Here is a 72,089-nt window from a genome sequence, read left to right on the forward strand (position 1 = left end):
GTCAATTCTATGGATTCGTTGTGCTTAATTTGCAGCTAAGTCCCAATTAAACCTGAGTCCTATTTAATCAGGTGAAATTGAAGCTACTATTGAATTAGAAAGGAATCCACAGTGACTTCACCTTAGACTGCTGGCTGCACAAATCCTTACTAGAGTGGGATGCAGAGATCCTTGGAATCAGAAATCCAGGGTGTTGTTTTTTTTTGATGAAAAAAAAAATATTTGTTAGACTTGTCTATATGAGCAAATATTGCTTGAATTTGTGTGCTGAGGCACTATAGGAAATACAAACAAAATGTAAGGCATTATTCCTGTCCTCAAGAAACTTATAGTCTTGTAGCAAATACAAATGAAGCTATAGCATGATGGGTGTATTGTTTTTAGGTTGTTTCTGTTTGTCATAATGATTCATTGCCAAATGGTAGGTCAGATTCCAAATCTCTGCTGATCTTATTTCTTTTGTGTCTCATCTACCTTACAGGGAGATTATGAAATATGTGAGATAATGCATGTTAAATTGCTTTGAAAAGTGTGAGACATTAAGCACATTTAACATGTGGGAACCATTGGGACCTCATTACTGATGAACAATTCTCCTTTTCTTTATGTATTTATTACCTGTATAAATATTACCCTCACTTTTTAAAAACCCTGATAGAATATCTAATACCCTCAGTAACACTAGCACTATAAGAAGATGATTGAACCTTGTGTTTCTGTGAAAAAGGTCAGGATTACCTAATTCCATCTCCCAGAGGAGGTCATTCTACTTTTTATTATATCCAAGTGTTAAGAAAATTAAGATAATGTCTTCCTCTGGGACAAGAGTTAAAGAAAAGACTCTGAGTGATGATAATGAAACATTTTAAGGATTGGAAGAGATGTCCTTCATCTATTCTCCTCCATTCCAGATGAAGAGATTATCTTAATGTTCCTAACACTTGGATATAATAAAAAGTGGAATGACCTCCTTTGGGAGATAATGAGTACCCTACCAGTGGAGTTCCTTAGTGGAGGTTGGGTAATCTAACATGTTAGAGATATTATAAAGGTGAATGATTGTTTAGTTATGGTTTGGACTTGGTGACCTTTGACATACTCTCTAGACCTAAGATTATATGATTCTATTTCTTGATGTCAGTATTTTTAATTCTATTGCCTCAGGCTATCTCCTGAATTTAGTAATTATACCTTTTTATTCAATTTAAAATTTCCTGTCTACACTGGACTCTCCCTATTTGCCTATGAACATTTCTTTGATTTTATAATTCATTTTTCATGCTTATTCTTCATCTTCTGCTCTATCCAAGTATGATCCAAAGTTTCTCTTCCCCTTTATCAACAAACTTCTTTAAAAATAACTTATTCAAGGGATATGAGATATTGTATATAATTTCAGAAATGGTTAATGTGTTGGTTAATATTACTGAACTTCTTGTCTCTTTTTTCATCTTTGTTTCAAAAGTGAATCACTAAAAGAAAAAGGGGTGAGGTTTTATTTAGAAATGAACGTGATAATGTTATAAAACATATATATATATATATAAATGTGTATTATATATAAACATAAAACATAAGATATCAATAAAATAAGAGCATAAACTAATGGGGGAGAGGATTCCCTATTCAACAAAACCGTTTAGAAAAAACTTAGAAATGGTTTTGAGAGCAAATAGTTTTTGACCAGTACCTTCTAACACTTACAGCAATAAATTTTAAATGGATGGGAGATAAGGACTAGACATGTGATTTTATTGGAATAGGGAACTTTAAGATGAATTAACTCTACCTTTCAAATTCATGTTAGAAGCTTCTAAGCTTTGGTATTTAGAATGTTGTTCAGAGTGACTAGTGAAGTGACTTTACTATAGTCATATAGTTTCTATGTGCCTGAGATAGGTAAATTTTAAAAAAAGAAAACAGGAATTATCTTTTACAACCATGGCTAAAAGAAATACTTTAAACCAAACACAAAACACAGAAGATTATGAAAGTTAAAACAGCCCATTTCTCCTTTATAAAATTGAAAAGCATGAACATAGGCAAGGTGAATGTTTATGGAATAAATAGAGAAATTGCTGAATATGAAAGAAATCTATACTAAGTAGTTCTAATAAAAAATAGATCTTTAAGCTATTCTAAAAGTTATTCTCAAGTAGATTAGAAGTTGAACAATATGACCAATTTAGTTTCAAAAGAAGGAATGCAAAATACCAGTAACTTTTTAAAAAAATGCAAGTCTTTTAAATGCAAATTTAAGCAAAGCAACAAAACAAGTGTTTACATATATGATCTCATTAGATCCTTGAAATAACTGTGAAGTATTATTATCTGCATTGTACAAATGAGTAAACTGAGAAAATTGGCATGGATGATTAAAAAAAGGGAAAATAGCCAGACAGAAGGTACATAAGCACATATATGAAATTGTGAATTTGTCCAAGGAAAACATTTGAAATTACATAACAAGTTACCAAACAATTTCTTTTGTCAGTGTTAGTACTGTTCTTATCATCTAAACTTTGATATTACCTTTGATTATTCCATCAATTTAGGAAAACAACAACAATAATTTACTCTGTATTATAGCCAATTCTGTCAGACACATTCTCTGTTAAAAATAACAAAAGCATCTACTTGGAGAGAAGTCCTGCCTAGTAGGCTTCATCTTGCTAATTCTTAATTCTTGAAATTCTCAAAAGATCAACACTTTCTCACAACTCATCCTACTAAATTCCACAAATTTCTAATACATTTTTTAGTAATTTTGGAAAAAGAAATCAAATTCTACAAAAATAATGAAACAAAAATATATTATTTAGTGAGAATTTGTAAATTTACAAAGGAAAATGGCTTTTAGGACTAAATTGCTCTCTCTACTAATTCATTATTTTTTCATTTTTTAAAATAGTTTTTATTTACCAGATATATGCATGGGTAATTTTACACCATTGACAATTGCCAAATCTTTTGTTCCAATTTTTCCTCTCCTTCCCCCTCCCCCCAGATGGCAGGTTGACCAATGCATGTTAAATATGTTAGAGTATACATGACCAAACAGTTGTTTTGCTGAACAAAAAGAATTGGACTTTGAAAGAGTGTACATTTAGCCTGTGAAGGAAATCCAAAATGCAGGCAGACAAAATTAGAGGGATTGAGAATTCTATGTAGTGGTTCATAGTCATCTACCAGAGTTCTTTTGCTGGGTGTAGCTGGTTCATATCATTACTGCTCTATTGGAACTGATTTGGTTCATCTCATTGTTGGAGAGGGCCATGTCCATCAGAATTGATCTTGTTGTTGAAGTACATAATGATCTCCTGGCCCTACTCATTTCACTCAGCATCAGTTCATGTAAGTCTCTCCAGGCCTTTCTGAAATCATTCTGTTGGTCATTTCTTACAGAAAAATAATATTCCATAATATTCATATACCACAATTTATTCAGCCAATCTCCAATTGATGGGCATCCACGTACTTTCCAGTTTCTGGCCACCACAAAAAGGGCAGCCACAAACATTCTTGCACATACAGGTCCCTTTCCCTTCTTTAAGATCTCTTTGGGATACAAACCCAATAGCAACGCTATTGGATCAAAGGGTATATTTGATAACTTTTTGAGCATAGTTCCAAATTGCTCTCCAGAATGGCTGGATGTATTCGCAGTCCCACCAACAATGTATCAGTGTCCTTGTTTTCCCACATCCCCTCCAACATTCTGCATTACCTTTCTCTGTCATTCTAGCCAATCTGACAGGTATGTAGTGGTATCTCAGAGTTGTCTTAATTTGCATTTCTCTGATTAATAATGATTTGGAGCATCTTTTCACATGACTAGAAATAGTTTCAATTTCTTTATCTGAGAATTGTCTGTTCATATCCTTTGACCATTTATCAATTGGATATTGGCTTGATTTCTTATATATTAGAGTCAATTCTCTATATATTTTGGAAATGAGGCCTTTATCTGAACCTTTGACTGTAAAAATGTTTTCCCAGTTTATTGTTTCCCTTCTAATCTTATTTGGATTGATTTTGTTTGTACAAAAACTTTTCAATTTGATATAATCAAAGTTTTCTACTTTGTGATCAATAATGATCTCTAGTTCTTCTTTGGACATAAATTCATTCTTTTTCCACAAGTCTGAGAAGTAAGCTATCCTATGTTCCTCTAATTTATTTATAATCTCATTATTTTCAGTGCTCTTGGATAGGCTGAGCGAATATAATAAAGATGACAATACTCCTCAAACTAATCTATTTATTTAGTGCTATACCAATCAGACTTCCAAGAAACTATTTCAATGACCTAGAAAAAAATAACAACAAAATTCATATGGAAGAATAAAAGGTCGAGAATTGCAAGGGAACTAATGAAAAAAAAGTCAGAGGAAAGTGGTCTAAGTGTACCTGATCTAAAACTATATTATATAGCAGCAGTTACCAAAACCAATTGGTATTGGCTAAGAAATAGACCGGTAGATCAGTGGAACAGATTAGATACAAAGGACAAAAAAGGGTACATCTATAGCAATCTAATCTTTGACAAACCCAAAGATACCAACATAAGGGATAAAAATTCATTATTTGGAAAAAACTGTTGGGAAAACTGGAAATTAGTATGGCAGAAATTAGATATGGATCCACACTTAACACCATATACCAAGATAAGATCAAAATGGGTCCATGACTTACGCATAAAGAATGAGATAATAAATAGATTAGAGGAACAGAGAATAGTTTACCTCTCAGACCTGTGGAGGAGGAAGGAATTTATGACCAGAGGAGAACTAGAGATCATTATTGATCACAAAATAGAAGATTTTGATTACATCAAACTAATAAGTTTCTGTACATATAATACTAATGCAGACAAGATTAGAAGGGAAATAACAAATTGGGAAAATATTTTTAAAGTTAAAGGTTCTGACAAAGGTCTCATTTCCAAAATATATAGAGAACTGACCCTAATTTATAAGAAACCGAACCATTCTTCAATTGATAAATGGTCAAAGAATATGAACAGACAATTCTCAGATGATGAAATTGAAACTATATCCACTCATATGAAAGAGTGTTCCAAATCACTACTGATCAGAGAAATGCAAATTAAGACAACTCTGAGATACCACTACATACCTGTCAGAGTGGCTAAGATGACAGGAACAAATAATGATGAATGTTGGAGGGGATGTGGGAAAACTGGGACACTGATACATTGTTGGTGGAGTTGTGAAAGAATCCAGCCATTCTGGAGAGCAATCTGGAATTATGCCCCAAAAGTTATCAAACTGTGCATACCCTTTGATCCAGCAGTGCTACTACTGGGCTTATATCCCAAAGAAATACTAAAGAAGGGAAAGGGACCTGTATGTGCCAAAATGTTTGTGGCAGCTCTTTTTGTTGTAGCTAGAAACTGGAAGATGAATGGATGTCCATCAATTGGAGAATGGTTGGGTAAATTATGGTATATGAAGGTTATGGAATATTATTGCTCTGTAAGAAATGACCACCAGGAGGAATACAGAGAGGCTTGGAGAGACTTACATCAACTGATGCTGAGTGAAATGAATAGAACCAGAAGATCGCTGTACACTTCAATGCTGTATGAAGATGTATTCTGATGGAAGTGGATATCTTCAACATAAAGAAGATCCAACTCACTTCCAGTTGATCAATGATGGACAGAAATAACTACACCCAGAGAAGGAACACTGGGAAGTGAATGTAAATTGTTAGCACTACTGTCTATCTACCCAGGTTACTTATACCTTCGGAATCTAATACTTAATGTGCAACAAGAAAATGGCATTTACACACATATATTGTATCTAGGTTATATTGTAACACATGTAAAATGTATGGGATTGCCTGCCATCGGGGGGAGGGAGTAGAGGGAGGCAGGGGATAATTTGGAAAAAATGAACACAAAGGATAATGTTATAAAAAAAATTGCTCATGCATATATACTGTGGAAAAAAATTCTAAATAAAAAATATAAAAATATATATATAATCTCATTCTTTATTCCTAGGTCATGAATATTTTTTTTTCATTTTTTAAAGAATATTTTATTTTCCCTAGTTATATGTTAAGACAAATTTTGACATTAATTTAAAAATTTTTTGAGCTCCAAATTTTCTCTCTTTCATCTTCTCCCTCCCTGAGACAGAAAGCAATTTGATAAAGGTTACACATGTTCCATCACTCAAACATATTGCCATATTAGTCATGTTGTAAAAGAAGACACAGATCCAAAGGGGGGAAAATGAAAGTGAAAAATAATATGCTTCAATTTGCATACAGACTCCATCAGTTCTTTCTTTGCAGCCAGATAACATTTTCTATCATGAATTCTTTGGAATTGTCTTGGATCATTGTGTTAATGAGAATAGCCAAATCATTACCTGTTGATCATCACACAGAATTGTTCTGATCTATATCTTGCTACTGGACTCACATGGCTCTAGAGGGGAAAGTGAGGCAAGTGACCTTGCCCATTCCTCCATCATTTAAATCAAGTTCACTTGCATGTCATGGCATCACCTCCCTGAAATCATGGTCCTCTTTGAGAACAAAGAACAACCAACAATCTTTGTTAGTAAAGCTGGCCCACAAATGCTAATTGTTCAAATGGAAGACTCCCTCCCTCTTTCCTTTCCTCTCTCCCTTTCTCCCTTTCTCCCTTCCTTCTTTCATTCCTTCCTTCTTTTTTTCTTGCTTCACTCTCTCAGTCCACATAGGACCTTATGGACCAGGTCTTAAACCAAAACCAATCTGATTCTAATTGGAACCAATAGGTCTTAAGTCAACCTCTATATAATAATTGTTTGGGTCTTGATAGACTCAAATTAAATGTAAGTAGCAGGAATTTCTGCGTTGGCCAGAAACCCTTAGGATCTTCCCCTCACAAATTCATTTATTTATTTAGATTTTGGAGAGGGGATTAAGTAAAGGAGGAGATTCCTTGCATCAAGTGCTACCTAGACATAATCACAGAATGAGTGTGGCCTCAGTCAAATTAAGACCTGTTGAAAACCTTAGCTTAAAAAGTTCACGGGTCCTTATTTCATTCAGGATCATCTCCAGTCTTCTTGATCTATATTTTGCCACTGAACACAGATGGTTCTGAGGGGGAAATTAAAGCAAGTGATCTTTCACAGCCCTGTTTCAATCCAATTCACTTGCATACCATGGCATCACCTCCCTGATGTTATGATCCTCTTCAAGAATAAGTCAAACAGCAACTGTGTACAATGTTCTTCTGATTCTGTTCATTTCACTTTGCATCAGTTCACTTAAGTCCATATTTGTATGAAATCTACCTACTCATTACATATAGCATAGTAATATTCCATTTAAATCATATGCCACAACTAGTTTAGCCATTCCCCAGTTGATGGAAATCCCCTCTACTTTCAATTCTTTGCCATTTTAAAAAAGAACTGCTATAAATATTTTTGTACAAATAGGTCCTTAAATCTATAGATATATAGACCAAGTAGTGATATTGCTGGATCAAAGGGTATAGAGAATTTGATAGCTTTTTGGGCATAATTTCAGATTGCTCTCCAAAATTCAGCTCCACTAACAATTCATTTCCCACATCCCCTCCAACTTTTATTAATTTTTTTCTGTCATATTTATTAATCTAATAGGTGTGGGGTAGTACCTCAGAGTTACTTTAATTTGAATTTTTCTAATCAATAGTTTTTAGAGTATTTTTAAAAAATGTGACTATAGTTACCTTTGATTTCTTCATCTGAACACTGCCTTTTCATAGTCTTTGACAATTTATTAATTAGGGAATGACTTAAATTCTTATGAAATTGAATCAGTTTTCTATATGTGTGAGAAATGAAGCCTTTGTTAGAGATACTTGCTGTATAAAATATTTCCTGGCTTTCTTCTTTCCTTCTAATATTAATTGCATTGATTTTGTTTGTGCAAAAACCTTAAAATTTAAAATAATTAATAATTGTCCATTTTACATCTAGTGATGCTCTCTTTGGACATAATTTCTTTCTTTATCTATACATCCATCATATAAGCTATTCCTTGCTCTCTTAATTTGCTTATGGTATCACACTTTATATTTAAATAATGTTGTATCCATTTTGATCTTATCTTGATATATACCTAATTTTTATCATACTATTTTTTAGTTTTCCCAGAAGTTTTTGTCAAATAATGAGCTCCTGTCCCAAAAGCTAAGGGCTTTGGGTTTGTCAAATCTAGATTATTATGATCATTTACTACTCAGTCTTGAGTATCTAATCTATTCCATTGATCTGCCACTCTTTGTTATCCAATACCAAATAGTTTTAATGCTTACTGCTTTACCATTTAGTTTGAGATCTGGTATGCTTATGCCACCTTCTTCACATTTGTTTTCATTAATTTACTTGATAGCATTGATCTTTTGTTCTTCCACATGAATTTTTTTTTCCCTAGCTTTGGTAAAAAAAAAATGGTAGTTTGACTGAAATGGCACTAAGTAAATTAATTTAGGCAGTATTGACATCTTTATTGTATTTGCTCAGCTTACCCATGAACAATTAATGCTTTCCAGTTGTTTAGATCTGACTATATTTGTGTGGAAAATGGTTTGTAATTGTGTTCATATAGCTCCTAGATTTGGCTTAGTCAGGAGACTTCCAAGTATTTTATTTTGTCTTTAGCTATTTTAAAAGAAATTTCTCTTTCTACATCCTGTTGATGATAATATTTTGGTAATATATAAAAATGCTGATGATTTATATGGCCTTATTTTATATTCTGAAATTTTGCTAAATTTATTATTTTAGCAAACTTTAGGTTTCTCTAAGTGTTCTATCATATCATCTGCAAAGAATAATAGTTTTGTTTCCTCATTCCCTCTGTTTATTCTTTTGATTTCTTTTTCTACTCATTGCTAAAGCTAACATTTTTTAGTATAACATTAAACAACATTAGTGATGATAAGCATCCTTGCTTTACCCATAGTCTTATTGGGAAGGGTTTTAGCTTATCCCTATTACAGCTAATGATTGTTGATAGTTTTAAATAGATGCTACTTATTTTAAGGGAAACTCCTTTTATTCCTATACTTTTTGGTATTTTTAATAAGAATAAACTAATAGTTTACTCTTACAGAATGGTCATTCATAAATAGAAAATACACTTCTCTTCATATGTATAATCAAAAAAAAATTTCACTACTAATTTGGCCACAATAAACTTCCTTTAATTATTTAAATATTTTGGTCTTCCTTCTTTGGAAAAGTAAATACATTTTGTATTTTGATTATTATATTAAAAGAAAACATTAAATTTTCATTTAAGAAGAAGGAGGATTTCAAACCAAGATACTTTTACATTAATGTTTAATTTTAATAGCACAATTTGATAGTAGATGAGGCTGACTAGGGGGAGATGGGCATGAGGATGCCAAGTGAGAGATACATTTGAAGTAAGGAGAGCAACTAAAGAGGGAAAAGAACACAATGTGGAACCTAAAATCTTACTATTTCCTAATTTTTCTAAGACTGAACTTAATAGCATTGAACAATTATTACTTGCTTGTTACTTGTAAAGTGTAATTGGAATGGCCAGAGGAAGAAAGAACTGAATGCTTATTGGATTGAAGAAATGAATGCTGTTGGAAGTAGACAAGGTATCCGTTTGCCAAGAATCCATATGACCATGCTATAAGTGTGGATTGGTGAGGGATACTGCAAAAATAGAGAAGTGGTTGTAGTTTCTGCAGCATCTGTGGCTTATCCAGTTTAAAAGACTACTTGAAGGAAGCTACATGATTTGTCATGGAAATAGCTAAGTGACTCAGTGGCTAAAACGTGCCATTATCTGGACTTTCCCATGCAATTCACCTTCAATTGTTGAGCTCTTTTCCAATTAAAATTCTATTTCCACCTAAATTCCTCCCTTTGCCTCAACCCTCTCACTACCAAGTAACAACACCCCCCTTCAGGTCTTATCAAAACTTTTGTTCTGTAATTTTTTAATATACTTATTCCATATGATAGAATAGCTATCTGTATTTGCTTCTAATTTTCTCTATTAAGATCCTTCAAGACTGGGACCATGTAGCATTTTGTACTCAGTGAGTATTTAATAAATATTGATTGATTGATGATCTATCGAAAACTCAATTTTTTATCTAAATATCTATAATATTTACACTAATTACTTATTGGTATCATTATGAGGATCAAAGAGATAATGTCTATGATATAATTTGAAACTGTCAAATATGTGACAAATTCCATCTATCTTTAGAAGTTGGATGGGAGAGTAGAAAGCCGGATCAATGCTGTGAGAGGTTGTGAACTTATGAAATGTATACCTCCTTTTAAGACAACAAACACTAGCAATCATGTACAATCTGATCTTTTAAAGGGTTTATGTTTCAAGAAATCCAAGATTTTGTTAGCCCTCTTCTCGTAGGCTAAGAGTACTACTAAGAGTACTAAGATCAGCTACCTTCTTCTCCTAGAGGAGAGAGATAGAATCCTAATGTGGAAATCCATGTCCTAGAACTGGCATATAATTTCTGACTATATTAAGGAAGTTTCTGGTAACAAAATATGATACTGGATTGAGTTTTTTTTAATCCTATATTCAAAACTATGCTTAGAAAACTAGTACACAGCTTCAAGCTGTGCTATTCAACTAAAGATGTGTGAGTAGATCAGCTGAGAACTCCTCTCCTATTTAATTAAAGAATATTTCTCTAATTTGGAAACCTTTAAAGTGTCCCTTCACAGGATTCTGCAAAACATTTCTCCTGTCAACAAATTGGAAAATTTATTTAATTATATAAGCAGTATGTCTACTCTCCTTCTCATTCCTTCCACGGGTTGTATCTAATTTATTCCCTGTATATATTTCATATTCATTTACTCTCCTTTTGCACTGGATTCTACACTATGCTACCTTAGTGCACATAAAAAAAATCTACTTATGAGGAATTGATGATGGCATCAAAGTGCTGTAGTTAAGTCTTCCTTCTAAGTACTCTGGATTTTCATGAACACTTATCATTTGAAATCTAAAGCCAGCATTTTGAGATAGTAAAGTATTAATGATCTCATAAACATTTGTATTTTAATAGGAAGTCACTGTACATTTTCTTCCAGGAAACACCTTATCTTATAGATATGTTTAATTCTATTTTCTACTCTTTTGTCTTTAGGAAGATAAGAAAAAAAAATAGTGGGCTCTGAGAGAGACCAGGAAGTTCATTTTCTCTCACTATTTAATCACTGACTTTCAATTAGAACCTTATAGTCCAATTGAAGAATTGAGGGTCCATGTCCTGAAAGGCTGATTTGTTTGGTAAATGCAATGCAATACCATATTGAGTCTTAACTCTTAAGCTCGTAGTACAAGTATGAAGATGTATTAATTTGTATTTTCATCCCACAGAATCATAGAATCGAAGATAATGATTTATTTATTTATTTACTTATAAAAAAGCATGTATTAAATGTTTACTATTTGCTAAAATTCTCCATAGCTACCAGAAACATAAATATAAAAACAAAATATTTTGCCTCTGTCTTCAAGGAACAATGTAAGTTCAGAGTTCTATCAGGGAAAACAAAATTTATCCACCTAAATAGATACAAAATAAATAGAAGGTGATTTTGGGAGGGGAGAGTTAGGGTAGAGATACTCACAGGACATAGGGAAATCAGGAAAGGTTGCATATAGGAGGTGACTTCTGATTTGGGCATTGAATGAAGAGGAGGAGAAGAGGAGGGTATCTCAGAGTCATCTACTCCAATTTACATTTGAATAGGAATCCTTTCAATAACATAATTGAAAAATGGTGGTCCAGCTTTTTCTGGAAGGTGTTCAGTGAGGGAGAACCCACCATCTCTTGTTCCATGTTTGACTAGCTATACTTATTAGGTAATTTGTCCCATCAGTCTTGTGCATTTGCTAATAAAGAACCATTGGTGTTGGAAGGATCTGATCTTTGTCTTTTTCTGTTACAATGCCCATTTTGGATAAGATGGTAGACTTAAAGTGGAAGGCTCTTTGACCCCTCACACTTGCATTATGATGGAGAGAAGAGCCTGAGTTTCTAGGATCAGTGGAGGGATACAGGCCTGCATTTCAAAAGACAAATCTCTCTGTTGTCTGGGTATATACCATCTGATATCTAGTGAGAAATCTGTATGAAAACAGCCAATATCAAGACAAATAAATGAAAAAGTGAGGGGAAGGGAGGGAACACTGGAAGGATAGGAAGTGGAAGAATGAGACTAGCACAAAAGCTGGGATAAAATCTTCACAGATGACAGACATAATAGCACCAAAACTAGGCTAAAATGTTCACAGATACAAAATGGCAGTATCCTTTCTCTCAAGTCAAAGACAAAAGAGGTTGTCTCTGTGATGCAACAAAGGAATGCTAAATAATAAATGCAACTATATTCAAATGCAGAGCACATCTGGCATGATATCTGAGATGAATGCACTACACTTAACTATGCATAATCTCCACTCTGCTAGCTGAATTTCCTATTGACTTCACCAACCTGTTACTAAGGTTTGGTTTCTAACCTAAAGTCTACTCTTTATGAAAAGCAGAAATGATGAAACAAAAGACATTCAGTGCATAGCATTCTGAATTTAGGTTGCCCCCAAGGGGCATCTTTGTAATTATCTGCAGGATAAAAATTATCCTCAGGGGGAAGCTGGTGAGGGAGTCACGGCCAATGATCCAGCTTTTACAACTATTCCATGCTTATTTTTATTTTCTAGTAACATTACATATGTTCAGAATCCTTGAAAATACTCTTCTGATCTAATTTGCCTTCTCAGTATAACAGATATTTGCGTGCTCTGGTCTGCAGAATTAATAAAAGGATTTAAATCTTGAAGGACCTTAGAGGCACCTAATACACATATTATTAACCTTTGTGGTATTATGGATACCTCTGGAAATCTGGGGAAATCTATGGGTTCCCTTCTCAGGATCATGCTTTTAAATGCATAAAACTAAATACAGTGGAAAATAAAGAAAACCAATTATATTGTAATACAGTTTAAAAAGTCAGTATGTAAAAGTAAGTTTACAAATATCAGGTAAAGAACCTTCCATCTAGTCTAAATTTTATGGATGAGAACATTAAAGAACTAAGAAGTTAATTGACTTTCCCAGGGTCACACAGATAATATTGAGATTTGACTCTAGATCTTTAAAGTCTAAAGCAAATGCTTGTTATCATGTTGAAATAAGTTAGCCCTTTTTGATTTTCATCTAGAATATTTCCTACAATGTAAAATAGGACTATTGAAATTGTGTGATTTTCTGTCTTGAAGATTATGTCCCAGAGTGTGAAATTACATTGCATTGCACCAATTTGGTGTCTTTGACACTCAGCATGTTTTTTCTTTCCATCACTTGTGGGAGGCACTTCTTCTTGGCATAGAGATACACAAAGCAATCACCTTGTTAAAAAAAAAAAAAGTTCTCTAGCTAATGAAGGAAGAGCTAAGACCCCTGGCACAGATCTGCTTCTATGAACCAACTGGGTGATTAAAGGCAGAAGAAAAAATCAAATGAAAGAAATACTAGTCTATCCATATTAGTTAGGAAGACTTCTACTTTGAGAGAAGGGAAATGGAAGTATTGATTAATATGTAGAAACAGTGGGTAGAGCATCTAAATAGTGGAGAGGACTTAGCCTGGAGTCAGGAAAATCAAAGTTCAAATCTGGTCTCAGATCCTTATTAGCAAAGCACTTAATCTCTGTGTGTACTTTAGTTTTATCAAATGTAAAATGAGTATCATAACAGCACCAGGATTGTTGGGAGGATCAAATGAAATGATATATTGGTAAGTGCTCAAGACAGTGCACAAAGTAAGTGCTAAATAAATGTTAGCTCTTATAATTATCAGTTATAACAAAAAAGAATAAGTAAAACATTTTATGTGTGGATGCAGGAAGGAACACAAATAAATAGAACAGTTTTGTTATTACTCTCTCAAATTTAAAATATATTCACTTAAAATAAATTATATACAGCAGAACTTCACAGACATATAAGTATCTTTGATATTCTTTTTGGTATATTGACATGTTTATCTTTGTTGATATTCAGGTTCAAAATTTAAAAAAAATAATCCCAGGTGTACTCTTTAGGTCTCACTGGCTATGACTGATCCTTATCCTTGTGAAGGAAACATTTCTTGAAAAGAGAACAACAGCACAACAAATTTGGATATCATGTTTAAAAAGTGACCAGACCTAAAGCCTAAGCTTATCCCCATTTCTTTTCTTCTTCCCTTTTCCACTCGGTCTTCCTAGTATATTATCATACTTCTGGCTAACCATTATCAGTAAAGGTTATATTCTTTTTTGGCATTGTAATGTTCACAGTATTCAACGAAGAGCAAAGACTCACCAAAATGCCACCAGGATTAACTCAAAGCACAACCAAGCTGTTTATTACAATGTATCTCAAATTAGTTTGAATAAAAAAGTGTCCCTTGATATGAGCCAAAGTTAAAAGTCCAGTTGTCTGGGCCCATACGCCAAAGACCATTCTCATTTTTGTTTCTATAGAGAAAAGGAATGATTCACTTGAGGATATCATAAGTTCATAGTAAAGCAATAGCTTGAACTAGCTATTTTTGTTAACTTCCCTATCTGTGAACTGTGTGCTATACCTATAATAGAGAGGATCAGAAAATATGTTTGTAGATATAAGGGATGGGCTGAAGACCATTCCAAGGGCCCTTCACCAACTTGTGCCAGATAATCCACTCCCTGATCCTCTGTAGGCTTTACCAAGTGAATGGCTTTTCACAGCTATGGCCAACGTATCTAATTTGCTTTTAAAGATCTATCTTGTAAAGGAAGGCTTAGAACCACTCTGTTTGCCTCCAGGAGACAGGACTCAGAGTAAGGGGCAGAAGTTTCAAATAGACAAATATAACTTTGATGATCCCAAGTTACCTTGAGAATTGTATATTCTTATGCCCAAAGGCCTCTCAAACTGTGCATACCCTTTGATCCAGCAATATCTCTACTAGGCTTATATCCCAAAAAGATCATAAAAAGGGAAAAGGACCCACATGTACAAAATGTTGATAACAGCCCTTTTTGCAGTGATAAGAAAATGGAAACTAAGTAGATGCCCATCAGTTGGAGATGGCTGAATAAGTTATGATGTATGAATGCAATGTAATATTATTGTTCTATAAGAAATGATCAGCAGGATGATTTCAGAATCCTGGAGAGACTGGAGAGACTTCACAAACTGATGCTAAGTGAAATAAGTAGATCCAGGAGATCATTGTACATAGCAACAAAGTTATACAATGATCAATTCTGATGGACTTGGCTCTTTTCAGCAATGAGGTGATTCAGGCCAGTTCCAATGGTGTTGTGATAGAGAACTGTGGGGACTGAGTGTGGCTCTCAACATAGCATTTTCACCTTTTTTGTTGTTGTTTGCTTGCATTTTGTTTTCTTTTTTCCTTTTTGACTTGATTTTCTTGTGCAGCATGATAATTGTAGAAATATGTAGAGAAGAATTGCATATGTTTAACATATTGGATTACTTGTCATCTAGGGAAGGGGGTGGGGGGAGAGAAGGAAAAAAATTGGAACACAGGTTTTGCAAAGGTGAATGTTGAATATTATCTATGCATATGTTTTGAAATTTAAAAAGCTTTAATCAAAAAAGAAGTAAATATAATAAAAAGTAATGATGGACCCCTACTTTCACTAGCATAATTTTCTGATTTTGCTATTTTGTGTTTGACAGTATAAATCCATTATTAGATTAGCAGAAGTACATAGACAATATAGCAGGATTTTGTCTAAGAATTTAACAAACTTTCTTATGATGTTCTTATATCAAGGTGGACAGATATGAACTAAGTGGCAATATAATTAATTTTATTGAGAAATAGGTGAATAAAGAGTCAAAAATTTAAAAAAGAGAATTGTATTTTCAAGGCTTAAGGGTCAAAGAAGACCATTCCTAAAAGGCAGAGATATCTATAGTTTTTTTTCCCCCAAATTAAAACAATTGTCTAGAAATTAGGAACTAATCTATATATAACTTAGATGTGAATGGACTAAATGAGTGAATATTTCCTTCTTTGGCCTTATGTTTGATATTTTGAGGTGCAGGCGTTCTAAATCATAGATTCAGAAGTTTGAAGTTGGAAGAAATTTAATATAACCTCTTCATCTGACAATTACTGTATACTTCTGTCTCTTCATAGATTTCTCCTATACTATATAAACTTCTATGACCTCTGCTGATAGAATTTCTAGAGGATTAAATATATATCATCTTATATTAAAATGTGAGCATTCTATACTTGTTTAGTGCCTAATGATTATTTATTTATGTTTCCTTTTATATTTCTCTTCACCAAATCAAAACAAACAGAAATCTTTAAAAAATTATACAGATTGGCACAATAAATAGAATGTTGAACTTGGAGTCAGGAAGACAAGTTCAAAACTGATCTCAGACAAATCTATCTCAGCCCTGACTCTGGCCAAATCACATCCTCTCCATCTATTTCTTCATCTGTATATAATAAATGGGGATAATAATAGCATTTACCTCTAGGGTTTTTGTGAGAACCACATGAGATAATATTTATAAACTTTAAAGTGCTATGTAAATGCTATCTATTAGTATTATTTTATTAATTCAGAGAAATGGAAAAAACGTATAAAATGATATAGAATGAAATGAGCAGAACCAGGAGAATGATATTGGCCACTACAATAATGTGAGGGGAAACAACTTTGAAAGACTCAGAGCTATGATCAAAGTACTGACCAATTGTGATTTCAAAAGATTTATGAAGATCTTCCACCCTCTTGTCCAAGAAATGATACAGTAGAGGAACAGAATGAGTCATGCATTTTCCAACATGACCAATGTGTTGATTTGTTTAACTTGACTAAACTTCTTTGTTACAAGGGAAAGATTCTTCTTGGCAATGGTGGGATGACAGGTGTGAGAAGGAAAAAGAATATCAATAAAACATTTGTTAAAATGCATAGAAGAAAAAAAAAGGACAGAGAGGGCTAGGACCAAATAGAGTAATTTTATTTCTACCTTGTTAAATTTGATATATATTTTATTCTATTTCTTAAAAAAAACCCTCAACTGACAAAAGTTCCCAATATCTTATATATTGCCGTTTCTTATTCTTTTCTCTATATTGAAATATACACACACAAACATAAGTATAATACACATAATATAGATATGTATATGCATATTACATGCATACACAATATATATTATATACACATACATATATATATGTGTGTGTATACATATATGACTTAGATTCAAAATAAAATTAAACATTAGATTTAAGGCTAGAATTAAGAGCTTCTCTTAGAAAACTGCCCAGTTATGGATTGTACCAAGAGTTTATAATATTTCATGAACCTGAATGTGTTTACTCCTAATATTCTAATAAAAACTACTGATCTACGTGTAAGTGGTAAGGTCTACTTTACTCAAGCAATATGGTAGCTAATAATCTAGTAGCAATCTAGATGAGATAGAGTTTTGCATTATGAAAACTATCTGATTATATGGCTTTTCCTTAGCCCACCTGAGAACTAAGTAGATCTTCACCCAAAATGTTAAGCCATGGATGATTTTTTGGGGTAGACTCATTATTTAGGATCCTCACTTTCCATCTTTACTTACCCTAGTTTCTCTGGCTCTGACTGTACTTGAGACCAGATTTACTCCTCTGTTTCAAGTCATTTGACCAGGTTTCATCTGTCCTAGAGATTCACCTCTTGCTTCCTCTGATATCATGTCTCTGGAGTAGTAAAATCCTAGATGCTAAATATAAAACAGATCATTTTAAAAATATATCACCTCTCCTGAGAGTGTTAAAAATAAATCTCTCCTAGATGAGATTACTAAGGCTCTCTATTAATAGAGGCATTGGTTAACTGAATGGGCACATCTTGCTATGTCTCACCTCTCATCTGTCTGGTAGGTGCCAGGAGTAAAGATGAGTAGATATGGCTTTCTTGTGGAGCTCACAGATTTCTCTAGGGTGGGTTCCCAAAGTAGGTTGGATGAGGGGGTATTGAACATTATCTTCTTTCCCCCTTTCTTCCAGATCTCTCTGTGGCTTTGTAATGTCACACTAGATTTTATCTGCCCCTATTCCTTTTCAAATCCCCAATACGATGGATTCAGAACATCTTCACTGAACTTAGAAAGGAAAGAGATATATCTAGAACAAAGAGAAATAATCAGGAGTACCTGTTCATACCATAATTTGGAGGACAGAATTTTAAATTCTGATTCTGAACAAACCTATCAAACCTAGTATCAAACCTAGAAACAATCATTTATAAAAATCTAAGAACTGCCACACTGGGTTAGACTCATTGTATATCTCATCATGTACTCTTCCGGTCATCAGGAAATATACTAAGAGAGAACATGATAGAGAGAAAAAAATAAAACTCAAATTGAGTTTAAACCCGGAATTTGCTACTTGTTCCCTTAGACAATCACTTCCTTCTTGTGAACTCAGTTTCTTCATCTGTAAACTGAATTGAACAATTTAATATATGATCCTGTAAAGAGTTTTTCATTGACTTCTATGCTTACAAATCTATGCCTCTCTAATAATTGCACCATAGTTAGGAAAATAATTATAACCTGGTTGTTTTATCACTCCTTGTATCTCTGGGTATGGGGAGTAGAATTGAAATCTATCACTGTTGTTCTCTCTGGGTTTTGTTTGTTTGTTTGTTTGTTTGTTTGTTTTTTATTTTATTTTATTTTATTTTAGTTTCAGTGACCTTCTTAAGGATATCACCTTGGAATCAGCCCATTTGAAACCGAAATAAAGCAGTCAGGAACTAGATTCTCTAATACCATTTGAGCTGCCCTATGAGGGATTATTATTATTATTTTTTGAGAGCTGGGCTATCATGCAGATTTCTTAGAAGAAGGAGTTAGTGAGAGTGCATGGAAGCTTTGTGTGTCAAAGTTTGCAAGGAGCAGAAGGAGATCTGCCTTGACATTTGAGAACTCTAGATAGATCTTAGAAGGAAGATGAACTGCTCCATCTCTAAGATATACACACAGGCTGGACGCACATGACTAGGGGCAGGATAGGTTCTTCTGAAAGATGCATTAGGTTGTGAAATATGATAGAGTTTTTGGATAGTGCCCTGGGAATGACTGGGATTGCTTGTCACTGTAGCAGTTGATCAACCACAGAAACAAGATGGGAAGTTAAAATGTTTAAGGCAAAAGTTGAAACAAAAAGATTTGGGAATACACCAGACCAAAAGAATTAAGGGTTAAATTAGTCAATTAAATCAGTCAACCAACATCAATCATTTATTAAGCATCTACTTTATGCCGGGCACCATGCTAGGAATTAGGAATACAAAAAGAAACAGTATCTGCCCTCCAAAGTGTTTATGTTTTATTAGAGGGAAATAATATACACATATGTAGTCATTTAGATTCTGGAGCCAGGTCATATCAGTTAATGAGAACTGATTGTTAAATTTTCAGTGTAAGCATTAATATTACAGGAATCTGAAAATACTACAAATAAAAATTTGGTTTGTTTGTTGATATTGTTTAGACTTAAGAAAATGATTTGAACTCAGATCCTCCTGACTCCAGTTTACTGTGCCATCTAGATGCTCCGAAATGAAGTTTTGAATGCTGTGGATACCTTGGCAGTATACTTTTCAGGGATGTCCACATTGATAGTGAGGTTGACACATGCATTGCCAGAGCTAGCTCATTGTTTAAAAGGCTTCAAAGGAAAGTGTGGGAGAGGAGAGACATTTGACAGACCAAACTGAATGTCTATAAAACCATTGTGCTGACCGCATTGTTATATGCCTGTGAAACCTTGACAGTGCACCAATTCCATGATAGGAAAATGAATCACTTATATTTGAATTGTCTTAGGAAGATTTTGAAAATCACTTGGCAGGATGAGGTACCAGATACCGAGGTTCTTTTTCAAACTAAACTTCCCAAAATTCCAACTCTACTGCAGAGAGCACACCTTTGTTGGACTGGCCACATATTTCAAATGCCAAATATATGCTTGCCAAAAAAATATTTTATGGGGAACTCACACAAGGCAAGTGCTCATCAAAGTGATCAGAAAATGTGAAACAAGGACACTCTGAACGTCTCTCTTAAGAACTTTAAAATCAATTGTATGGTATGACAGACACTGCCCAGGACTTCCCAGCATGGAGTGCCCTCCTCAGAGAAGGTGCTGTGCTGTATGAGCAAAGCAGAATTGAATTAGCTCAGAAGAAATGCAAGATGCACAAATTTGGAAAAGCCATTCCAAACGTTCATATGGTGTCCAACCTGTGGCAGAGAATTTTGAGCTCATATTGATCTGATCAGCCACAGTCAGACATACTGTAACTTGACTCCAACAAGTGATGTCATTTTGGTCCTCTTTGTGAGTGAACCAGCTAGAACCAAACCAACTGGCTAGAACAAAAATAAAATGCTCCACTCCCTTACTCCTTAACTCCACAGTGTCAAAACTATACTACTTTTATCCTGTGCCTATTGCAGGTCCTTGAAAAGATTCATACCAATAACTAACCCTGGATCTGATTCTGGATCTGATATTTTTCATTTGTAAAATGAAGAACGTTAATTCAATGACATCTAAGATTTCTCCTGGTTTCTCCTTATTCCCTCATCTCAAAAAATAGGGATAATAATATGAAATTTTGTGGAAAGCATATGAAAAATAACTTAAATGGATTGGGAGGTCATGGGTCAGTAGGTAAGAGAGCCACTTACCTCAACAGTCTAGAATGGAAGGTCTCCACAGATCAGAATATCATTCATGTGGCCACACAAAAAGTAGGGATCTTTTCACCATTTTTTAAAATTGAACGTGTTGCAATAATAGATTTGGCTGTGTTTATGAATTTCATTTACACAGGAAACCCTACAGCTACTTAGATTATTGTTGGCTCAAAGAGAGGACTAAAGAGGGGCCTCTTATTCTCCTCTTAAGGATTTTCAAACATATAACAAATATAAAAATCCTAAAGTTAGATTTGTTGAAGAAGATGCATGGGGCCAAAACTAAGTACAGTGGCCTTTGGTTCTATTTGGCTAGTGTTTATAAATGGCAAAGTGGAATGAGAATAGAACCTAGAGAAAGAAAACCTGGACTCCAGTCCCCATATCTTACTTTCTAATTATGTGAATTTCACAGCTCTAAGTCTTGGTTTCCTTATCTTTAAGATAAGAGAGACCGAGTCAATTAGTTTGTCTACAAATAAAATCATTCTACCCTTCCACCAAATTTCTATGTTTCTTTTGAGGACAGCACTACTATTCCAGTTACCCAAGCAAACAATTGCAGAATGCTCACTTTTCTTCTCTCTCACCCCCTTTATCCAATCACGCCTGAGATGCAGTTGCAAAATGTCTTATATTGTTTATTTCTCTTTCACTAGATCTTCATCATCCACCCCCTTCTTTTCATTTACACAACCACTAGCCTAGTTAAGGACCTCATTAAATCTTGCCGGACTATTGCAATAGCTACCTGATTTCTTGCTTTCAATTTCTCCCTTCCTTAATTCATCCTCTACTACCAAAATTGTGTTTCTTTTTAAAAATGTTCACTACTTTGTTTTTTTCCAAATGCATGTAAAAATAGTTTTCAGCATTCATTTTTGTAACACTGTGTTCCAAATTTTCTCCCCCTCTTCCTCCCTTATCTCCCCCCTCCCCAAGTCAGCAAGCAATCTGATATAGGCTAATTATTTGCAATCCTTTTAAACATAAAAAAAAATCAGACCAAAAGGGAAAAATCCATAGGAAAGAAAACAAACAAACAAAAAGGTGACAATACTATGATTCTATCCATATTCAGTCTCCATAGTTCTTTCTCTGGATTACAATAGCACAAAATTGTGTTTTCCAAGATACAAGTCTAACTGTCAATCATTTGTTCAAAAATAGCCATTATGGAAAAATTGGAAGACTAATTCACTGTTGGTAGAGCTGTGAACTGATGCAATCATTTCAGAGAACAATCTGGAATTATGCCCAAAGAGTTATTAAATTGCCTATACCCTTTAAACCAAGCAATATCCCTACTACTTCTGTTTTCCCAAACTATAAAGGGGAAATGAAAAGAACCTATATGTTCTAAAATGTTTATAAAAACTCACTTTGTGGTGGCAAAGAACTGGAAATTGTGGAGATGCCCATTAATTGGAGAATGACTGAAGATGTTATAGTATATGATTGTGATTGGTAAAAGAAATAATGAGTTCAATGATCTTAGAAAAACATGGATAAACTTTCACAAAATAATGAAGAATAAAGTAAGCAGAACAAAAAGAATGTTGTAACAGTAACAATAATATTGTTTTAAGAACAACTTTTGAGTGACAAAGTCATTTTGACTATTATAAATATCCAAATTAGCTACAAAGGACACATGAAGGAAGATTCTATTGGCATCCAGAGAAAGAACTGATAAATAGATGTATAGAATGATTTTACATATATTTGTATATCCATATATATACCCACCTATATGTATGTATATGTCCACACACATATTTGTGACTAAAAGTATCCATCTTTGAGAAGGGGAGTAAAAAAAGGGAGAAAAAAAGAAAGTTACATGATAATTTCATTATATATTTAAAAGGGATAGCAAGTTGTACATAATTGATTTGCAGTTTCATGTAAAGTCATCTTTTTCCATATTCTACTGTTATGGAAATGTTTGTTTTATTTTTTAAGTTCAGAATAAAATAAATCAATTTAAAGAAATAGCCACTGATCACATATTGTCCATAAATAAAATTCAAAATCTTTAGGCTGCCATTTAAACTCCTTAATAATCTGGCTTCAATGTATCTTACCAGACTTATTTCATATTATTTCCCTTCATTCATTCCGTATTTCAATGAAAACAGCATTACACCTCCTATCCCTCCATTATTTGCCCGGGATACCTCCCTTCCCCTCTACAATCCACTCTCTCCTCATCACCAACTTTTGGGTTCCTCATCTTCCTTCAATACTTAGCTCAAGTGCCACTGCCTACTTAAAACTTCTAATTGTATATGCTCTCAAATTATCCTTGATTTTCTCACATTTATGCAATTTCCCACCCTCTTTGTGGAATGGAACTTCTTTGAGATAGGGATGCCTTGATTTAAGCTGAATTTCCAATACCGGAAGTATCTTAGATTTTTAATAAAGGTTTATTGACATTAAGTGAATTGAAATGACATTAATTTCAACACTTATCTTCTTCTAAAAGGTAAATAATGGATTGACTTTCACTTAATTTGAGTCTTGTTTACATTTTATGATGTGGAGGCCTATTTGAAAGTGGAGAAGATGGCTAACCAAAATCAAGATGACAAAAGAGTAACTCTGGAGAAAGATTTGTTAAAAATATGTGAGGTTGAATTGATAACTATTAAAAAGAAAAAGTTCCTTATCAGGTATAAAATGGGAACAGAAGACCATAGAATGTCAAGAAAGTACATTAAAGGAAAACATTCATACTTGTCCTTTTGAGACATTTAGATGGTACAGTGGTTAGGATAGTGGGCCTAGAATCAGAAAGACCAGAGTTCAAATCCAGAATGAACAATTACTAGATGGAAGACCCTGGGCAAGTCATTTAACTTCTTTCTGCTCAATTTTCTCAATTGTAGTATGAGGATAATAATAGTACCTACCTCCCAGGATTGCTGTGAAAATAAAATGAAATGTTTGCAAAGTGCTTAGCATTTAAAGACACTAGGTTCATAATAAATGCCTATTTCTTCTCTCCCTTCCCCCACTTTTTTATTCTGTGAAATAAGATATTACAAATGCTTAAAAGTAGCCGACTGGTTAGAAATCAAAATGTGTTAAGCCTGTAAATGCAGAAAGATACAATTGGAATTTTATAGCTATCTCAGAAAAATGTTTTATGCACCAGTATTTTTTCACTGATTATAAATGAGCTAATAATTATTAAAGCCTTCTGAGTTATTCTGAAGAAAGGTGCCATATGAATTCAAAATGTCCTCACTATTATCAATTGAGTGATTTTTCTCAAGCTCCTAAGCACTGGATAGCATTTCTTCTCTTTTTCTCTGTGCTATAAAGAGGACTATGTCTTCCATGGTACCTATGTCATTAGTATGTTTTTATTATAATAATCTTAGAGCTGAGCTTTTCATGTGAAGGTCAGGGCAAAAGGGGCAAGCGGGCTATGAAGGTCAGTAAGGAATAAAAACCCAAAGAAGTGAATTTTGTGATTCAAAGCCATCTGGATAATGACCAAATGTGGCAAGGTTGTGGGGAAAGGGAGGAATAAAAGATACATTTCCATGATGCCCCCAATGAAGCATTGAAAAGCAATATATTAATCAGATCATTTCAGATTTCTAGAAAGAAGCCATCTTTTGCTGGGAAATTTTTTTATCCCCTAACAAATGAAGAACAAAAATGAGACCCTAGGGAAATGATTTTTTTTTTTCACAATGCAGCTATTTAATTGATCTATTTGGAAGCCTTTAACAATGTTGTTGCTGCATTCTAATTGGAAGTTATTTCTAAGCAGAAACAGTTTGGATGGCAATTGATTTAATGCAGTCTAAGCAGACTGAAGAAACCCCCTGAACTTCCAAGGAAAGTTTACATGAAAGAACTAGCTTCATTCTCCCAGGAAGAGAAAATTTATTTGGATAGAACAGAGTCCTAGCAAATAATTCCAAGGGATTTAATGGAAATTGGCAATCATTTTCTTCTTTTGTTAACTCCTTCCATTGTTGGAAGGAGTGAAGTGGAAGCCTTTCTTCAGAACAGGGCAGAGAGTAGGGGAGAACTATCACATTCCCTCTGAGACATCATTTTCTATAGAACTGGCCAAGCAATCAAGCAATGACATTTTGTTAGGGACAGAGCAAGGCACTGTGGGATGTAAGATAGAACCTCAGTCTATGATTTTAGAAAACAGGGTTCTATGGATATTAACAAAAATGAATTCAGCCCTGCCCTTATTGTGCTTATATGTTAGTAGGGGTAGATGATATGTAAGTATACCAGTCTTAGAGGAAAAACACATACCTTTCACCAAAAACAAAACAACATAAAACAAAAAAAATATCCTATCAATCTCCAACCTGATAAGCCATAGTGACAAAATTATTTCTTTGGGTCTCAAAGGCTTTTTCATACCCAAGATTTTCTTTTAAAATGTTTGTTGTTTGTCCTTTGTTCTCAAAGATGTCCATGACATCAAGGAGGTGATGCTATGCCATGCAAGTGAGTTCGATTTAAGTGAGGGAGAGCTGTGCAAAATTACCAACCTCATGCCCTCTAGAGCCATCTGGGTCCGGTGACAAGATAAAGATCAGGATGCTCTATGGCCTGGATGTGATGGGAGTCCTTGGCCTAAAAAACTAAGCTCTTTCTTTTTACATTTATTATTAACACACGTTGCTGTATGAATGATGTTGGGAGAGAAAAATCAGAGTAAAAGGGAAAAACCACGGGAGAGATCAAAAACAGAAAAAAAGAAGTGAATTTAGCATGTGTTGGTTTACATTCAGTCTCCTTAATTCTTTTTCTGGAAGCAGATGTCATTTTCTGTCCAAAGTTTATTGTGATTGCTTTGGATCACTGAACCACTGAGAAGAACCAAGTCTTTCATAGCTGGTCATCCCACATTCTTATTTTTATTGTGTACAACTTATTTTGTACAGCTTATTTTACTCTGCATCAGTTCATATAAATCTTTACAAGCCTTTCCAGCTTGTTCATCACTTTTTATAGAACAATAATATTCCATTACCTTCCTGTACCACAACTTGTTCAATCACTCTCCAATTGGACATCTACTCATTTTCTAATTCTTTGCTACCACACATATACTACCAACTACTATAACATCTATGCACAAGTGGGTCCTTTCCCCTCCTTTATGATTTCTTTGGGATACAATCCCAATAATGGGTACTGCTGGATCAAAGGGTATTCAGAGTTTGATAGTTCTTTGGGCATAGTTCTAAATTGTTCTCTGGAATGGTTGGATCATTTTTCAACTCCACCAAGAATGTATTAATATCCCAGTTTTCCCACATCCCCTCCAACATTTATCATTATCTTTTCCTGTCATCTTAGCCAATCTGAGAGTTGTGAGATGGTACCTCAGAGTTGTTTTAATTTGCTTTTCTCTAATCTCTCTAAGTACTTTAGTAGATTTGATGGAGGTAATGATTGGGGCAGGTAGTGGGACAATGGACGAAGCACTGGACTTAAAATTAGAAAGACATCTTCATGAGTTACCATCTGAGTAACCCTGGGCAAGTAAATATCCCAGGAAGGAATTGAACATGGATGCTAAATAGCAATCCTTTTGGCAGTTGACAAGTCAACTGAAAGGTAAAATGAGCACCTAGTAAATAATTAGAGGAGGTGTGGTTTGGGGTTATAAAAGACAGTAGGACATTTATTAGGGGACAATGAGAGGAGAATATTACACTATGATGCTTCCTACAAAATATGAGCCAATGGTTAGTTTTTCCCAGGCCACTTGAATTTATTTTGCCTGCTACCATGGTCATAGTTTTTTTATGGGTCCGTAATTTCCTCTCTGTGGCAACTTATTTCAATTTCTTATCTCAAGATCATTGTCTAAATTTCACAATGACATTTTCTCATCAGAAAAAAAAGGGTTTTTAAAAAATAGTCCTAGGAATTTTATTGATTTAGCACACCCTGGCTTTTAAGTAGGTAAAATAACACACACACATACACACACACACACACAATCCTTTTAATAAAATTGTTTCCCTTTTTAAAAGAGTCATCCTGGGAAGTATTTAAATTGCAAGTATTTTTGGAGACAAAGAACTAATGGACATTTTTAGGTTAAGATATGACACTCTGGGTCATATGGTAAATTCATGAATAAAAATTTTATACCTTCATTCATATAAATGAAGAGTGACAAGCTGTGCCACTGAATGCTACTACCTATAAACCAAAAAAAAAAAAAAAAAAAAAAAAAAACCATAAAGAGGAAATTACAGGAGAAAAGAATCAGAGATTTTTCTGTAAAGGACAGCTGAATGTGATTTTGGGTTTGAAGCCAATTCTGGTCTTTAGCTACTGCCTCATTTGGCTGTGAAAGAAAGTCTATACCTTTATCTTGTTAAAAACTACTGTTTGAAAGGTAAAGCATTATTAAGTTTCATACTATGTTTCAAAATGAATAACTGGTCCTTTTATCTACAGAAATAAACAAAAAAATTTTTTTATTTGTATTAGTTTTCTTTTCTTACCCCATTGTATTATTTTGATATCTTGTAGACACAGTCAATAATTTTCTCTTTCTCGGGATGAAGATCAGGGGGCAGAAGATATCTTGTGGTTTGCTAGAATGGTTTTAGATAAATTCAGTTCAAGTGAATGTATCAAACTTATTTCTAAAATTTCCCTCTGCTCTCCACACTGCAATTTTTGTTGTTGTTCATCCTTCATTATTAAAGAGAACCAATGACATCAGGAAGGTGATGTCTTGACTTGTAAGTGAACTGGGTTTAAATGAAGCAGAATTGTGCAGAGTCATCATTCTCACTCTCTCCTCCAGAGTCATTTGGGTTCCTTGGTGAGACATAAGTCAGGACAACTGACAATGGCCCAGTGCCATGCTGCAATATGGCAATATGAAAGAAAAAAAACATTACTTTTTAAAAATTAAAGCTTTTTATTTTCAAAACATATGCATAGATAATTTTCAACATTCACCCTTTCAACACCTTGTATTCCAATTTTTTTTCTTCCTCCCTTCACCATAACCCTAGACAGCAAGTAATACAATATATGTTAAACATGGAAGACAATAAACATTTTGAATTGGAAACCTTGCTTTTCAGTCCCTACTCTATTGTTTACTAGCTTTGTGACTGTGGACAAAGGACTTAAATTATCTGAGTTTAAGTTTCTTCTTTTATTAAATGAGTAGAATAACACATATATATTCACCCCTCTGGACTGTTTTAAGAATAAAATGAGATCATGTATGTAATCTTTTTTTAAACTATAAAATACTATGTAGATATGAACTATTTTTATATTTTCATTTTAAATTATAGGGCCAGGGAGTATACTGGCTTGCTGCCAACTTCAACAACCAACCTTATTTATTCTAGATACTGTCACCCTCATTTGCTAAAGAAGAATAATTTACTTAAGATTACACAGTAGTCAGTGACAAAGTCAGTCCAAATTGAGAGTTCATCATTTCTCCTTTCTTTGGTCCCAATCAAGTTTCTGAAAAACGAGGCTTGTGTAAAATAATTGCTCTGCCCTCTTTCTCAGGTGCATATTGTTTCAACTCCCTCCCGTCACCCTCAGCATTCTCAGTCACTTTATGGGATTTAGGATTGTCTCTTTTCTCTCACTGTTAGCTGAAGTTCCCAATTACTAAATCCCCCTACTTTTAGAAATTTAGCAAATGGTGCCTCAGTTCCATTTAACCACTAAATATTGGATTAATCATTATAAAGAGGCCATTTAATTCAAAGATATAACAAGAACAAATATATGAGTATTTCTCCCAACACATTGAGGATATAATCTACCTCAGAGTTTCTTAAATTTTTCCACTGAAGACCCCTTTTTACACAACCTCAAGTATAAAGGCATATAAATCAATATTTACTAATAATAAATCATAAAGAAATTTATTTTAAAAGCATTTTCTGGTATACATATAATTTTACCATTTATGAAGGATGAAAACAAATTTGCATACTAATAAGATGAATGTGCTTATTTATTTTTTGGTAAAGAATTAAATCTAGGTGGACTATTTGATACTTTTTGCTATTGCTAAATTTTTCACGATCTTCACATTTGATTATACCACCCTATGTGGGGTCGTGATCCATAGTTTATGAAGCTTTGGTCTATCTTAATCCTTAGGGAATTGGTCCTATCATGTTCAAATCCGAAGTCAGTATCCCTTTTGGCTTTTCTTAAATTAGAGTCTTGTGATTCTTACTTCTCAGGGAATTTTAGCCTCAACATACATCCTGGATTCCTGGATCCCTCCAGATCTAATTCCCAGGCAGAATTGGAGTCTCTATTCTTTGTACCTAGAACAGAAAAGAACAAATATAAAGGCCAAAGACAGACCCATTTCTTGGTGGTCATGTGACCTGGACAGAGAAAAGAAAGAGTCTCAAAAACCCTTTTTGTTGAGCATCTAATCTAAATGAAATTCTGTATTATAAATTACACACATATATATATATATATAATATATATATATAATTCTATATTATAAATTCTATACATATGTATATATAAATTCTATATTATAAATTCTGATTCAGTTTTGGCCATGAGGGGAGAAGGGAAAGGAAAGCTCCTCCAACCACATGAAAAGTCAATGTGCAATGTCCATACCTGTAATCATTCAATTTTCTGGAAGCCAATGCTTAGTGCCTTCCCCATGGATGATGCCATCTGGGATGGCTTGAGCATAGCCCTTCCTTGCACTTGTAAAACTAATGTATTCAGCAGCAAATTAGAATGTTTTCATTTATCTGTTTGTAGAGATTTTTGTAAGAGAAATGGTAACTAACAAAGAAAGAAGGAGATGAATGACAATTGAAGGATGGCATTTTCACTTAGGATTTATTTTTTTTTTCAAGTTTCAGAATTGGCACTTCAGTAACCATTCTAAGGTAGAGGTTCTTAACATTTTTATTCCTTTTGGATCATGGATCCTTTTGGGGTTAATTCTTTGTCTTACTAGGCAAAGGCAAAATAGATTTCACTGATTAATTTTCTTAAAGGTTTGATGAAATTTCTTAGTAGTTTGGGGGTGATAGAGAAAGGAGAAGAAGAAATCTGGAGATAAGAATTATTCCCTAAACCCATTTTCCCCATTTTATTTTCAAATACATGTATAGCTATATTGCATAATTATAGCTGACATCATATACATAGGGCTTTGAGATTTTAAAAGCACTTTACGTGCATTATCTCATTTGAGCTTCAGGACATACCTATCAAAGAGGCACCATAGCTATTATTATCCCAGTTTTATAGAGGAGAAAACAGTCAAAGGAACATTCAGACGCTTGCTCATGGTAACCACAGCTATTAAGTGTTGGAAATAGGATTTGAATTTCAGATCTTTTCAATTCTGAATTTTACAGTTTATTTCGTATACTGTTATTGGTAGCTGCTTCTACTTAAACACCTAATATTGGTGAAGAAGTGAAAAGTTCAATCATCCAGATGTTAAGTCTACATGCTGCCATTTTGGGAAATATTGAATTTCTCATCTTTCACCCAGAAGATTAGAAATCATGTAGACACAGAGTTTATTCTCATGTCTACTTCACAATAAACAAAACAAAAAACCTTCGAGCTAAGAAAAAAGGAGGGGAATCAAATTATATGATTCTCCAGCTTGTATCAATTAATCAGCATTCCTTAAACAGTGTGCTTACTAGACTGGATGTTTTCTATAACATTCCTTCACATCCTGATATTTTTACTTTGTCTTCTGACATTGTTTTGACTAAAAAAAAAATTGGTTTTGCAATTCTCCCTCCCTCTCTCTCACCCCAAGCTTTTTTTCTTTAATGTAATAATTTTATAGCCATACCTGTGTTTTGCTCAATCTATAAATTTTCATGATGGTTCTGAATACAGTGACATCCTAGTGGAGAATTACTATCTAATATTTTTCTTTCCTGGCACATAATCCTGTGATTTACAATCCTTATGTTAATTAATCCTCTCCGGAGGTAATAGGCAAGTATATGCTCTTTAATGTATATAAAACTTTTCTTCTGGAAAGTTCATAGCATTTTCACATTTAATTAACCTGATTCTCCCCTTTGGGCTTGAGAAAGTTTTATCGATGTACCCCAAGGAAGTGGGGGCAAATCCCTCTGCCAATCTAGAGTTAAGAAGAAAGCTCCTGCTTAGAATATAAGTTCCTTTTGAACAAGTACTGTCTTGTTTATTTGCACTTGTCTCTCCAACACTTAGCCCAGTGCTTGACACATAGTATAGCACTTAATAAATGCTCACTTATTCATCTATCTATCTATCTATCTATCTATCTATCTATCTATCTATCTATCTATCTATCTATCTTTCATCCAGAAGGAAAAACCAAAATTCTATTTTACACCTAAACATACTCCCATGGAATTAATAACCCTCTCCATGCTTGTCTTCATGTTGTCTCTTCTTCCTGCAATTCCTTTTAGTATGACAACTTTCAGGTCATCTTCTAGCTATACCTTCTTGCCTCTGATTTGACTCTCTGGCTCTTGCATCAGGGTTTGATTTCTGTTGGATGAGTTTTCCATAACCAGCATGACTTGAGTCCATCATCATCCTGCTGCTTTTTGGTAAGTTTCATGCCATCCCACTTAATGGGTACTTCTTCTTACCTTCCCTTCTTCCTTAGTTTCCCATACTTCTTAAGTACTCAAAATAACACTAACATTCCTGGAAGGGATGTGTCTATAAATTGCTATATGACTTTACTTGCCATCCCAGTGACTTCCCAGTCCCTCTTCCAATGTTGCCTCTCCCCTATAAATGTTCTTTTCCCCTACTAGAATGTAAACTCCTTGAGGAAAGTGAACACATTCTCTCTCTCTCTCTCTCTCTCTCTCTCTCTCTCTCTCTCTCTCTCTCTCTCTCTCTCTCTCTCTCTCTCACTCTTTTTCAAATCTGCCTCCATCCCTCTCTCACCTTTCCTCTTTAATTTTCTCTCTTCCTTCTCTGCCTTTTTCTTTTTCCCTCCCTCCCTTCTTATATAGCATATTCATCCATTCATTCAACTACTCATTTTTTACTCATAACAAATATTGTGATGTCTAATTTTGTATAATTTAAAGTGTTTTGAATGCATCTTCCCATTACATTCCAGAATTTTTAGCTTCCTTCAATTCTCAGCTCCATTACAAAGTGTATTACTGATTTCTCAAGATTTCAATGCTCTCTCTTTCTCCTCAAATTATTTTATATTTATCTATGTATATCCTCTAATTCTGGGCACTGAAAGAGAATAATCTGGAGGTCAGATACATCTGAGAGGAGATTTGAATTCATGTCTTCCCAACAATAAAATCCAGCTCCTTATTCATTTAGTCATCTTACTACCAACAAAACTTCAGCACCTAAAGTTCAAAGAAATGGTCAATTGACTCAGTTTATTCTAAAGTTCCATCACTTCATAAATCACTCATGCTGTCATGGACATTCAAAATTTAAAACTAAAGACTTTCTGACAGAGCATTCCTGCTTGGAATACAGTTGATAATAAAATGCCAGCTTCCTCCTTTAAGCAGCTGTCACTTAGATACATCCGTGATGACCACACTGCAGTTTGTGGATGGAGTCATTTATCAATAGAGGAACAAACCCATGAGTCATGAGCTGGGAGTGGTGTTTGGAGTGGGGGGAGGGGAATTGAAGTAATTATGGATATGGTAAAAACTGGCAGAGAGCAGCTGGTGGGGATGGCCCTAGGCTTTGCTGGGATGTGGGCCAGCTGAACTCCTGGGGAAAGAGTTGGCCCTTCACACAGGCAGAAGAGACATCCAATAAAGTGATATAACATGAAGATTCTTGAAAGGTCCACTTCCCCATATATTTTCTCCATTCACATTTTTCACATTTTCCCCATAGTGTCTTCCCTAGGCTTGAAGTTCCCAACATCAAAATCTTTCTTGTTGGATATAGTGTTCAAATGAGTAGATGATAGAATAGTGGATTGGATAGTACTTAGAGGTCATCTATTATAAGGGTTCTTACATTTTTGTGTGTCTTAGAATCCTCTCTGATAAGGCCTGTTGACCACATCTCAAAATAATATTTTTAAATGTACAAAATAAAATATAAAGGATTTCAAATTAAATCTGATATATTAAACATAATTATTGTAATAGACCCCAGAATAAGAATCCTTTGTTTTAGGCCAATACTACAGTTTGGCTGATGTAAAAATTCCACCTCAAAGGAGCCCAAGATCATGGAGTGAGTTGGTGTCAGAGAGGGAGTTGAAGTCCAGTTCCCTTGGTTGGACACTATGCTACTCCACCATTATTATTACCTTAGCATGGAGCACTTTGCCATATTATCTAACCATCACAAGGAAGAGCAAATAATAGAAGCCTAAAAGAATGGGATGTAGGACAAAGTCTGAAAAGAAAAAAGTATTAGGGGGAGGTCCAAATTCCAAAAACTTGCCTGAGGAAATCTGGCATTAAGCAAAACACAGCAAAAAAGTCTCTAATCAGTCAGTGGGACACAGTGAGGTAATGAACACCAGGTCTAGGTAAGGTCTTTATTTGTCTTTTTTTTTTTTCAGGATAAAATGTCCATTTGGCCCTGGCTTTATTCCTATCATCCCTCAGGGAACTCAGAAAGAAGTAACTTGGGTCTTCCTGATGCCATGTCCAGTAGCAAGGAACTTCAGGAGCCATTGAACACTATTTCCTCCCTCTACAGATTAGGAATCCTAGAAAGGCCATGGGACTTATCCAAAGTGACATAACCATGGCTTTAGATTCCAGGGCCAGTACTTTTCCCATTGTACCATGCTTCTTCCAATGATTAATGCTTCCTATTCATCCTTCTAAATTATGAATCGGAGGTAATATAGCTAGATGTGTTTTTATGTATTCATGAATGTGTGCAAGCATATTTGGAAGTGGTGATGGAAATGTCTCTGCTTAAGTAAAGGTTTGGGAGAGGAAGTTATTAAACCAATTATGTCAAATTCTGTTTTCAATTCATTCTATCAGTCTACCAGCCAATAAGCATTTATTAAGAGCTTCATTAGGTATTCAGCGGTATGATGCTTTATAGTGAGTTGCCCTTCAAAAATGTGAACCAAACTCTAGTTTCATATAATCAAACAGATTAGAGAGACTTATGGCATTGTCTTAAGGGCATTGGCCTTGAAGCCAGGAAAACTTCACTTCCAATCCCGCTTTGAGACCAGCTATATGATTATGGTCATCGCTTCACTTTTCTAAGACATTTTTCTCCTCACCAATAAAAAAGGAAGAATATGCCCCAAAATATTTTCCAGAATCAATCAAAAAACATTTAAACACTTTATATGAGTTATGCAGGCTACTGAGTACTTGGAATACAAAAACAAGTTGGAATATAAAAACAAGGCAAATAAATGCCTGACCTGACTTCAAAAAGTTTACAATGGAATGGGGGAATCACAAGAAGGACATACAAAATATACACAGAGTATATGCAAGATCACTTTAAAAGGAAAGGCATTTGTAGTTGGGAGAAGGAAAAGCCTCCTAAACCTCCATAGCTCAATTTTTAAAAAAGCCCAAAATTCTGAGAGCCAGAAATGAAGAGGAAAGAATATTTCATAGTGATTTTTTGGGATGAAATAAAATTTTATATTCATATACATATAGGTGTTCATTTATATATGTTTACACAAGCACATTTATGTATATATACACATATATGCTCTCTATATAATCTATATTTATATGCATAGTACATTATGTATAGCTATATATAGATGTAGCTGTACTCTATATATGCAATATACACATACAATGTGTTCTCTCTGCATGATTTTATATGTATGCATACATTAACAATATATTTATACTATGTAGCACACTACACATATTTGAGCATGTGCACATGTGTACACATGCAAACATGTACACATTTTATATCCATATACACATGTGTACATTTATATGTGGCTACACAAGCACATTTATGTACGTACACACATATGCTTTCTCTATAGTACATTATCTATAGTTATATATATGATATAGGTGTACTCTATGCAAGATAGACATACAATGTATGTTCTCTATAGTTTTATATTATGTATATATAAAACAGTATATTTATTCTATGTAATGCTCTACACAGCTCATGTTTGTGAGCATGTGCACATATGTATACATACACGCACACATGTACTTCCTATTCACATATATACTATATGTATACATATATACATAGTATATTGTACACAATAAGTATATACAGATATATAATATACACACATATAGATACACATACACATGTACTCTCTATGCATGTATATATGCAGACTATATATGTATATATGTACATATGTGTAATGCATACACAGATACATACTTGCACATACTTGTGTGCACACCTGCATGCATTTCTGTGTTGCTCTGCATTGTACATGTAATATATGTGTACATATATTATGCAATATATGCATAGTATAGTATAAATTATATAGTATACATATATAATATATACTCTGTACATGAACATATAGTATATTTTATATAAAATATATAGTCTCTATATGTGCATATTCATATAGAATGATGTGTGTATATAGTATACATGTACATAAATATACATTTGTATATGCAAGCAAATGATTTTATTTTATCCTAAAAACTACTTCTTTACTTCTGACTCTCAGAATCTCTGACTTTGGCCAATCCTGAGATCCAATACCACCTTTTGGAGGAGGCTTCTTCCTGGCTTCCCAGCTACAAGAGCCTTCTGTTGAGATGACCTTGCACACGTTCTGTATGTTCTTTTCACACACAATTCTTTGCAAACCTGGAAGTCTTGGACTGATGAAGGCTTTTATTGTCCTTCATGTCCAGCCTCAGCCCCATTCTGGCTCAGCTGTTCTGATCCAGTCATTCTCAGTATTCTAGATCAGAGGAGTTTAACATCCAGCCTGCAGGCCACATGTAGCCCACGACATTCCTGAGCTTTGCCTGAACCAGATTAAACCGTTATTGAGAAATGTTTAACAAATTAAATTAATAAAATCACTATGTGATCCACAGGTTTCCTTATATATGGTTTAGTGCCCTTCCAACCCCTCTCCTTTATATTTGAGTTTGTCAGGATATTAGGGGTCACTCTGTTTTTCAGAGCTAAGGCTCAGCAAGCAGACTGTACCCAGAACTTGACATAACAACAGTCCTTTGCATTCTCCCTCTGCATGATCTCAGTCACAGCAAAATCCCAGAATTGTTTCATTTAATTATTGTATTGCTTTGACCAGCACCAGGTGTTCTCTGAGCTGGGACAAGCACTGGACTGTTCTGGTCATGAAGCCCTGCTAGGAATCAAGCTTGTCTCATTGTTGATATTACTCCTCCTATCAAGGATACAATTCACTCTGAAACTTGGTATTAGTTTGGTGATCTCCCCACACTGCCGCTGGGCCCCTGCACATGTGTCTAGTCTGTCTCCTAGATTATAGGCCGTTTCATTCACTTAAAATAAACTTGTGTTTGATTTCTTGTTTCCGTCTCTAGCCAGCTCTATTCAATTCAGTCTGGTAGACAAATTGGACCCCCCCCCCCCCCCCCCCCGCATCGCTGTAGACAGCTCTCTAGAAATATGTGTTGTGGAGAAAGTATTACAACTTATACTGGGGAAGGTATTTCTTCACATGGGAGTTCTCTGTATCAGAGAAATCACAGATTTAGTCCCTACCCTTCATTATTATCATTATTTCTAGAGTCATAACTGTCCAATCTATTCTTTTCCTCCTTTTTTAGCTCGTTCCTCTCTTACCTTCCTTGTTTTTGTCTTCTTTCCACTCACCTACCCTGAACATGAGACTCTTCTCTAATCTAACCTGTCCTTTGGTTCTCCTTTTCCCCTCCAGCCTGAGCTACCCCTCTCTGGCTCTGTTCTTCTCCCCTATTAGGGACCTGGGATGTGCTTCTGTACCCTCAATGAGAGGGACAGCTGGATTCTGAGAAAGAGGAATTAGAAATGGTTCTTCCAGTCCACCTCTCTCTGTCCACCCACCCCTGTTCTTGAGGTCAATCTCAAAGGCTGCTGGTACACTGGATAAAAGCCAAGGGATGATCCCAGTGAATGTTTTATTTATGAAAAGAGCATCTGAATGCTCCTGAAAGGTTTCAGCATCCCTTTGGATATCAGAAATTGTCATTTTAAAAGAATACTGTGCAAAAGTGAGTAGTCCCCTATCATCTGCTGGTAAAACCTCCAAAGATGTGAGCATCTCTAAAGCTTTGAGACCCAGCAACCCTTCTGTGACCCAGCTCTCTCATGTCATTTCCTTGGTTCTGTTCTTCCCCCAGGGACATTTTCTCCACAGATTACGCCATATAAGTAGACTGGTGATGACAACAGCAAAAAATGCAGACTTAAAAAAAAATAAGAACAGCAAATTACTCAATCCTTGTGCTTAAAGAGACTCTATGACCAATTTAAAGAAAGATATTAGTAAACTCAAACTAGAATATAACTAAAATCCCTTATATGACTAAATAAATACAACGTTGTATTTGGTTTACTTTGGTTTGCTACCTTCTCATCCTCAACTTCCCCCATATTCCTTTCTTCTCTGCTTAATCTATTGTTTGAAAATCTTGCCTGTCAGTCATGGTAAACCTCCTCTTTAAAATATTTATTCTGATCATCCCACATGCCTGGAACATCTGTTGACAAAGGGAACCACCAAAATCTATCTAGACCACTTAAAACATTTCTCCAAAACTCACTTTCTCCCTGTAGCTTTCTCCTCATTCAACAGATTGAGACCCAGACTCATCTGTACTCAAAGATTATAAGACAAAGTCAGAATGGCTCTTACCATTAAGAATGCTCTCTTACTTACTGAATTGCTTTTTCTTAATTCTTATCCCCTTGGATCTCTCTGCTTCTAAATTTTTTCTCTATCTCCCTCTCTTTCTATGTCTCTGTTCTCTCTCTCTCTCTCTCTCTCTCTCTCTCTCTCTCTCTCTCTCTCTCTCTCTCTCTCTCTCTCTCTCTCTCTCTCTGTCTTTCTCTCTGCCTTTCTGTCTCTCTACCTCTGTCTCTGTCTCTGTCTCTCTCTCTCTCTCTCTCTCTCTCTCTCTCTCTGTCTTTCTCTCTGCCTTTCTGTCTCTCTATCTCTGTCTCTGTCTTTCTCTGTCTCTCTCTCTCTCTGTCTCTCTCTCTCTGTCTCTCTGTCTTTCTCTCTGCCTTTCTGTCTCTCTATCTCTGTCTCTGTCTCTCTCTGTCTCTCTGTCTCTCTGTCTTTCTCTCTGCCTTTCTCTCTCTCTCTCTCTCTCTCTCTGTCTCTCTCTCTCTCTCTCTCTCTCTCTCTCTCTCTTTCTCTCTCTCTCTCTCTGTCTCTGTCTCTCTCTCTCTCTGTCTCTCTGTCTTTCTCTCTGCCTTTCTGTCTCTCTATCTCTGTCTCTGTCTCTCTCTGTCTCTCTCTGTCTCTCTGTCTCTCTGTCTTTCTCTCTGCCTTTCTGTCTCTCTATCTCTGTCTCTGTCTCTATCTCTGTCTCTCTCTGTCTCTCTGTCTCTCTGTCTTTCTGTCTCTCTCTCTCTGTCTCTGTCTCTCTCTCTCTGTCTCTGTCTCTCTCTCTCTGTCTCCCTCTTTCTCTGTCTCTCTGTTTATCTTTCTCTGTGTCTCTCTGTCTCTTTGTTTCTCTCTCTCTTTCTCTATCTCTTTCTATGTCTCTATCTCCCTCTCTCTCTGTCTCTTTCTTTTTTGTATGTCTCTCTGTCTTTCTGTCTCTGTCTCTCTTTGACTCTCTGTGATTCTGTCTCTGTCTCTCTGTCTCTCTGTCTCTCTCTGTCTCTTTGTCTCTCTGTCTCTCTCTCTGTCTGTCTCTCTCTCTCTCTCTCCCTCCTTCCTCCCTTCTCCTTTCTTCTATCTCTCTAATATTTCTCACATGTTTCTTTTTTTTTCACTTTCATTGCCACCACTCTAATACATTCCACTACGGTTTCTTGTCACCTAACTAGTCTCTCCCAAATCTCTCCCCATTCCAATCCATTTTTCACAGAACTTCCAAAGTACTTTTGCTAAAGTACAGGGCTAATAGCAACTCCTCCCCACTTGATAAAATTCCAGTGGCTCTCAATAATCTCTAAAATAAAATACTAACTCTTCTACTTGGCATTTAAATTTCTTCACAAACTTTCTCCTTCTTACCACCTGAGGAAGAGGAAGACCAGTTTATAAAAGTTTTGGAATTAAAGGGACAATGTAGGAAGAGGAAGGGGTTCTCTCTGGAGAAAATGCCCTTCTTCAAACAACCTCCCGGAGTTATCTTCCATCAGATGTTGAGGTACTTTCCTCACTTTCAGAGGAGAAACAATGGCTTTATAGTCTCTCCTTCTTGCCTCTCTCCTTAGTTTCGTGGTATCACTTTAGGATGATGGGACCACTTTTCTTCACTTCTGAATGAAACAGCTACCAGACCATCTGGTTCCTGGCTGCTGTGGAGACTGGCATGTGTGTCATGTGCTGGTGAGTTCATATTGAGTATGAATCATAGGATAGCCAGACAGCTGGTGTGGTGGCTGGGGCATGGTAGAAGGAAACTGGTAAGCATCCATTGCTATATCAACACTGCCATTGCAAATAGCAAAAATAACTTGGTTTAATTAAATACAGCTGTCCAATTCTGGAATTCCTATCACTAATATGTGTAATTTGGGGATGGTAATATTTCTCTGGGTTGCTTATCAAGTAGAAATTATATTTAATCATGGGAAAAGAGTTCTCTGAGGTTTATATGAATAATAATGATAATGACATCATCTACTATTTCATCTGTAACCTTCTATGGTCTTATCAACAGTGAGAGCTCAAGTCATCTCACCACATTTTGAAGGAGGTAGAGATTATTGTTGATTAGTCTATGTTCTAGATGGGTGTCTGGAGCGGAGAGATTGTTACTTGTCTAATATCATGTAGCAATCTGGCAACAACAATAAGAGGAGAACATAAAACAAGCTCCAGGGTCCTTTGATATCTGCAGACTAAGAACAAAGTTTGAGATGGATATGGGTTTTTTAAAACTGGCATTAATCATATCAGTACATGTTTTATGTGTCTTTGTGTATGTATTGCTGCTCATCCATAAAGAATTAATAGGCTTCAGATCTAGGAAGAACAATTACAAAATTCTGTCTTGACCAGAATCCATATAAGAAACTTTAAAAGTATTTTCATTTCTATAAGCATGTGTGATTTTTATGACTTGCTAGCCTCTATAATCCCAACCTAACAATTATTCTTTATGATTCAAGTTGTATCATAACTTTGATTCATGAATTTTCTAATTGTTTTTTTACTAATTGCTTGATACTAACTGTTATTCCAGTTTTAGTGTTGTTGCAAATACACATTACCTATCATAAAATCTGATTGTTGTTAAGGTATTAGGCCTTTCTTATTCCTAATTGTTATTTACAATATTGTCTTTTGGATTTTTTCCTTTTATTAGTAATTAAATGATATTATTTCAGTCATTGAATATTTTGAGCTCCCTGACTTAAATCTGTGTAACCTTAGGTAAAGCATTACGCCTTCCTTGACTTCAGATTCTTCATATATAAAATAAAGGGGTTGAATCTGATGACCTCTGAGTTCCCTTCAGGCCTAAAGCTTCACAAATTTGAGCTGTTTTATATTTTTATTTTTTGTCTATAGAAACAATACTTGAGTGAAAAGTCCATCTCTCATTCAGAATATGGTCAGCCCTATTTTGCTTATTTTTTGTTTTTGTTTTTGCTTTATTCTGTTCTGAAGGTGAGAAGACTCCTGTCTCTGGAGGCCATGTTTCTCAATCTTGTTTTATTGCTTATCAAATAGGGATTACTAGAAATATGGCAATGCACATTTTCTCTCTTTTTCTTCTTTTCCTTTTAGTTAATTTGTATATTTGTCTTTCCTTATTAGAATGGTCATTGAGAGAGGCCATGATCTAATTTACTGGTCACTGCTAGCCTAACTAATAAATTAATCATCATCAGATCATTGTCTTTAAGTTTATCTTAATTTTCAAACATGACAAAAGGAAAAGATAGCTAAGTGATGTAGTAAAAAGGGTACCAGGTCTGGAGTCAGAAAGACCCAGGGTCAAATCTCACCTCAGACATTTACAAACTATGTGACCCTGGGGAAGTTATTTAACCCTGTTTACCATCATTTCCTCATCTGTAAAATGAGGTGGAGAAGGAAAATGGCAAACTACTCCACTATCTTTGCCAGAAGACTCCAAATGGTGTGACAAAGAGCTAGACATGGCTAAACAACTTAACAGCAACTGCAGTTAGAATGTAAGCTTCTTAAGAATAGGATTTAATACATGTTCTTGCCCCTGGCACTTAATTCGATGCCTGGCATATAGCAATAACTTAATAAATGCTTTATCCATTATCTTTCTATCATCTATCTATCTGTCTGTCTAGAATTATCTAACATGTCCCTTAACATACTTTTCAAAATAACCTTCTTTAGTCATCCTTCCCAGATGTACTCCATCATATACTGACTATTCCTTATACATTTCCCCTTTAAATGCTTTGTAATCAATCTCCATGGTATTATTTTATAATTTTTAAGAAGTTCCCTTAAATTTCTTTCTAATTATTTAACTTCCACATTTTAGTTTTCTGCCTACCCCATTTAGATTCCAATTTATTTTAGAGAAGGGACCATATCTTTTCGTTCTTTTATATCTTTCATTAAATTTGACCCTTTGTCAAAATGTCTAGTGTTTTTGTTATTCACATTTATATCATCAGCATAAGAACTATCATTTTTATAGTTTTTTACAGTTGCAAAGCACTTCATAAATTTTCTATGTTCATGAAGTACTTTGCTTATTTTAAGAACAAGTATGAAACATATATGGTACACAAATGTAAATGCAATTTTATAGAATTTTATAGAAAACTCCATCATTTTATAGAATAAGAAATTAAAGTTCAGAGAAGCTGAATCATTTGCTCAGGGTCACACAGCTAGAAGGTTTCAGAGAAGAGAGTCTTTTACTACAGCAGACTGCCTCTCCCTTCACTCACTGCTTGGTAACTAATTTTAGACTCCATAAATGCATTCTAGACTCATAGCTTGGCTCAGGAAGTCATTTAGTCCACCCTCCTCCCTTTCACTGGGCACAAATGCATCTAAACCATGCTAGAATTATAGCAGCTTCTGCCTTTATATGGAGTTATTCTGTAAATGGCCCACAGAGCCATTGTCTCTTAAAGGCACTGCTGCCTTACTCCAAAAGGACATGATGACTTCAATTTTGGAAGGCATTGTGCTGCCACAGCATCCCCGAATGGAGACTCACTAGAGACTTAATCTTTTAATCAGTAGGCAGTTTGCAGGTATAACCATTAAGTATGGAATGACAATGTGTATATACAAGACATTTGCTGCACAGTCAATGGTGCAATAATTCACATTCCTGGAGACTTGGGGTTGCTATTACTCAAGTCTAAGGAGCTGACATAATAGCTGTCTCCAAGCTGTACTGAATGACTCTTCTATTTCTCTGCTGTACATTTTGGACATGCTCTTCTTTTCCCTCCCTCCTTCCCAGAAGGGAGTTCTAGACCCACCCTAGAGACTCTTAGTTGGCCCTGTGCTTAGTCTGCAAACTCTGGTTCAGTTTTTCATTAGCTGTTGTGGAAGACAACTAGAGCTGCTGGATTGTGTTAAAGCAATCTGTAGGGTTGAGAGCATTTTAATTCCCTTCCAAATGGTTTGAATTAATCTGAAGCATTCCTTATTGTTTGGCCTCAGCTGAAACAATAGATGAAGGCACAAAAGGACAGGAGGAAAAAAGAAAATTAAATAATAATGATAGTTATTTATAGATCGCTTTGAGATTTACAAAAGAATTTATGTATGTATGTATATATATATGTGTGTGTGTGTGTGTATATGCATGCACACACTATAACCTAATGACTTCAAAAAACTCTTTATGCTAGTTGTCGTTCCTATTTTACAAAAAAGGAAACTGAGGCTCAAATAGAGGTTATGTGAGTTAACCCTGGTCCCAAAGGGAATATTAAAAGTTAGATTCAGCCTCAGGAATCTTCTTTGCTTCCAAGTCCAATGTTTTTCCCATTGCAAAATGTTACCTGTGAGATTCCAATTGGCTGTTCCATACACAAATAATTCAGCAAAGGTGTTAAAAAAAAAAAAGCTGCCATATGCAGAGAACTATGCTGGATGCTGGAGAAGATATATAATGTGATCCTGATCTTATGGGATTTATAATTCATTGGGGGAGTTTGATACAGATTAACTCCAAAACTCAAATAGATCTGACATTTTACCAATGCCAATAATCCATCCAAAGATGGAAACCCATCCATTTCTGTCCATCATGTATTATTCTTGTCCATGACTTCTCCAAAATTTAGCAAACGGATTCTATTCAATATATCAAAGTATTTAACATACTTTAAAAAAAATAAGGCAAGCAGGATTAAGTACCTTGCCCAGGGTCACACTGCTAAACTGGAACTCAGGTCCTTCTGACTTCAGAGAGAATGCTCTATCTACTGGGCCATCTAGTTACCCCTATTGTATACTCGACTTTTTGTTTATGCTAATACAGCATTACTAGTTCATTTTTTCCCCTTGATTATACATTTCTTTGATGATTTCCATCAATTCACAAATACCTAAACACCTACTAAGTGCTATTCATTATGTTAGGTGTTGGACATTCAAAGGCAAAAATCAAAATAACTCCTACCTTCAAGGTGCTTATTTTCTATCTGAGGAAGCAAGACATGTATGTTTCTACATTGAAACATAAATTTCTAGAGTTCAGGGACTGTCTTACTATCTTGTAATTATATTCTCAATGCTTAGCGCAAAGTAAATGCTTATTAAATGCTCTATCAATCTATCTACCTCCCTACCTTTCCAGATTTTTTATATCTGTTTGCATATCTCCTTTTACACCTCCTGCAATCTAAAGATATTGCCTTTCTTGCTATTCCTCTCACAAGATCTTCGATCTCTTGATTGTTTATTTCCCCATGTCCAGAACTCTCTCCTCTTCATACCTACCTCTTGGTCTTTCTGGCTTCCTTCACTTTCTAGTTTTAATCTCACCTTCTACAAAAAGTCTTTCCTAATCACAATGTTAATGCATTCCCTCTTTTGTTTCATTTCCAATTTATCCCAAAAATGTCTTATTTGTACATAATTATTTATTTGTTGTATCCCCATTAAACTATGAGATCCTTGAAAGCAGGAAATGAAGTTGTCATTTTTTTTTTTTATCCCCAGCATTTAACACAGTGCCTGGTACATAGAGGAATCTTAGCAAAGCTTGTTGATTTCATTACCTTCTCTCTCTCTCTCATTCTCTCTCTCTCTCTCTCTCTCTCTCTCTCTCTCTCTCTCTCTCTCTCTCTCTCTCTCTCTCTCTCTCTCTCTCTCAATATCTATCTGCCTGTCTGCAGTCATAAGCAACATTAGATATCTACTTATCTATAAGTAAGTAAACAAGTAAGCATATACATACATAAATAAATACTGATAGAAATATATAAAAAATGAATTTGGGTTAGGAGTGAGCCCCTAGTAACTAGGGGAATTAGAAAATGCCTTCTGTGGAGAAGCTGAGCTTTTTAGGAAGAGGGATTTTCTGAGAAGTAGAAATGAGGAGGGAATGCATCCCAAGGCTTAGGGGACAGCTCATGTTGAATTGGGACAAAGTTGTATATGAAGAATAGTAAGCAAACACAACATGACTGTTGATATTCTCTTGTTATTCCTATGAAACTTTTTGGTTGTAATGTGTAAGTCAATGAAGAGTAAGCACAAAGGGATCTTAAATTCCCCACAGTTTTGAGTCATTTGTGCGATGGTTGGTGACCAAATTTATATTCAAAGTAGTCCCTGAGCTCTGATCACTTGGGAGTGGCAGAAGGTGGAGGTGGAAATCCCTTTTAACAGACTCCTTCATTAATCCAGGTGGATTGTAATGAGGACCCACATGAGGATTGTGGAAGCAGCAATAAAGGCCTTACTTAGGGATGGGAGAAGAATACTTTGAAGCAATGGCTCCACTGTTAACTGGGCACTTTGTGCCCCTGCCCCTGGGAGTTTGGCACAGTCTTACTACATGTTGGAAGAGAATATAATTTTGATTGGCAAATCACTCCTTTTGAGAATTGTACTGACAGCTGTGAGATCACTGCCAACAAGGATGCCCACAGACCTTTTCTGGTAACAGGGGTCATATTTTCTGAAGTCAATCTGTTTTTTTAGGGCAAGGAATAGAGACTGAACCTGTGATTTCAGTGATTCAGGGAACTCCCAGGGAAGGAAATCCCCTTTGTCAGTGAAGACTGGCCCCTGTTCTATAGTTTATAGTCTTAAAACAGGGATTCTTAATTTTGAAGGGATGACAAAGACCTTCTTTGACAGTGTGGTGAAGCTCATGAACCATTCTCTGAAGATTGTTTACAAATTCATAAAATCAAATATTTGGGTTATAAAAGAAACCAATGATTTTCAAATATAGTTCTCAAAATATTAAACAAAAAAATTTATGGACCCCAGGTTTAGAGAATTGTTTAGAGCACTGAGAATTGACTTTATTTGCTCAGTGTCACAAAGCCTGTATGGGTCTGAGGCCTGAGTAAAGCTGTATCTTTCTGGCTTTGAGATCAGCTCTCAGAGATTCACTGTTCCATGTTGCCTTTTATGTTTTTCAGGATATTATATTTTTCCATGCCTCTTAGCTGTATTATGAACCTTTTGCTCTATACATTTGGGCAAAATATATTTCTTTTCCCTTCCAAGCCAAAACATGAATAGAGTTGAACCTCACGAATCATTCTCCTCCTTTCAGGACTTGATGTCCTGCCAAGGCTGATGAGACCACTCCACAGGTAATCCTATGATGCTCTGCACCCTTGGCTCAATGCCTTCCCTTAAGAGAATGTGTGAAAGCTTACCCAGCTCCAAAGGAAGGCCCTGTTCTTCGAGGCAGAAGTCCTCACAAGTTGACGTAGTCCTAAACCTTGAGTCACAGCCAGATAGTTCCAGTGCTGAAGGAAAGAGGCTAGCTGTTAAAAAATGACCTCACCCATGGGGGCTGCCAAGTAGAGACATTAGACATCATTGCTGGCAGGCAAACAAAGTAGACAAAGGGCAGAAGTAAACTTCTAAAGAATAGTCTAACCAAGAACAGACCTGCCTCTCATTGTGTGTGGGTCTATGAATCACAACAGAGGAGGAGCCAGGATGATGAGATTCTCCAAGAGCTGGAGTTTCATTTTAAGTCAACTTCAGGAAGTGGAGTACTTCACAGGATCATGAAATTGGAAGGGACTTTGGTGGCCATCTCACACATCCAGAATGTACTTTCTTATCTCCTTTATTCTTTTCAGATGCACCCAAAGCATGGTCTTCTGTGGGACACCTTTCCCAGTCCTTCCAACCTTTAATACCTTTCTTTCCAAACCTTTTTGCATTTAGCTATTTTGTACATATTTTTATTGATTCACTTTTTATTTATTTAATATATGGTTGTATATATGCCCTTGTTTCTTCCATTTAGAATAAGAATTTCATGTGAATAGAGACTATTTTATTCTTTGTACTTGTATCCTTAGTGGATCAAACACTGGGGTTGCGTAGCACTTATCAGGTGCTTTAATAACTACTTCTTTATTGATAATTCTACTCCAACTCACACAAAACAAAGCTATCCCTACATGTTTATATGATCTCCAGATTTCCAAAATGCTGTACCCAATACAGATTTTCTGGGTTCTTTCTGTTAATTATTAATGACGACTCTTATTTAACAGGGAGGCAAAGAAAGCAACTGGAAGAAAAAATCTTATACTAGAAAATATTTATTTTTCAATGTCATGAGGTAGTATGAAAAGTTATTTTTTATTTTTTTTTTACTTTAAATTAATAGTGTTTTATTTTTCCAAACATATGCAAAGGTAGTTTTCAACATTCACCTTTGCAAAATCTTATGTTACACATCTTCTCCCTCCCCTGCCCCAGACAGCAAACTGGGTTAAACATGTGCTGTTCTTTTAGGTACTTTCGTATTCATCATGCTTCACAAGAAAAATCAGATCAAAGTGTGTGTGGGGGAGGAATGAGAAAAAAACAAGCAAATAAACAAACTACTCTAACAACAACAACAAAGGAGAGAATGCTATAATTTAATCACATTCAGTTTCCATAGTTCTTTCTCTGGATTCTAATGGCACTTTCCATCACAAGTCTTTTGAAAGTGCTTTGAATCACATAATCTTCTTGTTGCTGTGTACAATGTTCTCCTGGTTCTGCTCACTTCACTTAGCATCAGTTCATGTAAGTCTTTCTATGAAAAGTCATTCTTAAAAAGTAGTGAAGGAAGATAAACAGTGTTTATATATAGCAACTTACAGGTAGTGAATGAGACAGATAAAGTGGGATTTTTCATAATGTCAATAAAGGAAGAGAGAAAAAGGATATTCTATATCCTTTGAATGTTATATAGCCTATATTAAGCATTGCTTTACTGACTACTTACCTTATGCCAACTGATATAAAGTCTCACTGATAGAAGATGATGTGGTATAGAAGAAAGGAGCCTGAGAATCTGGGTTCAAATATCACCTCATACTATGTGAGTTTGATGTAGTCATTTAACTTCCCTTGGCTTTAGTTTCTAAATCTGTAAAATGAAAGGGAAAGGGACAATCAGATAATGTCTGAGTCTGATCTTCTGACTCTTGAAGCTTTAGATCTGGGGTAAAGAACCATTTTTCTGCCAATAACTTTTTGCATACTTATAATATTATTCTTAAGCGTCACAAAATTATCAGCTTAAAATCTCAAGCAGTGGCAGGTAGTTGTATCCAGCTTTCAGCTCATCATCATCTGTGATTGCCTTGGCAGGGCCAGGCCAAATGATTTCCTGGTTCTTACATACCCCTGCTTTAGACCCATGATTCCTTCCCTAGAGAATCTTCTAATCCATTCAAGGAAAGAAGATTAATGTGTGTGAAACAAATCGGGAGCAAAAGTATGTGGTGCTTATTGTGCATAGAGAGAGCTCAGACAGTATAGTTTGGAAAAATAATTGAATAATAGATTTAGAGTCAAAAGGGACCTCAGATATCATCATTGCAATTAGTGGAGTATTATATGCCAGGCCTGGAGATCAGAAGTTTTCATCTTCCTCAGCTCAAATTCAGCCTCAGATACTTATTAACTGTGTGATCCTCGGTAAGTCACTTAACCCGGTTTGCCTCAGTTTTCTTATCCCGCAAATGAGCTGGAGAAGAAAATGGTAAACCACTCCAGTGTCTTTGCTAAGAAAGTCAAGAAGAGTTGGACAGATGAAAAATTACTCAACAGCAACAACAACAACAACAACAACAAAAAACCTATTTATTTTAATTGAGGAAACTAAGTTAATAAGAGGTCAGTTGGAGAGATCAAACTCAAAGCTAACATGTATCTGAGAGGGAATTTGAACTCAGTCTTCCCAACCTAAAACTCAGCTCCCTGTTTTATTGCCATGAAAAATATGTAGGGTATATTATAGCTAAGGTCACTTTTTCCAAAATCAATACAATCATTAATTTGAGTTATAAATATTAAGCATTTATTGAACTCTTCTGTCTGATAAAGAACATTTTGCCTTGTAAAGCAAAATTTAAAAAACCTAAATGTCCACAGATAACCTCAACTGCATTCATTGATTTATCAATAATAACAAGGTAACTTGCTATTAGCAATATTCTGAGACCTCTTTCAAAGTGTTTTTAATAACCTTAATTTTTCCCTAGCACTTGGGCAAATCCTACTTGATCATGAACAGCCAAATATATATATATATATAGGTCTCCAGGAATGGGTTGCAACATATACCAAACTCATGCCTCTATATTGCTCTTGACCCTCAAAAGGACACAGAAAGGAAATAGAGAGCTCTGTATTCTTACAATGGTTTCACATTCTGGCTCTGCTACTTTTTAATCAGAATAACATTTAGATAAAGACATTGCCTCTGTTTCAGTTTTTGGAAGAAAATGGATTAGATGATTTCTAAGAGACCTCTTAGCACTAAATCCATTTATTTTTATGATGACTTCCCCCTTTTATCTCCCTTTCTCTACTCTTTCATCTGCAGTAGATTCAGTCTATCAATCAATAAATCAACACTCAGTTGAGTATATTAGAAATGTACTTTTTACTAGGTGTACTAGACACTAAGGATGCAAAGACAAAACATGAAACAGTTCCTGCACCTAAGAAGTTTATATTGTATATGCTTGCAGAATTGCCTGGGCATGGAGAAATTAAGTGATTTTCCCCACAATCACTAGTCAGATCATTCTGGAATTCCCCTCATGTTGTCTGATTCTATTCCCTCTAAGACTTTAGTTTTCTCATTTTCTATCATTAACTCCCTTCTTCCCTCTTTGATATCCCCCTCCTTCAAAGTGCAGATAGATGAGCTTTAACAGGGTTTAGGAAGAATAGAGTCAGGAGTGTGTGTGTGTGTGTGTGTGTGTGTGTGTGTGTGTGTGTGTGTGTGTGTGTGTGTGTGTGTGTGAGAAACATCACAATGCCTTTCCCATCCCTCCTATCTTAGGCCTTAGGCCCAGTACTGTATTTCCTCCTCCTGCAGACTTCCCCAGACACCTGATATCCATCATTCTGAGAAGAAAAAAAAAATTTCCCCTGGATGATTTCTCTTAGTACATATATACAATCACACCTGCATTTGCAAGGCACACACATGCACACTCATCCCAGTTATATGCACACACAGACAAAAATCATATCACATTTCTTCCCAGTCTGTTTTGAAAAACCAGCCACCTATACTAATATAATAGGAAATGTATGAAGTTCTTTATATATATTACCTCTGTATGGCTTTTCAAAATATAAAAGGTTTGATTATAAGATCATAGAATTAGAGTTAAAAAGTTCTCTAGTCCAACTCTCCATTTATAAATGAGTAAACTGAGGCAGGAAGAGGGTGACATGCTCAGGATAACACAAATGGTATCAGGAGTGAGATTCTAATCCAGGTGCTTTGACTATTGTTAATTAACTATCTTGGGATGTAGTAGTCAGAAATTTAGAACAAAAAAAGCTTCCTAGCAATTCCACCTGGCCTTTTGTTTTTACCTTCTCCCCATTCATTTTCATGCATATCTAGAAAAATTTTTCTATATGGATAAGGATAATCTGGAAATTCACATTTCCCTTTGCAGCTTGTTGAACTTCCCCGGCTACCTGAAAAACTGGGTGATGACTGCCATGTGCACCATTACTGCAGAAATGTGTTACTTTTTTATGTCATGGACCTATTTGACTCCATCCTTAAACTGGGAAAACAGAAATGGAGAATAATGTGTATAAACATGATGTCTTCCAGTCCCAAGAATCTGCTGGTTGAGCTCTGATGGTATCCCAATATCTTGTATATGATAATCATTTAATTGCGAAATCCTTATTGAGGGTAGTCTACCTGATGCTGTTATTCCCTGGTGATTGGAGTTCTCATTATCTTGTATCTCATTGTGTAGGGAGATTGCTTCATGACATGGATCAGGTTGACAAGCCCTGCCTTTGAGTTTTCTTGTGAAGGCTCTTGAAGTAAACACTGCTCCACAGCTGGTATCATATTTCTATTAGACTTTATTAAAACCATTCACCTCACCAGGAGGACTCACAATGATGAACTTAAAGCAGCCACAAAAATATACATTAACTTAGATGGTTTAACAGGAACCAGGCAGCAAGGCTAATGGGAGAAAGACAAAGAAATAGCCTTTGGTTTTGATCTTCATTAGAATCTGTAATTCAGCTGGGGGAATGTGCTTTTCTTGGTGAAGGAGTTGATATTTGAAGTTGGGAATTATGAAGGGGAAATTTAAAAATAGGTTTTGGAAGGACTTTAATCCTGTTCTTCCACTTCTCACCAGATTAATTCATAATTACTCTAGGCACAACCTGAGGGAGTCTCAACCCCACTTAGGAAGAACTGAAGCAATTAATAAGCAAAAGTCAAATTATTTTCTATTCGTGGAAGCTCAACAATATGACGTAGTATCAATAATAACTAACTTGGAGATAACACAGTATTTGCCAGTGCTTCACATAAACAATTTAGTAATTTTCAGATATGTCCAATTCTTCATCATCCCCTTTTAGAGGAGTTTTTTTGGCAAAGATACTGGAGAGGTTTGCCATTTTTATCTCCAGTTCATTTTACAGATGAGGAAATTGAGACATATAGGATTAAGTAATTTGCCCAGGGTCACACAAATAGTGCTTGAGGTAGGATCTAAATGCCAGCTCTAAATCCAGTGCTTTATCCATTGGTTCAAACCATAATTTATCCGGTGGTCATGCTCTTTGTATTCTCTGTCCATCGCCTATTTGTCATTACCTTTCAGCTCCTATCTCCAGAGCCAGGCTTAAAATTCTGTTTTTCTAACTCCAAAATTTATGTTCTTCCCATTATCTTAAACTGCCTCTTGAGTTTATAACATATTTTAAAAAAAATTAAGTCCAGTTTTCTCTTTACACCTTATTAATCTTTGTAGGCTCTAAAAACAACAGATTATTAAATCTTTTCTTTCTATTGAAGAGGCAACTAAGTAGCATAGTGATTAGAATCCTGGGTTTGAAGACAGGAAGACCTGAATTCAATGTGGTTTGAGACACTTAACTATGTTACCACGGGAAAGTCATTTTATGTCTCTAAGCATCAATTGTTTTTGTTTTGTTTTGTTTTTATTATTATTATTATAAAATAGAAACAATAGCACCTGGATCTGTTGTAAAGCTCCAATGAGACAATAGTTATAAAATGCCCAGCACAATGAATGGTATATAGTAGGTGTTTAATAAATGCTTGTTTCCTTTATTCTTCATAAATCTTTACTTAACTTATCCCTTAATGATCATTAACTCCTGATCCCTGTTATTCAGTCATGTCCAAATTTTTTGTAACCCCATCTGTGGTTTTCATGGTAGAGATACTGGAGGGTTTAACCCTATCGTTTTCCAGCTTATTTTATAGATGAGGAAGTAACTGAAGCAAACAGAGTTAATTGATTTGCCTAGAGTTACACAGCTACTAAGTGTCTGAGACTGGATTTGAATTCAGGTCTTCTTGATTTCAGAGTAGGAGTTCTATTCAGTAAACTACCTAGCTATCCTAATTCCTGATTCCTCTCTCTGAAAGAGTCTCTTTTCACCTTCAAAATCTCACGGTTTCCTCTCTGTTTCTTATTCACTTTCACATTCTACTTTGTATTATTATTTTTTTGTGTGTCAACCTATACAGGCAGAATTATTGAAGGCAGTTTGGGGAACTCCTAGATTACCTCGTAGGTGCTCACCATACCTGTGACTGAAGACCAATCCTATTTTCTTAAACAACAGAGAAGGCAGAATGAATCTAGGCTTTGCATTTCTTTGATTTCTATCCAAAGCATCCATTTTTTAGGATCTGAAATGATAATAGACCCCAAAAAGCAAGTGAGAACTTCTCTGCTGACCTACAAGTGAACCTGCACATTTGGCACTTTTAGGGTAGGATCAGCAGCACCTTTATCATCCCCTAGAGACTCTGACCTACCATGTGTTTCATCTGTGGAGTGGAGGTCACAGGATGAGATTAATTAGTGGGTCTTACAATGAGGAAGGCAAGCGACTTACTCTGACCTTTAACTCTAGGATCTCTGGTTAGGGGTTAAGATAATTAGAACAGTCATTTTGGGGAGGGTATCTGTCATTGGTCTCACTTTACTAAGAAATATATTTGTTGTTTTTAAAATAAAAAGTTTTAATAATAAAAAAAGAAATATATTCATTAATTCATTCAATCGTATATAGGCACTATACTGGTTCCTCTGGAGGAATACCAAAGAGAATGGTCCATAGCTATTTAAGTATAAATCTGATCTTGTGTTTACTTTGCTTAATAAACTCCAATGGTTCTGTAGGTCTAGAAACACATTTTAACTTCTCTTTTTAGCTCTTACAGACTTTCACGACTTGGCTCTAACTAGCTGATGCATTCTTTTTATATATTACCTGGATTCATTCCCTCTATAATCCAGCTAAACTGGCTTTCTTACTAATATTCAAGCTCTACGTCTCATCTGCTACCACTGGACCTTTCTTTAAGCTGTGCCTTTCTTCCAAATCTTTGTCTCTAAGAATCATTCAACTTAAAATCTCAATTTAAACATCATCTTCTACATGAAGCCTTTCTTGACCCTTCCTCTACCCCCAGCTACCATTGCCTTCCCCACCAAAATTTCAATTTATGTATTTTGTATGTTGCATATGCATGTTGTTCTCTCTTGATCCCATCTCTCTTTGAAATGATTAGATAACTAAGGGATATAATAGAGAGGATCCCTGATCAGGTATGGATTAAGCCAGCTGACCTTTGAAACTCTCAATATTCTCTGATTTGAGATTTCTCCTTCTGCCTGCCAGCGATATTTTCTCTTGAATTTTTGTAAATCAGACTAGGGGAGGAGGTGGTGGGCAGGAATAGATGGATTCTTCCAAGAGGGAAATAGAGTGGGGACCTTCTCCCAAGAAAAAAGCCTCGAGAGTTTTTAAAGATATATTTCCAAACATAGGAAAAAGAAATTTTAGCTATTTTAAAAAAATTCAAATTCTCTTCTCCTGCCCTTTCTCTCTTCTTGAGAATACAAGGAAATTGATATTGATTATCCATGTAAAGTCATGCAAACCATATTAGCCATGTTGTAAGAAGGAAAAAAAATGAAACAAGAAAAAATTTTTTAAAGATATGCTTCAATTTGAATTCAGGTTCATCAATTCTCTCTCTGGAGATAAATATCATTTTTCATCATAAATCCTTTGGAACTGTCTTGTATCATAATCAGAGTAGATAAATTTTTCACAGTGGATCATTCTTATAATTTTGCTCAGAAACTATCTGCTTTCTTATAGTACAATATTATTCATACTCATATACCACAACTTGTTTAGACACTCCCCAATTTATGGGGATCCCTTCAATTTCTAATTCTTTGAACAAAGAGCTTCTATAAATGTTTTTACACAAATAGCTCCTTTACCTTTTCTTAGATCTCTTTGGAATGCCGACCTATTTCTGGGTCAAAAATTATGTGCAGTTTTATAACTTTTGGCCTCAAAGACTTTTGAAATGAAAACAACAGACTTCAGAAGTCTGGAGATTGAAGAGGAGAAAATTATAAACATGACTGGTGTGCTCTTCTAAGTGGATATTTTGGTTCTAGGTCACCTTTTAATGTGGAAGTTAAATCTTATCATGGTGCAGTTCTAACTTCAGATCCTGCCGTGGAAATACAGCTTCCACAGAAAGACAAGCCAGATCCTGAGGGATCTAGTGAGTGCTCTGCAAATACATGGACTGATGCTATTTGAGCCATTATAGGAAGTACAACTGAGTTGGACTGAGCAGACCAAAAAGAAAGGGCCTGCCGGACAAGTATATACTATTGCAACTGCAGCCACTGACAGCAGTCAATTATTGTACCCCACAGCTCCTCCTAGACACAGCATTTTGTTAGCTTCATTATCGTTCTCTATACTTCCTGAAGCCCCAGACAGGAAAGACCTCTTAAGTTCAACTGGTTCAGCCTCCAGGTGTCTGACTACTTGCTCTCAACAGCAAGCTTCCCAGTGCTGCTGTGTTCAGGCTGGTTCATGATGACGCACCAGGACTTTCTTAGTATCATTGAATCTTAATTCTTGAAAATAATAGCAGAAACCATCTAACCCATGACCTTTTCATTAGGTAAAAGCCCACCTAAAAAATCAACAAATACATTAAGCATTGCATGGAGACACAGCACAGTGTTCAAAGTGAGGGAAGAGATACTCAGCGAGATAGAGTCTGGATTTTCGTGCAATTTGCTATCTAGTACTGGGTTAAGAAAAAATAACTAAATAAATAGGCTATGAGTGCATTCAAGAAGGCCCAAATATAGTGCCAAGTATGGGAGGCCTGAGTGGAACAGAGGTCCTTTCAGATAAGAGGGAACATTCATGTCTGGGTAAAAGGGAAGCATGAGATAGGCCAGAGTACCAGGTGGGAGGAAGGGTCAAATCAGTCCAAACTCCTGATGTCTTCTCAGACCTTCTCATGTAAAGTCAGTGAGGATCTGTCTTAGGTCCTGACAGAGTGAAAGAAATGTTGGATAAAAGTGGTATTTTCAGGAAGTTAGGAAAAGACATGAGACCTTCACATTCAGGGACCTCACCCCAAGGCAAGTGTTCTCATCAGGAAATAGTTTTACAGAGTCAAAAGGGAGATTAGAGATGGCAGAAGTTATCCCTTCCCCCCACCACTAGCCTTTTTTTACCTTAGGGTTCTTCTGACATCTTTGATCCCTGTCCTTCCTATCCAAATTGCCGCTCTCCTGGATTTTATGGGGTATTTAATGGTTAATTGTTTTAGGATATTAGCAAGGTAGGAAGTCAGAAAGCAGAAGGCAGGAAGAAAGGGAGGAAGGAAGGAAGGCAGGAAGGAAGAAAGGAAAGAAGGAAGGAAGGAAGGAAGGGAGGGAAGGAAAGGAAAGGAAAGAGAAGGATAGGAAAGGATGGGAAGAACTTAATGCTTTCTTATAAAGAATTTTATGCAGAAAAGTGTATTTTCAGCAATCTCTATAGAGAGAAAGATGATTTGGGGGGCAGCTAGGTGGCACCAGCCCTGAATTCAGGAGGACCGGAGTTCAAATCTGGCCTCAGACACTTAACATTTTCTAGTTGTGTGACCCTGGGCAAGTCACTTAACCCCAATAGCCTCAGAAAAAAGGAAAGAAAAAAGAAAGATGATAGGTTTTGGTGGTTATGGGAACTTAATTTCCTATTTTCCATAGATTTAATGTGTCAACATGTCTTATTGTTGGTTTCATGATCTTTCATGTTTCCTTTTCTGGGAACATCATCTCTTTAAAAGTTGAGGATTGACTGCAAATGTAATTAAAAGAGATAATCAGAAAAACTGCCTTTTGAAAAGATAGCATAAATAATGAATGAATATGAATTTTTGCTGATAAAGACCTCATTTCTCAAATATATAGGTAATTGAGTTAAATTTATGAAACTAAAAGCCATTCCCCAGTTGATAAATGGTCAAAAGATGAATAGGAAGCTTTCAGACAAAGATATCAAAGCTATCTATAATCATGAAAAAATGCTTTAAATTACTACTGATTAAAGAAATGCAAATTAAAACTCTCAGATGCCACATCATATCTATCAGACTGGTTAACCTTACAGAAAAAGGAAAATGACAAATGTTGGAGGCAATGTGGAAAAATTGAGACATTAATGAATTGTTGTTAGAATTGTGAACTGATTCAACCACTCTATAATACAATTTGGAACTATATCTTAAGGGCTCTAAAACTATGTATATCCTTTGACTCAAGTCTGTAATAGCAAAGAGATCAAAGAAAAGGGAAAAGGATCTATTTGTATAAAAATATTTGTAGCAGTTTTTTTGTGGTGTCAAAAAACTAAAAATTAAGGAAATGCCCATTAATTGGGAGATGACTTAACAAATTGTAATGGTTGTAATGGAATTCTATGGGGCTTTCCGAAATAACAAGGGAAACAATTTCAGAAAAACTTGGAAGGACCTATATGAATTTATGCAAAGTGAAATGAATAGCCTAGGAGTTCATTGTACACAGTAATAGCAATGTTGTAGTTATGATCAATTGTGAAAGACTAAACTACTCTAATCAACAAAATCATTCAAGGCAATTCTAAAGGATTCTTGATGAAAACTGCTTTCTATCTCCAGAGAGAGAACTGATGAACTCTGAGTGCAAATTGAAGTATATTTTAAAACTTTCTTTTTCTTTTTTTTTTTACATATTAATGTGGAAATATGTTTTGTTTAACTTCATATGAATAATTGATATTATATTGCTTGCCTTTCAGTGGTCAGGGGAGGGATTGAAGAGAGAGAAAACATTTGAAACAAAAAAAAAATTTAAAGAATGTGAAAAAATGAATGTTATCAGCTGAAAAGCAGAAATACACACACATGTGTCCTTAGAGGAATATCACTCTTTTTTGAAGAAGTAAATATATTATTTTCTTCCTTCTGAAAGACAAGAAACAAAGAGGACAAATCAATTTATTACTTGCTTTGGCTTCCTTTCTCACCAATCTTTTGTACTCCCTCACTGGGTATATCATGATCAGCTTTTTTATTGTATTGTATAGAATTCTGTCCTATATAGCAAATGTTTGACTACAGTTAAGTGTGACTGGGGACAAAATTATCATTGCTAATAATTCAGGACAAGAGAAACCCACAAATACCTACTTGGAAGGGGAAAAAATGTCATTTTGTAGAAAAATGGTGTTTTGTTGTTGTTGTTTGTTGTTCTCTACGTCCCCTTCAGCCCTCTCTCTCATATCCCCTCCTGAACCAAGAGATCTCTTTGGAGAAAAAAGAAAAGGTCAGTTTTAAGACAAATTCTTCCTACACTAGATGTCAAAAAGCCTGTGAGATGAATGGCCACTGGTCGAAAGTTTATAGCAATTTCCTGGCCAGCAAACAGATAATTGATATTGAAGCAACCTTAACTTCATTATAGCATGGAGCTTCAAAATTGTTCACTGGCTATTCTGCTTGGGGATTAGATTAACTGTTAGGCATCTTAAATCTACTTGAACCTTCTTCCTTTTCCTATAAGGGACTGATCAAAGGAATTCTCTGATCCACCTGATAAACCCATAAACTAAGAATTATTCATATGAGACTTTGATTACATTTTTGAATGTAGTCTAGAGAACCACAACCATTAATATTTACTGGAGGAAGGTTTCACTTATGGGGATCCCTGCTTTTATGGAATGGGTTACTTTGGGAAAAGTCACCCTTTTGTGTTTGGTTATAAACAAAAACCTATAGAATCTTTGGAGTTCTTTTTTCTTATTATTCCAGAGAGATTCTGAAATATCAGCAGAACTAAGAATGGCCCTAGGATACTGGTGAGGATAGTTCCCTGTAGGAGTTGTTGATTATTGCCTGGGGACAGAATCATATGGGAATTAATTGTACTCATCCAGATGTTCTGATAGGTTTCCTAAGTAATGTTTAGTTCCTGGGCCCAGGCTTAGAGAACCTCTTACTCACATGAGAGCAGAATCACCACATTACAATCATCATCATCATCACCACTATCACTGACGTTATAATATATATATATTTATGTGTGCATATCTATATCTATATCTATATATCTATATATAGATATATAGATATATACATATATATATATATATATAAATATATATAATACTTTAAGTTTTCGGTAATGTTTTACATGTGCATATATATATATATACATACATATATATGTATGTATGTATTAATGTTCTCATGTGGTTTCACCAATTAATCAGCCAACAAACACTTATTAAACACTTATAATTTTCTAGTTACTCTGCTGAGTGCTGAGGATATTAAGAAGAAAAGGGGAGAAGGGATCTCTTAAGACAGTACTCTTCTGGAGTAAGGGGAAAATGTTCTGTACATCAGTTTTGGCAGTTGGTCTCACAAATAATTCCAGATATGAAACTGGAAATCTGGGGTCATGTATGAAGAGAAGAAGAAGATATTGGACAACCTATCTTTTGGAGAGATAAAAGATTACGTATGTGGTCCCTGGTCCTGGAAAGAGCTGTAGTAAGGTTCTAAAGCCACATTTTGGGAAGCAAGGGAGCTGTACTTTGCTTTCCACTATTCCTGTGGGGTCAATGATAAGTGGGGCTACTTGGCTAGCTGTCTTGTATTTATTTCCTTTCCAAAGAAGTTCCAGCCCTCAAAGAAGTATCATAAGGTTGGAGATCTCTGTGGGTCTCTATGGGATGGATGGAAGGAGGACACTGGAATGTCAGGTGGTTATCTCTTCAGAACCCTAAGTTCATTTCCCTTCAGAAAGAACACCAAACCAGTGTTGTGGTAAGAATCTGGAGAACTTTAGACTTCCAGGGTAAGCAGAAATTGGCATAGAGAGGAAGAAAAGTTGTTTTCATTATTTATGGACTATTGTGAATTCTGCATTGGCTCATGGCTCTAGTGAGTAATTTGTGCTTTCTATATTTTGAGTGCAGTGGAGTAAAAGCTGTCCTGAGCCTGATATATGCATTATTACCTTCATTGCTTATATAGGATTTGAGGTGCTATTTTAACTGCATAAGTGGAGACATAGTCATGAGTTATACTCATAGATTTTCCCAAAGCTTACTCTGGGTAGGATCATAAATAGCTAAAGAATTAGAGATTGAGGGGTTAACCCTGAAATTCCAACTTAGTCCATGTTACTACAGAATTTGGGTCTGTAGGACCATAGATTACAGTTGAAGAAAATGACATCTAGAGAAAGTGAAGTGTCTTCCCAAGATTAAAAACTTGGGATATTTTTCTATTATTTTTCTAGTTATATAAGTTCTTATAAGTATTAAAAACATCTAATTAAACTTTATAACCTTTCTACTTAATTCAACATTTTAAAGTCAACCAAAGTGTTTTAATAGCCACATTTTTAAAAGTTATTCAGTCAATAATAATATCAAAATGCTTTCTATGTTCTAAGTGCTGAGGACATAAAGACATATATATATATATATATATATAATATATATATGTATGTATTCTCTGCCCCCATGTATTCTCTGCCCCCAAGGAACTCACATTCCTATGGAGAAGACAATATGGAAATGCATTGTTAGATTTAAGATTCATACAAGGTAGAAAAAAGGTAACCATAGAGAGAAGGCTTTAACAGTTGGGAATTGGGAAATGCATTTGAGCAGTTTTGAAAGAAGCCAAGGATTCAAAGTAGAAATGATGAAGGAAAACATGTCCTACAGTGTGGGATATCCAGTTGGAAGGTATAGAGATAGAAGTAGCTTGTGTGAGGCACTGTGGTATACTCTGAGAAAACAAAGAAAAAAGTGAAATAGTCCCTGCCTTCAAGGAGCTTACATACTCCTGTAGTTGTTATGTGTTTTTAAAACTTCTACAAAGATCAGAAAAATAGATCAACATTTAGCACTGTCAGGTGATAACTGAGGTAGGAGAAAAAATTTAAAAAGGCACAAGTCACTGGAGATGAAAAAGACAATGTTCTCCCACTAGGGTTTTGAGTTTGTGGCAAATGGGACAGAAAGAGGAGTTAGATTCAAATAGACACTGGGAAAAGAGTCTGGTGAATGGATAAAAGTTATAGGAAATTTTGAATAGCTGCAAGTCCTGGGGCAGTGGAGTCTGAATTTGTTTTCCTTTGCCCCTTCTCCCTCTGACTCTAATAGATTTCACAGAATTGTTGAAAAATAGGACCCCCAGTTTCCTTCTTTCCACTATTTCTAATACTCTCCCCATTTCTACTCCCCAAAGACTAATAATAGCAAGATAGATGGAAGTTCCATGAGATAGCTGCCAATTTGGAGATATTCCAGACAGAGCCAAACAACACAGCAGGGGAGCAACATTACTACTTGACCATCCCCCCAACCTCTCCCATTGTTCTAGTTTGGCTCTTCTGAGAAATTCAGTTTGGGATGAGATCATTCATTATGAGCTAAGTTGGGAAAGGTGGGAAATTTTCTAAATCAACTGTTAGCATTTGAGGGAAGGCTCAAGAAACCAGAAATAAAGCATTATAGAATGTCAGAATACATGCCATTTATCTCCTTAACACTCTATTGATTTCTATCCAAACGGTTTACCTTTGGCTAAGGGCTCCTGAACTTTGTTTGTATTGATTGCACCATAGCTAACAAGATAGTTAGATGTAATAGATGGCAGCTGTCCAAATCCTCAAATTAAAGGATTGGGGTATATGTAAACCATTCGTACATATTATTAATCCAACCCAACAGTTGTTCACTGCAACAATGCTGTTTGGAGTCTGCCGATCAGCAAAACAGAAAAATAAATGAGATGGAGCCAGGGAAGCTCTAGGGTGGACTGGCCAGGTGTATACAGAGAACCTGAGAACCTACATTCCCAACGTGGTTTGGGTTTCTGGTTTCAGAAGCCTGTCCTATTTTGGTCCTTCCCAGCATGGTAACTAAAGATGACTGTCTTGAATGTTTAGGATAATATTTGTTCAGACAATAGGGCTCACAGTGGGGGAAGTTGGAGAGGAATAGCATTTCTTCTGGGAAATATAACCTCCCTGCTGCTTCCTCACTAGATTTCTTAGAATAATAATTCCAAAATGAGAAGAAACCAGCCCACATCACTTTCATGGGGAGATGATATTGCTATGATCAGCCTTCAGGAGTGGTGTCCTGCCATGATGGTCTCAAATGAGGTACCATAAGTCATGACTGCTTCTTGACATTCTCAAGGGAGGATGTCTACCCTAATTTTAATCTTTCTGTTGGTACTAAATAACATGGCCTGCCCCTTGGAGGCACTGAGAAAGCTAAGCTTGTTTTTACTGCTGAATGGAGCTTTGTATGGAATAGAGCCTGAATAAATATTTGCTATCTAAGAGCTGCTGCCCTGTTTTCTTCAATTCTCCATGTAGCACAAAGAGTGGAATTAATGGCATAAATGAAATGGGTCTGGTCCTCCTTATTCTAATAATCAGTTGATCATAGAATTATAAATCTGGAGATAGAAAGGACTTAAAGGCCATTGATTATAATTCCCTAATTTTACAGATTGTAAAAACCATCAATTAACAAGCACTTCTTAAATCCCTATATTGTGTCAGTTGCTAGAGTTACAAAATTGAAACAGTTCCTACCTTCAAGGATCTTATATTCTAATGGGGGAGACAATACAGCACATATGGGAAAATATAAAACTTTGCAAACTTTACAGAGCTATGTAAAGTACTAGCCATTATTATTATTATTACTGATATATATGAACTATTTTTAAAAGATGCAAAATGAGTTTTCTTTTGGGGGAAAACAGCAGGAAATGCTTCATGTAGAAAGTGAGCCTTGCAAAAGGCTAAGGATTCTAAGAGGCAGGGGAAGAAGAGAGAGAATTTTAGGCATGGGATGACTAGTGCAAAGGAAGAAAATGAGAGATGCAGTGGAATAAATGAGGAGCAGCAAGCAAGTCACTGTGGCTGGACTATAGGGTTCATGAACTAATATATATTTTCAATATTATTTTATTTTTCTAAATGCATGTAAAGATACTTTTCAACATTCACTTTTGTAAGACTCTGTGTTCTAAACTTTCCCCCTTTCTCCCTTATCTTCCCCCTCCCCAAGATAGCATGAAATCTGATATAGATTAAATATGTGTAATTCTTTTAAACATTTCCATATTTGTCATGTTGTACAAGAAAAATCAGACTAAAAGGGAAAAAATCATGAGAAAGAAAAACAAACAAAAAGTGAAAATACTATGCTTTGATCCACATTCAGTCTCCATAGTTCTCTCTCTAGATGAAGATGGCACTTTCCATTCCAAGTCTATTGGAATTGCTTTGAATCACCTCATTGTAGAGAAAAGAGTCAAGTCCGTTACAGTTGATCATCACATAATCTTGTTACTGTGTACAGTGTTCTCCTGATTCAACTCCTTTCACTCAATATAAGTATGTATAAATCTCATGACTTTTCTGAAATCAGCCTGCTCATTATTTCTTCTAGAATAATATTCCATGACATTCATATACAATTACTTATTCAGACATTTCCCAATTGATGGGCATCTATTCAATTGAGAAAATAATGTATATGGATGAAAATATAGGTTGATGCCAGATTGGAAAGGGCACCCCATTCCTCTCCTCTTGGCTTTCCTTTGTTACATTAATTTGGATGTTTGAGACTTTTTCACAATGGCCTCCTTTATCTTATCACACAAATTGTGTTACTCTAGGATCTAATGTTATCCCCCATGTTACCCAAATTCTCCCTTGACCAATTCAAGATCAAATCATTGTACACATGTCTCTTTTTTCATAAATGATAGAAGGCTTGAATTTTTTTAATTCTTCCATTCAGTTCAATCCAATAAACATTTATAAAGAGCCAATACTGTGCAAAATACTGTCATAGGTGCTACAGAAACCATGGTGAAATTTAACATAGATCTTACTTTTAAGGGTCCTCCTTTTTTTAATTAAAGCTTTTTTATTTTCAAAACATATGTATAGATAATTTTCAACATTCACCCTTGCAAACCTTGTATTCCAAATTTTTTCTCCCTCCCATTCCCCTCCCCTAGATGCCAAATAATCCAATATATATTAAATATGTACAATTCTTCTAAACATATTTCCACAATTATGCTGCACATGAAAAATCAGATCAAAAAGGAAAAAGAGAAAGAAAACAAAATGCAAGCAAACAATAACAAAAAAAATGAAAATACTATATTATGATCCACACTCAGTCGCATTCCTCTCTCTGGGTACAAATGGCTCTCTTCATCACAAGACCATTAGAACTGTCCTGAACCACCTCACTGTTGAAAAAAGCCACGTCTGTCAGAATTGATCATCATATAATCTTGTTGCTGTGTGCAACTGATTCTACTCACTTCACTTAGCATCAGTCCTTGAAAATCTTTCCAGACCTTTCTGAAACCATCCTGCTGATCATTTCTTATAGAACAATAATATTCCATAGCATTCATATACCATAACTAATTCATCCATTCCCCAATTGATGGGCATCCAAGTAGTTTCCAGTTTCTTGCCACTACAAAAAGGGCTGCCACAAACATTTCTGTACATGTAAGTCCTTTTCCTTTTTTATGATCTCTTTAGGATACATATCCAGTAGAGACACTACTGGAGCAAAAAATATGCACAGCATGATAATCCTTTGGACATAGTTCCACTTGCTCTCCAGAATACTTGGATCAATCCACAAACAATGCATTAGTGAAAGATTCTACATTTGATAGTAGGATCCAAGGGCAAGTTTTCTCATGTGCATGTGTACAATATAATACAAAAGCAAATGTGATGAGAATAAAGGAGAGTTCCAGAGGAGGATGCTGTTGGAAAATTTGTAGAGGAAGCAACAGCTTTCAGCTGGGGGTGATGAGGATCAGGGAAGACTTTTCCTCAAACTATCCTTCCTAAAAACAATGAGCTAGACTAGAGTAAGTTAGCCAGCAGTAATAGTCTTGTGTATGCTGGTTTCCTTTTAGTTATAATGTTAAGAAGGATCAGAAACGAATAGCCAGTTGTGATCAGGTTTTCCATTGTATGTTAACCTGGGTCAGGGACAAAGCAGGAATGAAAAGCATCCTTCTGCCTGACTGTTGATTTTAAACCTGACATCTTCCCTCTTTCAGTTCCAAGGAACCCAGAAAGTAGATGTCCATACTTATATATATACGTATATATATATATATTTCATGTGTGTGTATACATGTATATACATGTATATACATACATATATATTCCCTGAAAAATCAAATATTAAAATTTTGTAAATTGCATAATACTTAAAATCTATTGAAGCATCACTGTGCAATGGAACTCAGGTAAGAATCAATCTGTAAGGTATGCCATTGCCACCTAATTGATTGAGAAGGGCAGAACTGTGCCAAAGGAAGAGTCAGAAGGCCTGAATTTAAATTCTGACTTTGCTACTTACTACCAATAGAATCCTAGGTAAATTATTTTATTCTTTGCCTAGAGGTAGTGGGGCATAATAGAAAGAGCTCCAGCTTAAAATCAGTGACTCCAGATTTAATAACAATAATTAGCTTTTACATATGCTAAAATAGATTTGAAAAGTGCTTACAAATAGGATCTCATTTGCTCCTCACAACAAAGCTAGAAGTGAGAGGATAGTATTAACTTGAAAATGTTAAATGACTTGCAGGATTTAAATTCTGGTCTTCTTCATTACAGGTCCAGGACTCCAACTAACTTATCACTAGCTGCCTAATTTAATTTAAATCCTACTTCTACTATTTAACACCCTTGTGACCTAGGATAGCTCATTTAATATCTCTGGGCTACAAGGATCACGCTTTTGTCTTTGTATCCCTCCTACTTCGAACACAGTGAGTGCTTAATAAATGCATACTGATGACTAACTCACTATTTACTCATATGGAAAGTAATGGAATTGGACAATGACCTCTGAGTTGACTTATAAGTTTGAATTGGTTTCCTAACCTGAAAAGCGTGAAAATTGGACTAAAAAATGACCATTCAGCCCCATTCTTGCTCTAAAATTTATGATCCACTCGTAAATCCAGATTTTTTCTAAATAAAGCACCTCCACATTGCATGGTAGCCCTTTCTCACTTGCACGCACGCGCGCATACACACAGACAGGCAAACAGTTAACCTTATGTAAAGATTGAGGTTAAGGGAAATCTTGCCTGATAGTTTCAAACTACTCATGCAGATGACTGGAATTTTACCTACGGTGGTTTCCAGTTAAAAATTTTCCAAAGAGTCTACTCTCCTATGGTGTTATGTTCCTTTCTCATTTACTTCTGTTTCTTTGGACCATGTATGTCAAACTCAAACTGAAATAGAGACTACTAAACTTTACCTAAAAAAGCCACATATTAGCATTATTTATGTTTATTGTATTTTTATTTATTTCATAAATATTTCCTAATTACATTTTAATCTCATTCAGGCTAGGCCATGTATTTGACACTTCTGCTCTGGGCAGTATATCCAGATTACATCCTCAAAAGGAGGTCGTGGATCTACAGTGGACATGGTGATCTTATCACAGAAATCCCATTGACTCCCTAATGGCCTTACACAAGATATTTACCCATACTCTGTCTTATTTTTTTCTTACTATTAGGTCCTTCTTTCACGGGTAGGTAGATTACACAGGAGAATATTTCCTTTTTGCTCTTTTATTGTTGTTCATCTTCTGTTCTCAAAGACACTGATATCTGATTTCAGGAGTAATGGAATTGGACAATGACCTCTGAGTTGACTTATAAGTTTGAATTGGTTTCCTAACCTGACTTACTTATGAATTACATTGAAGTGAGGCAGAGCTGTGCAAAGTCATCACCCTCACTCTCTTCTCCAGAATCATCAGAGTACAATGGCAAGACAAAAATCAAGACAACTGGTGATGGTCTTAATGAGATTAGATTCAGGGAACCAAATGATGAGATTAGGGTTCCTGGTGGTCAGGGAGTTAAATGATGAGGTTAGTGGAAGGTTCAGGATTCAAGGAACCAGACGAAGAGTTTTGGCTCCCCTAAATCTCCTTGGGATTCAGCGCATGGGTAGAGAGTTTTGGGAACCCCCTTCTGGTCGTGCAGAGGTCCTTCATAAAGGAATTTACAAACCTGAAAAGCTGGACTGGTAAAAAGAAGTTTATTATTGGCATTGGGAAGTTAGCCTTTGCTATGTATGACTAGAAAGGCTGAATTCCTTAGTGGGAAGTCCAGACAAAGTTTCTAGTAGAGAAATTCTGACTGAGAGATATAAATCTCCTCAGGGAAATAGGTGAGGATAAAGAGAGGGTAACGCTGAAAGAGAATATCATTTCAGCGGGCAGAGTTTGCTACTATGCCAGGAATGGCCTATTAGGTCCTCTGTGAGGAGTGAGTTTAAAATTGGTTGTTTTTATAATAGAAGCCTGCTCCTGAGTGAGTGGAGTTTGAGCTGGAATTGAATAGAATTGAATGAGACTCTAATTCAATGGGAAGCTTAATCAGTAGTGAGTGTTATCAATGGGGGTGGTGCCATCTTTCAGGATCTTTTACAGAGGCTAGGATCCAAGGAGAATCTGTCCTTCAAGAAATTTTAGAATTTTGGGGTTTCCTTCTCAGTCTGGTGATGGATGCAGTGGGTGATCTTGGCTTTAGGATTTTCCTAGATCTCACTTTTTCTCAGGCAAAGATCCTTCCAAGACCAAGGACTAGAAAAGAATTGAGACAAAAGATGACTTAATTTACCATCACAAAAATATCAGTCTGGGAGAAAACTGTTAAAATTTCTGGCCAGTAAGGAAAACAATGGATAAATATTTATAATTACCCTAAACCATCAAAACCTTAACAAAGGTTATTATGGACCATTCAATTAAAGCTAGAGTAATTTGCGTTTAAAGGGTAGTCAAGTAGCTCCATTTAAAACACAATGAGCTTTTTTACAATCTGTTTCTTAGAGCTATATTTCAAGAAATCATAAATGAAAATTGCACAGGACAAAAAGTAAATTGTCCCAGCTTTTTGAAAAAAAAATTTAAAAATAAATAAAATAATAAATGATAAATGATAAAATAGAATATAAATAAGTGTGTGTATATATATTATGCATATATGTATGTGTATATCCACACACAATCATATATCCATAAAAACATTCTTTTAATTTTGCAGTGAAAACAAACTCTTGATCAGAGGCCTAGTGAAAAAAAAATCTGGATAAATCTTAAGAAGCCAGTTATTTGAGTTGAAGAAAAGAGGGGAGGAAGAGATGAAGAGACATTGAGGACAGTCAGCCAGTTAGGGTTCTTAGTCTGGGAAGGGATCTTTAATCAATTTTTATGCCATGGACGCCTTTCTTTACTATTCTGGTAAACCTATGAACTCCTTGTCAGAATGATGTTTTAAAATGTATACAATAAAATGCATAGAATTACAATGGAGACTTATATTGAAATATTTTTTATAAGTTTGTGGACTTTGGGCTAAGAATTCCAAGATCACAGGGAGGAACAAAATGAAATGAAGTCATTAGAGAGAATCATATGAAGATGAACATTTTTTATGGAGAAGAAAATAGACTCGTATATAATGTAAACATGCAATGTCACAAATGTATATTACATAGTAGGTGATCAATAAATGTCTACTGACTTGTCAAATTTGACTTGACAAGGCTTTAACTGGTGGTCATTAGGTCAATCCAACAACTAGTCAGCATTTTTGAGGGAAAATTAATGAGTGATAACAATAGCTAGCACTTATGTGGAGCTTTAAATTATAACCCTGTTAAGAAAGTACTATTTTTACCCATAATTTACAATGAAACAAACTGAGGCTGAAAGAGACATGATTCCCTTGAGGTCATAAAAATACTTAGGGTGTGAGACACTGTAATGCCAGAGAAACTGAGGCAAGATAGAGATTACAAAGTTTTTATTATTTTATTAGAGGGAGGGTTTGGACTGGGGACAAAATAGAACCCAGCTGGCTGGATCCAACTCTTGTGTCAAAATATCCAGCAAGGAGTGAGGGATTCCAGAGACTCACATAGGGCTCCAGCAATCAGGGAAACAAAGTTAAGGTGGTAGAGCACTGGTGAGCAGGAGTTCAGGAATGGATCATAAATTTGGTTCTGACAGGTTAGGGGTAAAGCAGGATTATAAATTCTGATAAATTGGAAAGACTAGGAACCAAGATGTGTGAGGTAGGAGATATGCCCACATAGCATGAGATAAACCATCGGCAGCTTATGACTCTTTGAATGCTCATGGTCAGGGTTCCCAGTCCTAATTATCTCAGTCCTAATGGCCAGGAAGGGAGATTGCCATCAGGGAGACTGAGGCAGAACAATTCAGGGAAACTGAAGTAGAACAATAAAAGAAAACAATAGAAAAATAATAGCACTATCCACTAGGTTATCTGGTAATCTAGAATTAAACAAATGTTAATTTCTTGACTACATGATTGGTTGTGTATGTTCCTAGAACATCCCCCTTTAAAATTCCTGACTATGTCTTCTTAAGTTCGAGTTTTGCTCTTAACTATAATCATACAATGCATTTAATAATAGTTAGAAGAGGTATAACTTTTCCTGCATAAACCTGTAATGATATCCCTCCAAAGGTCCATGACAATATCATTTCCAAAATTTCTTCCCTGGCTCGATCCTGATGCTGGCAAGAGAGTAAGAATTTTTATTTCCTTTATTATATTTTCTGGCTTGTTTCATAGACTTTCCTGGCCAAAGAATTCATCTCCAAATGGTCAACCCCAGTGCTCCACTGTTATTTAGCAGTATCAAGAGATTTATAGGAGGACCTACCTCCCTGGTGTACCATGGATCTCCTCTGGAGCAGAGGTGTCTAACATAATGCAGGTGGGCAGCATCTTGCCTAGAAACTTCCCTAATAAACCCAGAGCAGCTTAAAATGAAATTGGGAAATATTTGACAAATTGATGAATTTGACAAAAATTCAATAAAACATGCAATGTAATTTGTGATTTTTCAAATCAATATGTTTGGCAGTTAGGTGGTTTAGTGGATTGAATACCAGTGCCTAGTATCAGGAAGACTCATCTTCTTCAGTTCAAATCTGGTCTCAGGCACTTTATTAAGTTTGTGATCCTGGGCAAGTCAATTAACTCTTTTTGCCTCAGTTTCCTCATCTGTAAAAATGAGCTGGAAATGGAAATGGCAAATCACTCCAGTATCTCTGCCAAGCCTAAATGAGATCAGGAAGGGTTGGTTACAACTGAATAATAACAACAACCTGAAGGGTTGTTTAGGTACAATTTATTGTCTCTGCCATTTCCCCCAACTTCTGCTTAAGTTTGACACCAATGTCTTGGGGTTATTTACAGAAAGATTTATATAATAAATATTTTATGCAAGTTAATGGGCAAATTCCCTGGGATTATTTTACTTCTACATTTATCTTTTGCACTAACCAGATTCCCTTCTATATAGTAGGAAACTTGCGTATTGACTGATGGGTTAAATAAGAACCCCCATAGATCATAGCTTTTTTGACATAAAATACTATGACAATCTTGAGTCCAAATTAGGAAAACTATATTATGGGACTTTAGATATTTGAAGGCAAGGCTCCCAGTTCCTTACTACAATTATATTTTCATTTGAAAAATATTTTAAAGATCAAATTCCATATCTTAACCTGAAAAATTTTCCCTTCCTTTAAGAAAGTAAATTTTATCTCATCAGGGCTGTTTCATGTGAAGTCTTGATTTTCCTTTTTACGGTTTATGTTGTGTTAAATGGCTTAGTTTTAGCATCTCTTCTGAAGCCTTTGAGGCCATCTCTTCATTTTTCTTTCTTCTACCAAATACAGTCAGTCAAGGCTTCTTAAGCTGTAACTGCTTATAGTTTCTGAACTGAACATTTGCCAGCTTGTCCTCCCAAAATCGCTATTGAGTTGGGATTAACAAGGCAGTCACTTCCTCAAAAAGGAGATTAGGTCCTCAAGTGACAGAAATGAAGTTGACTAATCAGGTCTGTCAGGAGAGCCATGGTTTCTAGGCTCATCCCATGTATTAGGAACTAGAAGGAAAAAATAGAGAAGTGTAGTGTCTCCATCATAGTTCATCCTAAAATGGGTGTTGCTGCTTTAGGAGGCTTATTGCAGCTTTGGAAATAGCCATAAGATTAGAAGCACAATGATATAGTGGAGAGACCATATCTTTGGAATCAGGAAGACCATGGTTTACATACTACCTGCTAATCATGTGATCCTGGCAAGTCACTTAATGTCTCAGTGTTCCCACACAACTTTCTATGATTATCAGGTGCATTGTAGTGGCTAGATTCCCTACATCAATGAAATTACAGGTCCAGTTGGAGGAGAAAATAAAAAGGTCACTAGTTGGCTCAGAATGAATACTAATTAATGCCAAGTTAGTAAGAAAGACAAATGAAATCGCAATACCACATTTTAAAATTAATATTGCTATTATCATCATGCACTGAAGTCCTAGTTTATTGCTTCATTATGGCATAAAAATAACTCTGGCCTTTCCTAGACTCTATCAACAGAGCTCTGAAAGGTCTTACCAAGATGTAAAAGCCTTGAGAATATTCTCAATCATAGACAATATGGCAGCTGGTTAATTCATTGGATAGAAAGATGGACTTGCAGTCAAAAAGACATGACGGCACATCTCACCTCAGATACTGGCTGAGTGATTCTGTGTAAGAAGTTGCTTTATCTTGCTTTCTTTATCTGTAAAATGTGGATAATAACAAGTTCCTTACAAGTTTATTGCAAGAATCAAATGAAATTTAAATATATATACACACTTATGTACATATATGTATAATGGATAAATGTTAATTATAAATAAGTATATATCTATAATAAAGTAAATGTAAATAGAAAACATATCTATATATAAGATGAATTTTTACTAAATATGTTTATAATAACTATATACCACACATATACACACATATATATTAAATATTATATATATATATATACATAAATATGTATATATATATATATCCACTATATCATCATGCCTTTTATCTAGTGGCCATTTCCAAAGGTATACCAAAGCTCCTATAAAATTATTTCTATCTCTGTTTCTGCCTCTACACACATATACATATATCCTCATCTCCACCCCCAACTAGTGAATAGAGCACTAGGCATAGAATAAGGAATACTCATCTTCCTGAATTCAAATCTAGTCTTAGACAATTAGTGGCAGTGTAGTTGTGTGACCCTGTGCAAGTCACTTAACTCTGTCTCGATTTCCTTATCTGGAAAATGAGCTGGAAAAAGAAATGGCAAAACAAAACAAAACCAAAAAAAAAAAAAAAAAAGCAACCCATCATGGACAACAAAACTCAAAATGGGGTCATATAGAATCAGACACCACTGGAAACAACATACACATATACACACATGTATAAATCTATACACATATGTATAACCTGATATAGATCACATATATATATATATATAAATATAAATATATGCATGTGGATATATTAAACATGCTTTTAAAAACAAAGTACAATATTTTTGTTAGCTATTATTGTTGTTCAAAGATGAGTCTAGCCAAGTTTAGGGAGACTCATTACAAGAAAGTTAGTCATCAAGAGATAAATATTTTTGGCCACAGCAACTCCAGAAATTATCCATTAAAATGTGGTAGGGTTGCTATTGTGTAGGTAGAGGGAGGATCCACACCAATGAAATCATGACTGGCAAAAGGCTGGTACAGGCAGGAAAGCCAAGAGACATCCTTTCTAAGCAATCATTTTTTGGGTTTGCTTCACAAACAATGTCCTTCCAAAGAAATGCTGATTAACTTGTTTCCTATGGAGGATCCCTGAAGATTGCACACCTCCTGAAAGATGTGAATGTCTGTCTGATTGAACACATATTTGAATCTTCTCAAGGGAATCAGAAAGTCACTTCCTCTTCTGCAACATCATACCTGCCTAATTGGTCCATCTTTTCTTGGAAGCTAGGAAGTCTTCCTAATCCCCATGAGTTT

At 35.4% G+C, this 72,089-nt stretch overlaps 1 long non-coding RNA gene across 2 annotated transcripts; it reads right to left on the minus strand.

Moving 5' to 3' along the window:
• Window positions 1-27,333: 27,333 nt before the first annotated feature.
• LOC141541404 (uncharacterized) lies at window positions 27,334-47,558 on the minus strand. 2 transcript variants are annotated; one of them, XR_012481779.1, is made up of 4 exons: window positions 47,427-47,558; window positions 45,844-45,936; window positions 29,090-29,183; window positions 27,334-27,734 (listed from the first exon to the last, which is right to left on the minus strand). It is a non-coding gene; the product is annotated as an uncharacterized LOC141541404 (long non-coding RNA). The 2 variants fall into 2 exon arrangements; XR_012481778.1 differs by lacking the exon at window positions 27,334-27,734 and having other exon boundaries at window positions 27,861-29,183.
• Window positions 47,559-72,089: the final 24,531 nt, after the last annotated feature.

This window comes from Sminthopsis crassicaudata, chromosome 4, assembly GCF_048593235.1.
Source record: "Sminthopsis crassicaudata isolate SCR6 chromosome 4, ASM4859323v1, whole genome shotgun sequence".
In the NCBI taxonomy this organism is placed as follows: Eukaryota; Metazoa; Chordata; class Mammalia; order Dasyuromorphia; family Dasyuridae; genus Sminthopsis; species Sminthopsis crassicaudata.